Genomic DNA, 72,089 nt, shown 5'->3' with positions numbered 1-72,089 from the left:
TTTAGTACTAATTCCCATTTATAATTTTCATTATGCATGGGAATTAGTACTACCCGTGTATAATGCATATCTTTATCTTCCCCTCAAAAATTTGGACAAAAAAGTGCACACTATACATGGCAAAATACGGGTAATTCCTCTAACAGTAGATAGAGGTTCCACTAAATATACCACAGATTTAATTCCCTTTTATGTAGCAAGGACTGGCAACATGGAGAAAGGTTGTTCACAACGGAGTCACCATCTCTGTTCTCTAAGCTCCAGCACAGGGATTGGCAAACTTTTTCTGTAAAGGAGGTCCTTGTACCTAGTAGGAACTCCAGTCTCTTGAGGGTATATGTTTAATCCCATTTTCTCTGCATGCCACAAATACAGCAACACTTTGAAACCATCTCTTTGGTTTGCAGTCTGGTGCTCAGTCCATGAATTTTCTGGTTATAAGCTATGCACTATGATTATATAAGAGAAAATCCTTGTTCTTAGAAGTAAACATTGATCTATTAAGGTGCGTGATGTATGCAATCTACTCTTAAATGAAAAATATGCATAATAATAAAAATAAATCATAACATTATTTTCTCAAATAAAATATAAATAGTGAAAAAAGAAACCATCTCTTACACTTAACCCCATTGTGCTAAAATGAAATGTTTCATGCCTGTGTATCCAATAGAGGAAAACCTCTGATGAGCCAAAGAGCATGTTTTATTTATCTTTATATTATTAAGGCCTAGCCCTGCCTGCCCCAGTACATGTTATGCACTCAATAAATGCTTGTCAGGATGAATGAAATTGAACTGCTTTTTATCACATTATTTGGGTGACTTTTTAGGTGACCACTTTTCCTTTGCTAGATTTAACCGTATTGTACAATAAGAACAACTCAGAATTCAAAGCCTTCACATTTGAGAATGGAAGGGGGGCATATTTTCACTGCAGTTGACATCATCATAAAGTCTACAGAAATCTTTGCAACATCCTACTATATTTTCAGCTGGGGTTTGCAGTGGACTATTGTTTTCGTTTTCTCTAAGAACAGCTCTACCTAACCACAGTTTTCTTGGTAGTTTTACCAGGAGGCTGTTTGTTTTCACACCCCGCTTATGAGATCGATCATGTCTTACATCTTTTTTATTCTTTATTATTTCATAAGAGGAAGTATAGTTTTTTTTCTTGTGTTGGCTGTTCTATCTTTGTGCCCTGTGCGTAAAACTGAATACACAGAGAACAACTACTAAAATGCCCATCCAGATGGATGAGGCTGACACTTGTTTTCTATTTGAGCAGGTCTTCAGCTGAATGTGTGTCCTAGTCACTATGAAAGATGCAGAAACTTTCAAAAGTGTACTCAATTTTTACCACTATAAAAGGAATGAAGTTTATAATAGAAAATGTGGAAACAATAGAAAAAATGGAAAATAGTATATGATCCCCATTATCTAAATGCATCTACTGTAACCTCTTTGCTCAACTTTAAACTTTCCATGCCCCTGTTTCCCCACCTATAAAATGAAGTTGTACAGTAACTACTGAAGGGTAGCAGAATATGCCCCCCAAATATGTCACTTTAGGATATTGATTATTTTGAGCTGTAGGCACTTCAAAACAGCAATGCAGTGAGAGGCTTTCTCTGCATGGCCCAAAGACAGATGAGAGAGGGGGGGCGGAGAAGGAAGGAAGGAAGGAAGGAAGGAAGGAAGGAAGGAAGGAAGGAAGGAAGGAAGGAAGGAAGGAGAAAGAATGCTAATTGTTATAGATCCCTCTCTCTGGGAATTTTATTAACCAGGAAAGATTGATTCTTATCACAGGAGACGAAACTAGAAGTCAACACTACAGCCAGACAAACTTTATCACAAACCATCATTTTTCTCATCTGTTCTTCTAAGGTCCCAGTTATCTTACCGAAAAATCATTTCTGCTTCCCTGAAAGAGCTATAGCCCTCCTCCTCTTTCCTGATTAAGATGGTATTAATCCTGGATTCTAAAGTCATCTCTGTTAGTTGTTCCTTTTTCCAGGGTCTCTCTCAGGTATACAAGAGGTATACACATTAATAAACTTATGTTTGTTTTTCTTTGTTAATCTCTTTTTTTTTAAGGGAATCTCAGCCAGTAACTCGAAAGGGTAGAGGGACAATTATTTGTCACATTAATTTGCAGCGTGGTGATGAGTATTAAAATAATTAATATATGTATAATGCCTAGAAGAGATTCTCTCACTTAGTATGCACTCAACAAATGTTAGATAAATAGTGTTCTCATACTGAATAGTATATTTAGGCATCTTAAGTTGTTTACTTATAACATGCACTTTGTATGTAATTAAAATATTTTAGTTAACATAATCATGACCCGATTCCTCTGACATATTATTACTACTGGTAATTGTATAGGATATTCTATATGAAAGAATCCCCAATTCTTGCACATTTTATAAAATAACCTGAAGTCAGTGTACAAAATGTAGCATCCAGCACACGCAAGAACCAATATCGGAGACTTTCAGGGTATCAAAGATGTTTCTTTATTGGCCAAGTTTAACCTGCGCAGGGGCGAACTCTCAAAGTGTCCAGCCACACAGTGCCCACAAGGAGCTGCAAACGAGAGACACGCTGAGCGCTTACAACTACGTTCTTATATAGGGGCGGGCAAGCAAGCGTTATACAGAAGCAGACGTGGCAGTTAGCAATTTGCTTACAAAGACCACACGTGGGAATTTCAAACCAAGCATTCTTGCATAAGGCGGGAAGGCAGGCTGTTTGTTCATTAACCTAGTAATCTCCTGGCTCTAGCTAGCTAGGTTTCTATTTTCTTATTAAAAACTACAAAGCATTGCTTATCTAGCCTACCTAGGGGAGAGCATCTGCTAGACACAGGATGTTTGCTTAACTGCCCTGTGTCTCCCTTATCATTTCCTTTTAGCTACAATGTGGTTCTTGTCTATTAGAGGAAATTTAGTTCTTAATTTCCTTATTCCCAACACAAAACCCATGAGTATTAACATTATTTGAATTTTTTATTTTAAAGATTTTATTTATTTATTTTAGAAAGGGGAAGGGAGGGAGAAAGATAGGGACAAATATCAATGTGTGGTTACCTTTCATGTGCCCCTTGTTTGGGACCTGGCCTGCAACCGGGGCATGTACCCTGACTGGGAGTTGAACCAGCGACCCTTTGGTTTGCAGGCTGGTGCTTAATCTACTGAGCCACACCAGCCAGGGCTATTTGAACATTTTTTAAAGTTTATTTTATTGTTGTTCAAGTATAGTTGTCTGCATTTACCCCCCCCACTCCCCCCAACCCCAACCATCCCCACTTCCCTCCCCTGATTACCCCCCTCTTGGGGTTGTCCATGTGTCCTTTATATTTGTTCCTGAAAACCCTACGCCCCTTCCCCCCCATTATCCCCTCCCACCTCCCCTCTGGTTACTGTCAGATTGTTCTTAATTCCAATGTCTCTGGTTATATTTTGCTTGCTAATTTGTTTGGTTGATTTGGTTCTACTTAAAGATTAGATCATATGGCATTTGTCTTTCACCACCTCACTTTTCACTTAGCATAATGCTCTCCAGGTCCATGAAATTTTAACTGATCTTATCCAACCACAGTTGCCAAACTAACCTAGAAAAGTCTGTTTATAAAATAGTGATAGCCAACATCCATGTACTGGATTATACCTATGTGACTCTAAAACCATTTACAGAGAGAGCATGCTTCAAGTAAGTAATAGAATATTTGAATATTTATGGAAACTACATCTTCATATTCAACTATACAGTACTCCACAGAGTTGCTATGGTAATATCATAATTATTTACACTATTTCTATAATATTCTTTTATTTCTTTGAATTTCAAAAAGTTGGCAATCATCATTCATCCCTTATTAACTCCCTTAATGGTGGCATTTTTAGAAAGTATGTTTTTCCCCACCCTTCTATGTGCTTTTCCATTTCATAGATGGCTTACTGAATGGGTAAAATAGCCAAAGGAGAAGGGTTATGCATTAAAATCATGTCTTTGAATGCAAAATATAATGAATAATTGTGGTAACTACATGGATGAGATTCACATGAGTGAAGACATGTAGGCAATGACATCAAAATCCCAGGTATAAATTATCAGTTGACCTGACATGTCATTTCTCAAAAGAAATACAAATAGTCATATACATGAAAAATAAGTTTAACTTGGTTAAGGAGTTATAGAAATGTGAAATTTAACACAAATGAGATGCAAATTTTTGAATAGTAAAGAGGTAAAAGTAAATAAAATAATAAATCCCAATGTTGGCAACACTGTGAGAAGAGATATGCTTATTTATGGCTAACACCATTAAATGTTAATGCAGTCCTTGCACTGGATAACTTAGTGATGCATACTAAGACATAAAATAATCATACCCTTTGCCCAACAATTCTACACATGGGAATTTACTCTAAGTGACTAATCAAAAAAGAAAGTAATATGTTTGTTTTATTAAAATGTCAATGGTCACCTTATAAAAACAATTTAAATGATCAGCCAATGAATTGTTGTCTATTGCAAGAATTGAATTTATATAACAGAATATTAAGCAGCCATCAAAAAGAGTACATTTGAGGATGTTGTGAAAACTTAGAAAATAACTTGAAGTTAATATTTCATGAAACAAAGTGGGTTATGAAATTGCATATAGTACACCCTTTACATTTTTGAGGAATCAGGTTTAAGACTTAAACTATTCCAACTTTGCAAGCCATTACAGTAAACAATTTCCCTCTTAAAATGCAGTAAAGAATAACTAGAACATCTAATTGGAAATTAAATACATATTTCTAAAATTTTACTGAGTTGTTACTGCAGTGCTTGATGAGTAGTTTCTTGAATTGTTTTTTCTTGTTCCCATATTGAATGTTTAGTGGACCTATTTATGCCAGGAATTCAAATTGCTACTGAATTCCACATACCATTACATCTTTTGCTCAGAATTTCTATTTTCGGTCTAATTAACATGACTTTATTGGACTCCACATTTCCATCATTAGCTCTAGCATTTGGCTTTCTTTTATAGTCATTTTTTTTTGCAACAGAGAAACTTAATTTTCACCACTTTTTTAAAGTTTCTGTATGAGTGCCAATGAATAGGGAACCACCAGGCTGAGTGGTGAGGCTGGGCAACCACCTAAACTCACTCACTAAGTGACCTGGTTTGGTTCATCATCCTCTGGGTATGCATGGGTGAAATGTAGGCTTCTGCTACAAAATCCCCTTCACTACATGTGATGAGCCAAAATTTTGCCATTCCTAAAATAAGCCAAGCACTCTTGTTCTAGGAATGTTTCTTTATTTATACTGCTTTCTCTGCTGGGCTATTCTCACCCCTACACTTCACATCAAATTGCTAATCACCTTTTAAATCAAAGTCAAGCATAACTGTCTTTTTGAAACCCACTCAGACACCTCCAAGAATGGCTAATCCTGGTGTCATCCCTATATTATTGAGTGTAAAGTAAGTACACAGACAAGTCCCGAAGTATGCTTGCTTGTGGATGCTTTTAATAGTGTTAACTATGAAATGTCATGACAGAACAAAACCAGGGATGTATTTGCAGTTTCAGTTGAAATAAAAGGAGACTCTTCATGTAGAGAACCAGGAGCACTCTGTGATGAATATCAAAATAATTACTGTGTGTCTAATTATTGCAGGCTGCCTTGTGGGGTTCTGTAACAGCATACCTAGAAGACATTCTCACACATAGTAGGTACTCAACAAATGTTAGACAACCCTTTCTAGTATTGCAGCTTTCAGAGAAGAGACATCAATCCTGAAGTACTCAGAGACACGGAGAGCCTTGGCATTATGTCGCCATCCTCATTGTTTGTGAGCAAAAGTTAAGAACTCTCCAAGATCAGTCATTAAGGAAGCCCTAATAAGATGTGGATATTCCAACACAAACCAGCACTCATGAGACAGAAGAATTGATTTAGAAAGAATGCGACCTCTTCTCCCCCACCCCCACTGTACTGGAAACCATTATCAGTTCTCTGCAGCCCCTGCAGAGTTTATTATAGATAATTATGTAGACACAAGTTGCTCATTCCAGAGTGTGGGCAGTTCTTCTCAATAGACCTTCCTGACATTCTAATGAAGTCCCAAGTTAAAGAACCCCTGAATTTTTTATTAGAAATAAATATCTGGTTTGAGGAGACTCTACTGGTCACAATCAAGAATCTGGTACCAGAGAGCGTGAAACTATGTAAATTACCCCACATACACAAGAACACACCCATACATGCCCTGACAATTACAGACAATACAAGCCTATTTAGGTAAGGCTTATTTCTGTCTGGGTGTGTTACATAGCTCTCCGTGTTCCTTATATTCCTTAGCAATATCTTGTGCTGTTCTCTATCCCGGCACTTCTCAGACTCAATGATAACAAGTTTTGTACTTGTTGATTCACACATCTATTTTCCCTTTTAGAACTTGAGTATTTTATGTCAGAAAAGTATTGTTCATCTCTTATAACTGTAGCAAACATAGTGACGTCTAATGCTATAAGTAAAAGGGAAGACAGGAGAATCATCAGGTGGGAAGACATCTATTCTGAGGCTCACTTTCCTTTAGGGTTCTCTAAGGGACCACATCGATCCAAGGTTGATCCCATAAGTACCTTGCTCTACCTTTCTTGCAAAACTACAGTCCACCTGTGGAAACAAAACCTTTTTTCTTCAGTGTCTCACTGTAGAGTTTACAAAGGCTAATATTTCAAAAGTAAATTTACCAAATACTACAGAAGAACAAAAGGGAATCAAGTTTAGAAAATACTAATAGCACAAGATATCTTAACCCCTTAATTATTTTTATAGGACTCAACACAATTTCAATATTAAGCTTTCAGTTGCTTTACCTTAAATAAACCATCTTGGGAATTCTGTGGTTTCCCTTCCTGTCATGGTGTTGAACTTAAGTTCTGAAGCACTGACGTTTGGCTGAGGTATTATAGGGTAGAGGGTGCATCTGGTCCTTGATGGTATTTGTCCAGGAAGACAGCCCATGAGGCATTTCTGACCTCATGTGGCCCTTGGTGATAGGAAAGGTATGCTGCCCCTGAGACCACTGTCGTTCCAGCCATGTGGCCCCTTGGGGTCTGTCAGTAATACACTGTACTTGCATGCCATGCTTTGGCTCTCAGGACTCTCTCTGCTGCCTTCCTACTACTTTAAGGTGGACACATCTCTACTAGGCTGCCTCTGAGGCCCCATGTGTCTAGAAATACCCCCTCAGACATTCATTCTCTTGGATTTGGCACCTCCCCAGCATTCCACTTATAAAGCAGAGTATTAACACCCTCGTGCTGGAATCTGCAGATGCCTTATTCCTCTCTCCCCATGGAGATCTATTTTAGCCTCCAGAAAAATAAGTTGTTTCATGAACCCTCCCCACCCTCGCTCATACAATGCCATTTTTCACTTGTATGTCTTTTCTTTTCTATGTCAATAGTCCTATCCATTTCCTAAGGATATGAGTTCTTGGAAACCAAAGCTATGAAAACCATTCTCTGCTTTGTGCCTTGTCAGATGGCTCTCCTGAATGCTGAACACAAAAGGTTTTAGCTACCTGGACTTGGGATTGGAGGTAGAAAGAAAAATAAACTATTGAGAAGGAAAATGATGGTTTATATTTTCTTGCCACATTTCCAAAGATTTTTACAGCCCCAAGGGGATTTCACAACTTTATAACCATCTGGTGGCCTCTTCCATTTTTCATGATGTCATATGAAAAGTTAAATACTCTAAAGAAATTTAATTTTAGCCCTGGACGGTGTGGCTCAGTGGATTGAGTGCTGGCCTGCAAACTGAAGGGTCACCCTGTTTGATCCTCAGTGAGGGCACATGCCTGGGTTGTGTGCTAGGTCCCCAGTAGGGGCTGTGCAAGAGGCAACTACACATTGATGTTTCCCTCCCTCTCTCTCTCCTTCCCTTCCCCTGTCTCTGAAAATAAATAAATAAAATCTTTTAAAAAAGAAATTTAATTTTTTAGATAATGCTACTGTGGATCCTTTTACAGAATGATTTTTTTGAAAAACAATGAATAATTACCTTCTTTCTTAATTCTGAGTTTTCTTAAAATAAAGCTCATGTTTACCTTTCTCTGGTCTGATGCTTAGGTAATAGGGTGTAGATTTATCATTGATAAGCAGGGTTACACATTATAATAGAATTGAGAAAATAAATTTTTTGCCTCCATCTTACAAAACCAGGTCATTAATGACATCAATGCCTTCAAGTTAATAAAGTATAGTTTTAAACAAATTCACTCAACTATCTTACTAATTATAAAGTTTAATTGTGAGCTCTTTGCTAGGATAAATGTCTACCCTAAAATTCCTCAGGACTCTATGTGGTATATTCATAACTATCAAATCTGTTAGCATATAGATTTTCATTGATTGAATTCATGATAAAATCCACTATTATCTTTTTTTTTAGGTATGTAAAACTTGATATAATTTCTCTCTTCAGGATACATTTTCATTATACATTTTCATTGTATATTTCAGCAGCAAAATGCATGCCACCTGGTGGCTGAAAGAAGTATATAACATAATGGATTTGAAAAATATTTTGTGGTAAAACCAAAGGTTCCAAAATACCACTTTGAATGTGCTTCTAAGTCAATAGTGAACAGGTATTTTAGGGCAAGGCACACCACAGTGGGAAATCTTACAGGTTCAAAACTAGACAGTCAGTGGAGGATGTGTCAAATGGAGACATGTATTGACAATACTCCATTTTCATTACTTTTTATCTATTTTTAGAATTGCTTTGTATTTTGAAACATTTTAGTGCTATTTTGTCATATACATTTTATTTAGCAGGAGTCAGGTCACTTACATGCAGCATTTCTTGATCGGGTACATGTCTAGAAGGCCGAAGGAAATATTTTCTTTTCCTTCAACTAACAAAGGCGGGAAGTGATTAGGCAATGTGGGAGGCATTCAGTTCTACTAGAATTTTTACTAGAGTAGTCCCTATGTGCCAGATGGCATGGTAGCAGAGGATAAAGTAATAGAGAGGAAACGTCTTTAGATTGGCAATCAGATTTGGCTTCTAGCTTGCAGCCAAGTAGTTGTGTGAATTATGGAAAGTGTTAAGCCACCTGATTAACCGATATAAGACATATGCCAACCCTTCTTTTTAAGGTCCTAGAGGGACCAATTTTGTTTGCTATGACTATAATTGTGGCCACAAAGGCTCAGAAAAAAAATATTTTTTATTTTTTATTTTTCATTTTAGTAAAAAACACACACTAAAACTTTATCCTCTTAACAATTTTTAATTATAAACTCATTGTTATGTAACAGATAGCTAGAAACTTTTAATCTTGAAAAACAGAAACCCATCAAATAGCTCTCCATTCCTTCTTACCCTAGCTCTGAAAAGCAATCATTTTACTTTTTGTTTCCAAGGTTCTGACTACTCTGGATACACTGTATACATGGGATCAAATAGTATTTGTCTTTTTGCAACTGGTTTATATCACTCATCATGATTATCCTCAAGGTTCATCCATGTTGTAGCATGTGACAGGATTTCCTTTTTTTAAAGCTGAATATTATTCCATCGTATGCATATAACATACATAAGGTCATTTGAGCTACTTCTACCTCTTGAGTATTGTGAGTAATGTTGTGATGAATATGGGTGTGCAAATATACATTTGAGATCTTGATTTCAATTCTTTCGGATATATATCCAGATGTGGCATTGTTGGATCATATGGTGATTCTATTTTAATTTTTTGAGGAGCCTTCATATTGTCCAGAGTGTCTGCATCATTTTACATTCCCACCAGTAGTGCACATGGGTTTAATTTTCCCACCATCCTCACTAATATTTGTTATCTTCTGTTTTTTTTTTTTTAAATAGCAGCCATCCTAATGTGCATGAGGTGACATTTCATTGTAGTTTTGATTTGCATCTCTATAATGATTATGAAACTTAGCTTTTCATATGCTTGTTGACCATTTCTATATCTTGTAGTTTTGTTGTTGTTGAGTTGTGGGAATTATTTATATATTCTGGAAATTTACCACTAATCAGACACAGGGTTTGGAATTATTTTTTTCTCATTTTATAGGTTGCCTTTTGTTGTTTTCTTTATTGTGCAGAAATTTTTATGGGGAGGGTTGGGTGAGTGGGCTGGATTGGGAGTAAAAGGGAGAAAATTGTACTTGAACAATGATTAAAAAAAAGAAGTTTTTAAGTGTGAAGAGGTCCCATTTATCTATTTTTCCTTTTGTCATCCAAGCTTTTGGTATCAATATCATGAAGATATTCCCCTTTGTTTTTTAGGAATGTTGTAGTTTTAGGTTTATGTTTAATTCTGTAATTCATGTTGAGTTAATTTTTATATATGGTATAATGTAAGGGTCTACCTTCACTTCTTTGCATGTGGATACCCACTTTTGAAACATTTGTTGAAGACACTGTCTTTTTCCTATTGTGTGGTCCTAGCATCCTTCTTGAAGATTATTTGATTATGTATGTGAGGTTTTATTTCTAGGTTTTCTATTCTGTTCTACTGTTCTAGGTGTTTGTGGTTTTTTTTTTTTTTTTTGCTAGAACCACACTGTTTTGATTATTGTAGCTTTGTAATATGTTTTTAAATCAGGAACTGTGAGGCCTACAAATTTGTTCTTATTTTTCAAGATTGTTTTGGCCATTCTTTAAGCCCCTTGGGATTCCATGTGAATTTTAGGACTTTTTCTATTTCTTCAAGGGGATCAGAACAATATAATATGAAAACCTGGGTTTGATATATAGCAATGTTTTCTTAATCTCCTGTTTCATCCTAATAAAGGAAGTGGGTTACTTTATGCAATGACTGAACTTTCATTACTCACATTCCTTACTTCAACTTCTCTCTGATCAAAACACATTCATCTCTCATTTTAAAAGATACTTATCACTCAGCATTCATACCAGCATGGGCCTGTTATAATAACTTAATCACCCATTTGTAGCCATGGAATTTCCTTGCACTAGCTTACATTCTAAATACATGGCCCATTTTATTTTCTATTTGTGCCCTTTATTTTGATTAGCTGGCTATTGGTATTCCTCAGGCTGGTCTCTGTGTGTTATCTTCTATGCTCCTAGCCAATCACTAATCTCCCACTAACAAAATAACCAATCATGAACCTGCCAAAACTGCCTTAATGGGGGTTATGCCTCAGTCTCAGTGTCATCCTAGGGCACCAGATAAATACTTTTCCTCTGTGATAGTGTCAGTGTTGGCCCCTACCAAATACAATGTTTGGGAGAATCACTGTAGCTTAATAAAATAAGAGTCACAATTTAAATGTGATAATGTGTTTAATGTAACACATTTAAATTGTAATAATGCCTACTGTGGGCGATAAGATCAGTACCTGACAAAGATCCTGATTGACAATAAAGATTCCCCATAAAAAGGTTGAATACATAGAAGCAGAGAATAGGATAAAAAAGGTGGTAGAAATGTATGTTGCCCAAAAGGTACAAAGTTGCAGTTATGTAGGATGAATAAGTTTAGAGATCTAATATGCAACATGGTTACTATTGTTGATAATCCTGTATTGTATACTGGAAATTTGCCGAGACAAGATTTCCAGTACTCTCATCACACACACACACACACACACACACACACACACAATGATAACTATGTGAGTTGATATGTTAATTAGCTTGACTGTAGTAATCATTTTTCTATATATATGTATAAGTTTATCAAATCTTCAGGTTGTACACCTTAATTATGCACAATTTTATTGTTAATTTAATTTTTAAGATAATAATAGATTCTGAACATCAGAACCGCATCAAATGTTTAAGAATGTAAATAGATTTTAAAGTGAGGCCCCAAATAAAAGAACAGGAGAAATCTCCATAAAAAAAGAGCTAAAGGAAATGGAGGAAAGCACTTTATCAGATACAGAGTTCAAAGCAATGGTTATAAGGATGTCCAACGGCATGAAAAATGACATAGAAACCATAAAAAGGACTCATCAGAAATAAAGAATACAATATCTGAAATGAAGAATGCACTGGAAGGAAGAAACAGTAGATTGGATGAAGCAGAGGACCAAATCAGCAATTTGGAAGACAAGGTAGGAAAAAATACCCAGAATATTTAATTTTTAAGATAATAATAGATTGCAAAAAAAGAAAAAAAATTAAATGAGGATAGTTTAATGGACCTTTGGCACAACATGAAGTGAAACAACATTTTCATCATAGGGGTACCAGGAGAAAAAGGTGAACAAGGGATCAACAACCTATTTGAAGAACTAATGACCAAAAACTTTTCTAACATGGTGAAGGAAAAAGACATGCAAGTCCAGAAAGCACAAAGAGATCCAAACAAGATGAATCAAAAGAGACCCCCACCAAGACACATCATAATTAGAATGGCAAAGGTTAAAGACAAAGAGAAAATCTAAAAAAAACAGCAAGGAAAAGACCGTTAGTAACCTAAAAGGGAGCTCCCATAAGACTGTCGGCTGATCTCTCAACAAAATCATTTCAAGCAAGAAGGGATTGGATGAAGTATTCAAAGTGATAAAAAACAGAGACCTACAACCAAGACCCAGGAAGTCTATCATTTAATATTGAGGGAGAAATAAAGAGCTTCCCAGATGAGAAAAAGCTAAGGATGTTTGTTATCACCGAACCAGTATAAAGAGAAGTGCTAGAGGGCCTGCTTAAAAGAAAAGAACAAGAGGAAGAGAGAGAAAGGAAGGGGTGGGGGAGGAGAAGGAGGAGGAAAATAAACAAAGAACATAGCTAAAATAATAAAATGGCAATAAATACACATCCTTCAAAAAGAATAAACTACCTTGTAATAAATTTAACCAAGGATGTAAAAGACCTGTACTCAGAAAATTATGAGACACTGAAGACATAAACTAAAGAAAATACAAATAAGTGGAATCATATACTGCATTAATAGATAGGAAGAATTAACATAATTGAAATGTCCATATTACCCAAAGCAATATATAAATTAAATGCAATTTTGGTGGCAATTTAAAATATATTTTATTGATTATGCTATTATAGTTGTCCCATTTTTTCTCCCCTTTATTCCCCCGCCCTGCATCTCCCCTCCCACCCGCCCTGCATCTCCCCTCCCACCAGCATCCCCCCTCCCTTTCATGTCCATGGGTCATACATATAAGTTCTTGTCCATGTCCATGGGTCATACATATAAGTTCTTTGGCTTCTCCATTCCCTATACAATTCTTCACTTCCTCCTGTCTATTTTGTACCTACCAATTATGCTTTTTATTCCCTGTACCTTTTCCCCCATTCTCTCCCCTTCCTTTCCTCTCCATTTCGGTGATTTTGTTCCTGTTCTACTCATTTGCTTAGTTTGATTTTGGTTTTGGGTTGTTGTTGTTGTTGTTGTTGTTGTTTTTAGGTTTAGTTGTTGATAGTTGTGAGTTTGTTGTTATTTTACTGTTCATAGTTTTGATCATCTTCTTTTTCTTAGATAAGTCCCTTTAACATTTCATATAATAAGGGCTTGGTGGTGATGAACTCCTTTCACTTGACCTTATCTGGGAAGCACTTTATCTACCCTTCCATTCTAAATGATAGCTTTGCTGGATAGAGTCACCTTGGATGTAGGTCCTTGCCTTTCATGACTTGGAATACTTCTTTCCAGCCCTTTCTTACCTGTAAGGTTTCTTTGGAGAAATCAGCTGATGGCCTTATGGGAACTCCTTTGTAGGTAACTGTCTCTTTTTCTCTTGCTGCTTTTAAGATTCTCTCTTTATCTTTAATCTTGGATAATTTAATTATGATGTGCCTTGGTGTGTGCTTTCTTGGGCCCAACTTCTTTGGGACTCTCTGGGCTTCTTGGACTTCCTGGAATTCTATTTCCTTTTCCAGATTGGGGAATTTCTCCTCTACTATGTTTTCAAGTAAGTTTTCCATTTCTTGCTCTTCTTCTTCTCCTTCTGGCACCTCTATGATTGTCATGTTAGAACATATAAAGTTGTCCCAGAGGTTCCTAAGCCTTTCCTCATTTGTCTGAATTCTTGTTTCTTCATTCTGTTCCAGTTGAATGTTTATTTCTTCCTTATGCTCCAAATTGTTGATTTCAGTCCTGGTTTCCTTCCCTTCCTTTTTGGTTCCCTGAATATTTTGCTTTATTTCACTTTGCATAACCTTCACTTTTTCCTCTATTTTGCACCATACTTAGTCACTTCTGTAAGCATCCTGATTACCAGTGGTTTGATCTCTGCATCTAATAAGTTGGTTATCTTTTTGTTGGTTAGTTCTATTTTGGGAGCTTTGATCTGTTCTTTTATTTAGGCCATATTTCTTTGTCTCAGCACACCTATTATGTTGCAAGGGGCAGAACCTTAGGTATTCACCAAAGCAGGGCAACCCAGGTCACTGTGTTGTGCACCTATAGGTGGGGGCGAGGTCCAAGAGGGAACAATGCTGCTTGCTTGGCTCTCACCCTGCTTTCAGTCACTTCCCCTGCTACTCACAAGCAAATTGGGCCCTTCTGGTGCTGATTCGCAGGTGGGTGGGTTTGTGTACATTCTAGGATCCTGTGGGTCTTTCCAGTGAACTCTCTTGTGAGGCTGGCAGTTCCTCCTTCTGCAGCTACAACCACAGATTTTTACAGCCACAGTTTTTTTTAAGATTTTATTTATTCATTTTTAGACAGAGGGGAAGGGAGAGAGAAAGACAAGGAGAGAAACATCAATGTGTGGTTGCTTCTCATGTGATTCTCAGGGGCCTGGTCCGAAACACAGGCATGTGTCTTGACTGGGAATCAAACTGGTGACCCTTTGGTTCTCAGGCCAGTGCTCAAACCATTGAGCCACACCACCCAGGGCTGTACAGGTCAGAGGTTTTGAGGCTTTATTTGTCCATGCTGGAACCTTGGTTGCACAGTCTGTCTTGCCCCTTAGTTGTTCTTCTCAGTTATCTGCATGCAAATGTGTGACTGCCTGATCCCCCAGCTGTCACTTTGCCACCCAACCTCTCTGTTCCAACTGCCTGTCTCTGCCCCTCCTACCAGTATGAATGAATGTTTCTTCTTTAACTCCTTGCTTGTTACCCTTCCACACAGTTCGAAATTCTGGCAGTTCTGGTTATTTTTTGTTTGTAAATTGTTGTTGTCCTTCTTTTGGTTGTGTGAGGAGGCAAACTGTATCTATCTGTGCCTCCATCTTGGCCGGAAGTCAACACAATTCCTGTGAAGAGACCAATGGCATATTTCACAGAACTAGAACAAATATTCTAAAAATTTATATGGAATGACAAAAGACCTCAAATTGCCAAGGCAGTCTTGATTTTGCCACATTACCTGATATCATACAATACTACAAAGCCACAGTAATCAACATAGCATGGTACCAGCATAAAACCAGACATATAGGTCAATGGAACAGAATAGAAAGCCCAGAAATAAGCCCACGCCTTTATAGTCAATTAATATTTGACAAAGGAGGCAATAACATACAATGGAGTAATGATAGTCTATTCAATATATAGTGTTAGGAAAATTGGACAGATCACCTTACACCACATGCAAGAATGAACTCAAAATGGATTAAAGACTTAAATGTTAAGCTCAAAACCATAAAAATCATAAAAGAAAACATAGGCAGTACCATCTCAGACATTTCTCATAACTATATTTTTTTCTTATGTATTGTTCTGGGCAAGGGAGACTAAAGAAAAAAAATAAACAAATGAGACTATATCAAACAAAAAATTTTGCACAGCAAAGGAAACTACCAACAAAATTAAAAATCAATCCTTGAATGGAGGAACATATCCACCAATGATAAATCTGATAAGGTGTTAATTTCCAAAATTTATAAAGAACTTAGAAAACTCAACACCAAACAAACAAATAATTCAATTAAAAAATGGACCAAGGACCTAAATAGACAGTTCTCCAAAGAGTACATGCAGATTGTCAATAGACATATAAAAAGATGGTCAACATCACTAATCATAAGAAAAGTTTAAATTATACACACAATGAAATATCACCTCAAACATGTCGGAATGGCTATCATCAATAAATCAACAAACAACAAGTGCTGGAGAGGATGCAGAGAAAAGGGAACCTTGGTGCACTGTTGGTGGGAATGCAGACAGGTACAGCCACTGTGGAAAACAGTGTGGAGTTTCCTCAAAATATAAAAAATGGAAATGCCTTAATAGTCAGCTATTTCACTTCAGGGAATTTATCCAAAGAAGCCCAAATCACTAATTTGAAACAATGTCTGCTTGAAACAATATATGCAACAATATACGCTCTGTGTTTATTGGAGTGTTATTTACAACAGCCAAGAGTTAGAAGCATCCCAATGCCCATCAGTGGATAAGTGGATAAAAAAAAAAAAAAAGTTTGGTACATTTACACAATGGAATACAACTCATCTCTAAAGAAGAAGGAAATGCTATCCTTTGCGACAGGTTGTGTGGACCTGGAGAGCATTATGCTAAATGAAAAAAGACAGGTATCATTGGATTTCACTCATATGTGAAATCTAATGATCAAAATAAACTAACAAGAAAAATAAAGACAGACTCGTAGATGGAGAGCTAGTTGACCGGTGTCAGGGATGGTGTTGGGGTGCTGGATGGAGGGGTGGGAGGACTGTGCAAAAAAGAAAAAAAATAAGATAAAATACTCATGGATACCAAAAACAATGTGGTTGTTGTCAGGGGGAAAGGAGGTGAGGAGAGTTGGAGGTGATGGAAGGAGATTTGACTTGGGGTGGTGAACTCAGCATAAAAGGTACAGATGATGTTTTGTGGAACTGTGCTTCTGAAACCTGTATAATTTTGTTAACCAATGTCATCCCAATAATTCAATAAAAGGAAAGAAAAATAATTTTGAACAACAAATTAAAAAGTTACTGAGATAAAGATCTATGGATTTGAATTTAAAAGTCTCTGAAGTGCATATGTAGACATGTTGTGGTAAGCAGATGCAAGGGAACTAGCATGCCTTGATAAATTATAATGTGGTAGGTGGTTTACATATATGATTCCCCTTAATTATCACCATAAGCCTTTGGTATATTGATAGATGCTATTATTATACTATGCAATATGTGAAGCTATTGAACCCCAAAATAGCCATACAGTGATAAATGAAATGGCCAAGATCAAAACCTGGTTTTGCGTGGCTCCAGAATAGTTTCTTTTCCCTTACATGATAGCTTTAAGGAAAAAGATATTGCGACACCCATATAGCTGAAAGATGACTGAGGAATTCAATATGTGGAGGTCAAAAATGAAGCTGATGTTGAACCTTTTGAATATTTGTTTCTTTAAGCTATAGGCTAAAGGTTTCCAACATCACTTTTATTATAAATATATGCATATATAAATCAACATGAATATACATTTATGGGTCTGTTACTCAAACCACTCTACATTTTTTAAACACCATATATATTTTGTCACTCTAGCTAAATATTACTTTTTAAAGAGAAGGTCCATGCTTCATACACAGTTGACTTGGTTTTTGCCCTATGTAGAAATGTATGCAAGTCACACCAATCTAATGTTTTTAAGGGGATTGAAAAAAAAGTAAGTGCTTACTATCTATTGTACCCTTCTCAACTTGGGACAGATCTTGGACTCTTACAGTTTCATTAATTCATTGAGCAAACCTTAGCTGACTAGCTGTTATATGCAATTAACTGTGCTAGGTACAATAGGAAGTTTATAAAGAAAAATGACCTACACAAAACAAAACTTAAAAAAATACATGACCTCTGGTATTTATACTCTCTGACCTATTGATCTTGCTTGATAATTTCCTAGCTGTCCTAGACTCATCAAATTTATAACAGGTAACTTGTTAGAGAGGTTAAATACTAGTCATTAATTCTCACAAAGGTTATGAGGCTCACACCAGTACCGTGCTCTAAGAGTATAGGAATCTAACTTCAACTCATTTGTGGTTATTATTACTATAAGAACATTTTAATTTCTCAGCAAATTACCAGTGGTAGCAGTTTTACCCTTTAACATTAAGCAGCAGTTAAGAAATTATAGTAGGTACTCTGGCAATCTGTTTTAATACTAATTAGTTAATAAAGTAATTAGCAAAATAAGAAATATATTACTACTATGCTGTATTATAATGTAGCTGAAATTACATATGCAGATAGATGCATAATGTGGAATTTCTAAAAATTCCATTTAGAAAATTTAGCAGTATATTTAAGTATTTGGCATTCACAGGCAAACAGCTGTGATGGAGGAAGCTGTATTTAAATAGTCAAAATTGAAGGTGCCAGCAAATTTCAAACAGAACACGTGAAAATGAACTTTTTATAAACTTTATTTTCCTTCTTGGCATGGATTATCACCACACACCAAAATTGAGGTGTTAGGCTTATTTTACCATCTATGTATATTTAAAAAGTTATGTGGTGCACTCTTTTTTAAGTGCACAACTGTCTGATAATGTTTACTGAGGTCCTCTTGCACCTGTACCAGAAACGATCAGCATGGGTGGTCATAACATTGTGTACATATTGGATTACACTTTGAACATAGCTTTACCTAAAAACTGAGCATAGTTACTAAAAGATAACATGCTTTTCTACATGTTTATGTATATAAATCTTTGGTCAAAATCTGCTTTTTACTACAAAAAAAAAAAAAAACTGTAAGGCAGACTTTAAGTCCATTATAGCACTGCTATGTCTATACCACTGAAGTGCGAGCTTGCTGATATTAAGTCAACTGTAAAACAGACAACACAGTAAATCTATGAAGACAATTTTCTTTTCTTTTTTGAAAACATATAGTAACAAGTCATAACAGAACAAATATTAATTCAACCAGATCCACTATAGTACAATGAAGCAAATCTCTTCTGTTCACCAACAGATATTAAATTGAAGGAAGCATAGTTACTATTTGCCTTTAAAAAGGATGCATTCATCATTAAAAATTATTCCTTATAATTTTTTTACATGGTCTTCTACATAATTCCTTATAATTTTACAAAAAATAAGGAAGCCTTATTTTTTTACATGGTCTTCTACAAAAGTATACCACATAGACTGAGTTTTGGAACCTAACAACCTATATCAGGCAATAAAACAAAATTAAAAATACAAAAATGGAATCAAACCATCAAACCAAGACATAGAGAGAGTGAAAGAAACACAAATAAAATGCCATTCAGTGGCATTTTAGCAAAGTACATTATTAGGTAGATTATAAAACATGGGATGAAGTTTTATGACTGAATGGAGCTAGAAGAATAAAAGACTGGCTCTTCTTTAAGCAATCTGGGAAAACTGCAGAAATTGTGGAACTTCAAGAATATACAATGAGATTGGATAATCTAAAACATTTAATGTACAAGAGCCTAGATAAGGGAAAAACAGAAATAAAGAAAGAAATAAAATCTGCTGCAAATACAATATTTGTACTTTATTATAGAACTGATTATTGTGAAAAAACTTCACTGAATTAAGTTGTAATTTTAAAGTGCCTAAATAAACAGGTAAGTACAAATAAATATATAGTAATAAGTCATGGTCTTAACTTTGCTATCTTACATATAACATTTGGTAATTTTTTCAACTGCTGTTGCCTTGATGGCTACCATAGCTTGAAATAGATGATACAAGAAAAGCACAGACATAAAATAAAAAAACTGTAAGCCAAAAATATGTTTTTAAAATGCTGAAATATAAAGATTCCTCAACCACTATTTATGACATTTTAATTGCATTCAAGATTGTATAATGTTAGCTGATTAAAAATTATTTAAAGAAAAGATGATTAAAGTACTTTGAATTTACCACCAGAAATGTACAGTAATTTGCATGGGATTACAATAGGATTTATTTTAAGGGATGACATAAATCATTTAAAATTCTGATGCTGTGATCACTATAATTTACTGATAAGTATGAGAAGTTATCTAGGAAACAGTGGTTTAAGCCTGCATTGTCAGGTGGCTTCATTTAGTATGGATAGGAGGTAAATACAAGAATGGATTAAGATAATAGTCCCAGGAGAAGTCTCCAATTTGATGGGAGGGATATTAGGTATGATAGACTCTGAAAGATAATGAAGTACTTACACTGTTTTGAGGAAGCACAATTGGTCAAAAAGCTGAAAAGCTCAATTATGGGCTTTGTTGAGGGGATGGCATTTGGGATCCAGCTTGAAGTATTTTCCCAGGACTTCCTGGGCATAGATAGAACTAGGTAAGCCTTCCAGGCAAAGGGAATAATAGAGGCAAATGCTTACAAGTAGAGCAAAAGAAGATTATAGGAAATGCTCAGGTTTGGCCAAAGAGTAAGGAAAGGTTCAGGTAGTGAGTAGTAAAACATGAGAACTGGTAAGGTGTGCAATTTGCTTTTTGGAAATAATGGGCCTGAACAGTAACATTTGTTGCATGCCTATATGCTAGATATTTTTATATATCAATACATTTCATTGGAAATGACTAATTTGCTACTGGATCTCTTCTTCAGCATTCCTCAGAAGTGATTTCTCAGCTAATTGAATTCTGTAAGAAATAGGCAACTTTAACTCTGCTGCAGTAGTCTGTGCCACTTTTGGACATTCTAATCATAAGATTCTGTCTTAATGTGAGTTCAAATATCTTTTTCTCTACTGTGCATTTACTGTGCATATTTTGACCTTCTGCAAATGTACAGAACTTTAGTCTCTTTTCTATAAGATATTCCTCTAAGTGACTCAAGACAGCTAACCACCATCCAATTTACAGGTAAAACACCATCAACCCTTTCAGTGGTTTCTCATCTGACATGGTTTTCAAATCTAAAGGGTTCTTCCTGGATACTTTCTATATTTAATAATACTCATGAAACATAGTACTCAGAATATAATATACTACTCTTGTTATAGCATGTCCAATAGAGGATAGAACAAATGATCACCTTCTTTATTATAAACACTGCATTTTCATTAATGAATCCTATTTGTACATGCACTACTGACTCACATTATCCTTACACTCAGTTAATTGTTACAAGGAACTCATATATTACAGCTATGGATTATCTTGACAAGATGGTAGAAGCAAGATCTTGAAAAAAATACACCAGCCTCTTGGATCACACGGCCTCCATGTGGCCTTGAGTAAACCACCTCACCCTCTCTGCACCTAAAGTCCCTCTTCTACAAAATAGAAATACTACAATTGCCTTCTTCAAAGGTTTTTATGAGGAGTAGGTGGAATTATACTTAAAAGCTACCTAAAACAGTGCATGACACAAGGATATTCCAATGATTATTAATGAATAAGAGGCAGAGAGATATCAAGCCCATAGATGAAAGTTTATTAACCTAGAGCAATAGGTGAAAACAAAAATCACAATTTACTCGAATACAGAACCAATCTTAAAACATAGTTAATTGACTTTTTTTCCCCAAGAAAATCATTCATTCAGGGCAAAGGCCAGAAATAGCAAAGAGAGTAAGACTTCCTGGATTTGGAAACTTTCCAGAAGAGATGAAGGCAGGCAGGAAGCTGCTTGCCTTAGGCAAGATCATAAAAGTAAATTTTACGTGGCAAAAAGGGACATATTTAGAGATTGTGAAAATGATCCTAGAAGAGAGAAAAATTTCTACAAACTGAAAATTATAATCAAATTTTCCAAGTTTAATGATGGTGCAAAACTGAATTTACTTTGGGCCAGTGTCTAAACAGTTAAGCTGAACATCCAATGACATCGGTTGCAGTGTTGCTGAAATGATTTTGATTTCAGATTACTTCTTAATATCAAATTGAGTTTGGGACAATTTTTTTGAAGATACAGATACTATACTAATCTAGCAAGAGAGGAAGAAATTATAGAAAAGGGCAATGACTGAAAGATGTCTGAGACCTCTATAACTACCATCACATGATTTCCTAAAATTGTAATCTCCACTAGGGCAGGAACTGTTTAGTTCCACTGCTGAAATCCTAGTGCTTAGCATAGTTCCTGGCACAAAGTAAGTGTCCAAAAAATGGTTTGTTGAATGAATAAAACAGTGGTATTTTTGTGTGCCACAATTTTTTCCCTTAGTGATTAATAGGAAAACAATTAAGAAGAATATTTGGGGAGGAAAAGAGGGAAACTGCTAAATATTCTGCAGCCAGTCTTACAGTGAAGCAAACCCCTAGGGGCTGCAATGTATGGCAGAAATTATAAAGATGAGAGAAACACATGGCAATGTGTGAAACCTGTGTAAAGAAAAAAAAAGGGAATGTTCAGAGAGCTTGTCTGAGCCAAAGGTATTTAACTTGTGGAAGGTCAGTGTAATTCCCCCAAAGCAAGGGTGTCAAACTCTTTTTCACCGGGGCCACATCAGCCTTGCTGTTGCCTTCCAAGGGCCAAATGTAATTTTAGGACTATAGAAATGTAAGTATTCCTTAACTAGGGGTAAGGAGCTCTACATTCCCTTGAAAGACAACCATGAGGTTGATGTGGCTCCCAGTGAAAATGAGTTTGATGCTCCTGTCCTGAAGTGATCCATCAGTGAATTGTCAAATCCAGCTGTTGTCCTGTAATCAATAACACATGGCCTTAATTTTTTTTACTATACAAATGAAATGTGCACACAATTTTGGAAATCACTACAATTACTTTAAATTTTAATAAAAAAAGTCTAACCAAAATTAATTCACGCAGGACAATGTGTGCTACTAACGCCTACTGGTATTTCCAATGTGCCATTCTTCAGGATACAGCTAATGTTGCCTCCTATGCCCATAACAAGCAGAAGGTTCTTGAAGGTTAGTATTAGTGACAGTTATAATTTAATAAACTATGATGTTATTGAACAACATGCCAATAAAAGTCACCTGCCACCTAAAATTTTTCCATCTCAGAAGATTAATCCTGATTCCAAGGATAGTTTTGGTTGCTCTTAAGTCATATAAGTAAAAAGGATTATATCTGGAACTGCCTTCTTAGTACTTCCATGGTGCCTCTAAATACTTTTATGATCAACAGAAAAGGTTAATGGAAAATTAATGAAAAAAGGGGAAGGGCAGTGCTGCACACTCAAAGGCTTTGAGAATAAATATTTGGGTCATGATATCATGGGGAAAAATGACTAGTTGAGTCCTGACATAGGGCAAAGGAAACAGAGGAAGGGTTCTGTAATAAGGTAGTTACAATATTATTTACAACTTCATCAATGGAAAAACACTGGAGCAATTATGCTTTCCTTCCTTGCTTGTTGTGTTTGTATATACAGGGTCCAGCAAAAGTAACACCAATGAGTGTGGTTGGTAGGGTATGTGAATGTTTCTCAGGAGATGGACAGCAATTTGAACATTTCACCTAAAATGTCATATGGTGTGCTCAAGTGTGATATTGTTATGTTACAGAATTATATGCCTATAATTTTGTAATAAAAGATTTGGTATAGATTACCAGCTCATAAAAAGGACATTATTTGTGCCAGGCCACATATATATTATTGCATAGTGCTTATATATTATATATTATAAATATAAAATTTATATATGTGATATATGAGGTATCTACAGAAGGTATCCAGCCATGTAATACGAAAAATAAAGACATTTATTAAAGAAGATACAAGATACAAGAAACATTGTACATAGGAAAATGACATCTCAGTCCCCTTCAAAGTAGGCACCTTGGGACCTCACACAATTCTGTCAATCACCATCAGTTGCCCCGTCGTGTTTTCCTGAGTCTCATTGACGGTCTGCAATCCTTTCCCTTACAAAGGTGATTTAGCTTTGGGAAAAGCCAGAATCACAGGGCACCACATCTGGGCTGTTAGTGGGCTGAGTCACTTGGGTGATTTGACGTTTCGCCAAAAAAGTCTGCACGAGATGTGATGCATGGGTGGGCGTGTTGTTGTGATGAAGCTGCCAATCACCAGTTGCCCCTACCTGCAGCCTTCTGAATCATCCGAATAGTTTCCACAGAGGAATGTTTAAGCTTCACAGAAAATTTCATGCAGATTCATTCCTCTGCTCGCTCAGTCATTTTGAATGTGACAGTCACATGGTACATATGCTCACTCAATGGCGTCTACCACCCCCACTGACTAGTACAGTGAAGTCATCATTGTTCACACATGCGCATTCCAGTCCACTCTCCTTGGCTGCCAGGTTACATCGAAGCCGTGCAAACCATTCTCGTTATATTTACAACGGCTGGACTTTTTCCAGACAGACCTTGTATATCACATATGAAAATTTCACCCATACAGCGTTTTCCTTTCCTTCTCTTTTTCCCATGTTATTTTATATAGAGACTTTGCTGGCAGTTCACTTTGCAAATTAGTCTTTAGATGATATGTTTAGATGGACATAAAAGAGCATTTAGTATCAACTAGAATGGACATTGTGACTGTTGGGACTTTGCTTTGGGGAAAAGGGCAAAGTATCTTTACTTGGAGGAAGGATAGAAATCACAGAGCTTTGTTGTTTTAAAATTAAATGTGTATAGAAGGATGGATATAGTCACTAAGTAACCAAAGTGTGACATCCCAAGTCCAAATACACAGTTCTGTACACTGCTCTGTGATCCTGGCTCTGGGACTCTGCAAAACATATTTTTCCATTGCTAACTGGCTCCTGGTTAAGCTTTGCCAATTGGAGACATAGAAGAAGATCACGAGTTCAGAGGAGAGAGAAAGGACCTGACCCTTGCCGATTACTTGCTTATCCTGTCAGTAGTGCCTTAGCAATTGTCCTTTACCCTCGTGGTAGCAGTTGGTTCCAGTTTACAGTTTCTTTCAGCATCTCCAGACCATTTTTCTGTTCTACATGGTGACTATGTTACACTTACCTGCCTTAGAGAGTCATAGAAGAACATTTTAGTGCATTAGACTGAGAACCACGATTTAAAAACTTGCTTATTTTTGTCCATTTTTAGCTTCTATCTTATCATTTAACCTAAGTTAGCTTTCATCTGTTCCTTATATTATAAACTGTGTTATGACATCTTTTTTTTGGTTAAGGTTTCTCATTTTTTTCTTTAGTATATTTTATTGGTTATGCTATTAGAGTTGTCTCAATTTTTCCCCTTTGCCCTCCTCTTCCCACTACCACCCTTCCCTCCAAAATCCCCTCTTAGTTCATGTCCATGGGATATGCATATAAGTTCTTTGGCTTCTCCATTTCCTATACTGTTCTTAACTTCCCCCTGTCTATTTTGTACCTACCACTTATGCTTCTTATTCCCTGCACCTTTTCCCCCATTCTCCCCCTTCTCCCTCCCAGCTTATAACCCTCCAAATGATCTCCATATCTATGATTCTCATCCTGTTCTGGTTGTTTGCTTAGTGTGTTTTTACTTCTTAGATTCAGTTGTTGATAGTTGGGAGCTGTTGTCATTTTCATGTTCATAGTTTTGACCTTCTTTTTCTTAAATAAGTCCCTTTAACATTTCATGTAATAATAGCTTAGTGATGATGAATTCCTTTAGCTTTCTTTACCTTCCCTGAGAAGTACTTTATCAGCCCTTCCATTCTAAATGATAGCTTTGCTGGATAGAGTAATCTAGGATGTAGGTCCTTGCCTTTCATGACTTTGAATACTTCTTCCCAGTTCCTTGTAGTCTGCAAAGTTTCTTTTGAGAAATCAATTGACAGTCTTATGGGGAGGCCTTTGCAGGTAATGGCTTTTCTCTTGCTGCCTTTAAGAGTCTCTCTTTATCTTTAACCTTTGGCATTTTAACTATGATGTGTCTTGGTGTGGCCTTCTTTGGGTCCATCTTCTTTGGGACTCTGTGCTTCCTGGACTTATAAGTCTATTTCCTTTGCAAAATTAGGGAGGTTTTCTTTCAATATTTTTTCAAATAAGTTTTCAATTTCTTGCTTTTCCTTTTCTCCTTCTGGCACCCTTATAATTTGGATGTTCGTACATTTAAAGTTGTCCCAGAAGTTCTTAAGCCTCTCCTCATTTTTTCAAATTCTTGTTTCTTCTTCCTGTTCTGGTTGAATGTTTATTTCTTCCTTGTGTTCTAAATTGTTGATTTGAATTCTGGGTTCCTTCCCTTCACTCTTGGTTCTCTGTATATATTTTTTTTATTTTACTTAGTGTATCCTTCATTTCTTCCTTATTGTGTGGTTCCTTATTCAAGGAGTTTTCTGAGCATCCTGATCACCAGTGTTTTGAACTCTGCATCTGATAGGTCAGCTATCTCCATTTCATTTAGTACTTTTTCTGGGGGTTTGTTCTGTTCTTTCATTTGGACCATATTTCTTTTCTTCCTCAATTTGGCAGTCTCCCTGTGTTTGTTTCTATGTATTATACAGAGCTGCTTTTACTTCCTGTCTTAGTAGTGTGGCCTATGCAGAGCAGGCACCTATAAATTGTGTGGGGCAGAGCCTTAGGCAATTGCCATGGTGGGGCAGCGCTTCATCATTTGTGACTCTGTGTGGGGGCAGGGAGCTCTGAGAGAGGACAGTGCCTCTGCCTGGCTTCTGGAGGCCTTCCTGGCACTCACCCAATTTCCAGTCACCTCACCCACCTCCCGTATGTGATTGGTACCTTTCCAGATGCTGCTCTGGGGTTTATGTACATTCTCAGCCTATGAGGGCCCTTTAAGGAGTGAAAATCCAGAAGTTTCTTCAGCCACCCCAAACTCCACTGGTTTTTAGATTCAGAAGTAATGGGGGTTTTATATTCCCGGTGCTGGAGCCCTGGGCTGCGCAGTCTGGCCTGGGGCTGAGATCACTTGCTTCCAAGGTATGCCCCCTGATTTTAATCCACCACATGTGAGTGTGGGACCTTCTGTTCTGCTGCCACTACTGCAGCTGCCTCTCTGCACCACACCATGTCTTTGCCCCATCTCTGTGACTCCTCCCCCTCCTAGACATCTGAATTAATATGGCTTCCTTAAATCTTTGGTTGTTGGACTTCTATACAGCTTGATTTTCTGACAGTTCTGGGTGTCATTTGTTTTTGAGGTCTGATTGTACTTCTTTTTCTTTTCTTTTTTTAAAAAGATTTTATTTATTTTTTGAGAGAGGGGAAAGGAGGGAGAAAGAGGGAGTGGAACATCAGTGTGTGGTTGCTTCTTGTGTGTCCTCTGCTGGGAACCTGGCCCATAAGCCAGGTATGTGACCTGTCTAGGAATCAAACCAGAGACCTTTTGATTCACAGGCTGGTGCTCAGTCCCTTGAGCCATACCAGCCAGGGCTGATTGTAATTCTTCCTATGGTTGTGTGAGGAAGCAAAGTATGGCTACCTATGCCTCCATCTTGACCGGAAGTCTATGATATCTTTTTAATAATCTACAAGAGTGTTGTGAGCATTAATAAGAAAATAACTGCAAAGCTTCTTAGCTATGGAAAAAGATAATTTTGAGCTAAGCTTCAATGTGGTCAAATAAATGATTTTCCATATTAAACCTTTGGAAAAATATATAGGCACCAATCCAGATGAATGACTAACAACCTGAAAATCACTGAAATAATAACACAGCAGCAACAGCAGGGAAAATGTGCTTTTTTTCCCTTCCCAAATAGTTTTATAAAGGAAAAAATTAAACCACAAGTAAATTGAATAGCAAAAGAGGATTTCTGTATAAGATGCTGATCAGCAAATGTTTTGGGATGGTTGCTTTTCTGGATTTCCATCTATCTTTGTTCCTTTTGTAAGAGGGGAACGTAGGTTTGGGGGTTGTTCATACAATAAAACAATGAAACTGAGAAAAAGTAAGGCAATCCTGACTAACAAAGTTCTAATGGAATCTCTGCTCAAATTCAAATGCATCAATCATTCCCTCGATAATTGTTTTTTGGTCATGGGCAAAGCAACAGCACAAATTAAATATTGTGATAGAAAAAAGAATCAGAGCAAACACACAAAAAGGTGTAAAGTATCTTAATATCCATAAACAATAATTAGAAGGCACCACTGTCAGGCTGAGGTAGGAGTTTCAAGGCTAAACGGCTCTAAGAAGTAAATATACAGTCTGTTTTGACTCACTCAAACAGTCCAAAAAATATAAAGGAACTCACTTCTCAATCTTGGTAAAGTAATTTCAGTAAGATTCCACTCTCTGGAAATATTTTTAAATGACCCATTTAAATATTGTGGCACATTTGTGTATATCAGTAAAAAAAGTAGTAATAATATAAAACAGGACTAGCTTATATTTACTATTTAATTTCCAGTGGCTCTTATTTTCTGAGAATCAGTTGTGGTTTTTGTTATTGTTGTTGTTGTTTTTTTCTTGATCACTAGATGCATACATATACAGGGCCAGGCAGAAGTAATGCCTGCTTGTGTCTGGTTGGTAGGGTAATAACATGGGTGTAGTAATTTATAGTTGTAACTTGAACATTTCACCTAAAGTGTCATATGAGTGTGATATTGTTATATTACAGAATCACATGCTTATGAGTTTGTAATAAAATATTCTGTAATAAAAAGGGACATTATTTGTGCCAGACCCTTTATATACTAAGTAGAGATAATCATTGTTACTATAGTTCACTCTTAGTTCCCTCAAGAAGCCAAGTCCCTAACACATCTATATAGTGTTCACACCTTGAAAACAACATAAGCTCTTTTACTTTTTATGTCACCCTTCTTGAAGCTTTCATAATTTGGGCATCAAATATGAAAAGATTCTTACTGTTTTGGTGTCTTCTTTCATTTGTTTCTTTTGGTTACATTGGTTATTTCAATTTCTGGCCCTTCCAAATGATTTAATTTCTTATTTTATAGAGCATTTCCTGTTAATGTCCTTTCTAAATATGCCTGGCACACGTAAATTTTGACTCTGTCTTCTGGAGGAATACCAAAGTTTTGGACTGTGTCATCTCCAGAAGGACACACAAGTTGTTGACCTTGCCATTTGATGGAAGACAATGTTCTGATTTTCTTAATTTCCTTGAATATGTGCCATGGAAGCCTACCGTTACTGCCTTCAACTACAGTATTTCACAATGTTTAATAAAAGCAAAAAAAATTTATTAAGTTACAAAATGAGCATCTAGTGATTCAAGGGTGTTTTTATTCAATACAATATAAAATATTGTTTATTATAGCATAGCCTCACCTGTTGTATCAATAAATTCAGAGATCATGGAGGGAAGATGCATTGCCTTTCATTTTGGCATTCAAAGCCTGATGTGTAATAGATACTCAATAAAGGTTTAAAATGAACTGCACTTTATGGTTGAACAGATTATTTGCAGTCAGGCTATGTTAGTTAAACTTCTTATGTCCTTGAATTCATAGAGTTCTTTGAGTCTGAAAGGCAAGGCAGTTTTCTAACCCTAGGACAGAGAGAGTGAAATATGGTATTTTCAATATACATTTTGATGCTTTCAGTGTGCAGCTACCAAATCAACAACTGGGATGGGGATGGGAAGAGGGATTGGTATTGTTTTCTTTTAGTTTTGGAGATTTTATGTTTATGTTGGTATAAGATGCAACATGGCTCTCTAGGAACTCTTGAGGATTAAGCTTCACATTTTCCAGAAAAGCTGTCCTCACAGCTTTTCTAAATGTGTATAATAGAATTTACTGTCAGTGCAAGAGAAGGAAAAACGTTTGGTTACCAAAGAAAAGTACAGCAGGTTCTTAAATAACGAACATCATTTTGTTTAATGTTGTAATACTGATGAGAAAAAAAATCAATTCCCAGCTGGAACCACTCTCAGTGTGGTTTGCACATTCTTCCCATGGTTGTATGAGTTTTCTTCAGGGACCTTGGTAACCTGCCCCCTCCCAAGGATGTGCATGTGAGGTGAACTAGTGTGTCTGAACAGTGCCAGAATGAGTGTAGGTGCATGTGATGTGTCCTGAAATGAAAGGGCATCCTGTCCAGGGTGGACTACTCTTTGCTCCCTGAACTGGAATAAGCAGGTTGGAAAATAATTATCTTAATTGTTTCTATTAATCTTTTTAAGTGTATGTATAGCTTACATTTATTTCAATGTTTGATATTAGAAGTGTTTTGGGTCTTTATTTAGAAGTTCGGTGATGCATTTGTGACCAGAGATAATGCTTTAGGAACTTAACTCTTATATATATCAATTAGCCTGTGATAAAATCGATTTTGTTCTATGTCACTTTAAGTCATAGTTTCCAAGAACCCATCGATGATGTTAAATGAGGACTTACTGTATTTATTTGAAGTGTGCAATGATTTGAATGAGGGGGGAAAACTACTTGAGAGTTATGTGTAATTTATAAATCATATACATGGCTATGCTAAAATGTCATTTCTCCTTTACCCATTTTTCCCCTCTAGGAAAATCTATTTTTGCCATTAGTCTTAATAAATCATAAAAGCTGAATCTCTAATAAACTGGAGAAAACTTATATAATACTATTTAATAATGAGCTGAAATAGAGACCCAAAATATTTACCTTTTGATTTACTTAAATCGACTTAATCAACAATTCTTGCCAGTCCTTTGTTACTATGGAAACAATGTATGAAATTGTCTCTTTATAGAATTTCCAACATGTGTACCAAATTTAAATTCTTTTATACGAGACATCTCCCCTTTAGAAATTTCTCTTTTATAAAATGCTACAAGTTTCTACAAACATTTATTAACAAAATGGAAGTTCTTGTCAATATATGTAATTTCAAATTTAAATGTGCTAACTTAGAGACATAAATGGCTAACCGACCAACACAAATCTGAATACTCACCAGAATTTAAACTGGACAGTAGTATTTCCTTTACTTCTGACTGCAAGCCTTCTTTACCTATACATGGAGGTAATAAGAATGGAAGATCAGGCTCCCAAGACCACTGCCCTCTCACGGGTATGCCCTGTTACTTGCACATAAGACAGATTTTCAAGAAGTCAGAGTGACTATCAATGAGATTCTTCTACCTTCAAGGCTCAGGAAACTCTCATCTCTTGAAACACAGTCAGAGAAGTGAGAGGAGTCATCATTATATAGCCTGTTTGTAATTTTTTTCTCATTGTTCTGAGTACTTGGATCTGATAGATTTGGTTGTCTGCATTCTTTCATCCATAAGGATAATACAATGAAATTTTATACAATAGCTTTAGCTGTAAGAAGCAAAATGACCAACAGCTTTTACTCTGTGAATAATACATTGGTTAGAGGTCATACCCAGAACATATTTTACAATACAATATTTTTAGTATAGGAAAATACAAATAGAATCCAAATAATATAAGTTAGAGTTCAACATTTCCAAGGATGAATATTGTAAGATAAGTCAATTAGCAGCACCTCTGAAACAAGCCTATACACACTATAACTGTCTGAATAGTTGTTGGATGGTTGAGATTGAGTTAATTTAAGCATAATTTATCACACAAATGTGATCTTAGCTATAATTGATCACATCTTGTCAGATCTGACTTTCTTTTCTCTAAAAACAACATATGCCACTCTTTTGATAAAATAATCTTATGGCTAGAAGAAGCCTAGTTTTTCAAATCATTATGTTTCTAAAAATACGTGTTTTCTGTAGAGAAAATGATAAAATTAGTGCCCCTAAGTCCTTGAACTTTCTTTGCACGTGTTACAAATAAAGCTACAAATAACAATGTACAAACAACACCTACATATACTTTGGTTCCTTTCTTCCCATTTATTTCTCCCTTTTTGTTTTTTTTTTTCTCGAAAAGATATTCAGTGCTATGCTCCAGAAAATATATTTTTAATATTCTCTCCAGGGCTATTATGAGGAACTTGGTTTAAATAATGATAGTCATCACTTCTTGTGGGTCTGGAGAGCAGAGGATGAGATTCTAAACTAGAATCTTGTCTGGCAAGCAAGATGAAAAAAAATGATGATGTTTGTAATGGCCAGTTCTTCAGAGGTTGTTCTTGAAATTAATGTTAAAAAAACTGATGAAAATAGAAAAGTAACTAAAAGATACCAGGAAGTATAAGCACACATGGATTTATTTTAACATACTGTTTTCTAACTTTCAAAATAATTAAAAATAAAGTTTCATCACTTTATTCTACTTGTCATCCTTTGATAGACTAGGGTAGGAAAGGAATATATAGTGTAATACTTTTTTTATCTGTGTAGTTTATTCCACTTATAAATAGGAGATAATAACCCTCTGCACCACAAAGGCACCATTCTAGATGTTTCATAAACATCTTAGTTAATCCTCATAAAACTCAGGGAGACTGAGTTTGCTATACCCATTTTACAGATGAGTCAGTCAATCCTCAGCAAAATTAACTGCCCTAAATCATAGAATTACTTAATAGTACAGCAAGAATTTTAACCCAAGTCCATCTGGTTCTGAATTTCATACTCTTTAAAATTCTCGTTGATCATTGGTCTAATTGTATGTTCCTTTCACATCTACAAAACAGTAAAGATTTCAAAATTCTATAATTGATTTTCTAGATGATTCACTGGAACTTCTACCCTCAGTGAGCTCCCCATTATTTGGTCTATTCAAGCATTGAGTGCTCATATGATGAAGATTTCAGCTTGACTGGGAGTGGTTAAACCATAAGAATTTTAAGGTCTTTTTAAACCCTGAAACATTATGACTACCAAACATACTATGCACATAACAGACATAGCAGGAATTCTCTGCAATTACAACTTTTCCTATACCATGATGACTTAGCACAAGACTGAGGACCATTTTCTTATGAAGACCTTATGTGGATAGACATTATTCAATTTGAGTCAGTTTGGGGCAATAGAAGCTTCAATTTTGAACTGGAAAAGAAGATAGTCAATCACAGATACATGACACTGGCTTACACAGATGTTCTGCTTTCCTCTGACTCACTGTTTGGGCCTCAAAGAAGGATAAATTTTATTTTTTGATATAGTAATTGTGATACAGTCACACCATAACTCAGATACTCACATTGGGCCTTTTCTTACTTATGCCCTTGATTTTGACCCACATTTGAATTGTACAAAAATAATCTCTAAAACAAAAATGAGAGGCTGGAAACAAGATCAATTTTGAAGGAAAATTTTAAGTTTAAATTTCTAAGGAAAAAGTATTCTAATAAAAGCATAAAGACATTGGGAAAAAGACCCTATATATATTTTTTTAAATGAGAACACATTTACTGGCTAGGGACAGAACTCAGTTCCCAGATAGATTTGAGCATGGTAAAAATGGAAAGATTCTCATCAACTTTGTCTTTTGGACAAAGCTCTGGTTGGTGTTATGGAACTTGTAAAGCCCATGGGAGTAATTCTTACAGTAGATTGTCTGACTATTAAATCCTTATTTTGTTATTTTATAATCTTTTTTTCTGTGAGTTTTCTGCTTCTTTCTGGGCTCTAATTTTTGACCGTCAGTGAGAAAGATGAGATTTCTTCAAGTTAGAGAACATCAGGAAGAAATGGGTAAACAGAACAGATACTATTAATCTGCTTCTGTGGCTTGAAAAAAATGATATTCTAAAGAATATAAGTGGTACTAGTGAACCATATTAACAAGCACTCATTAAAAGCCAAATTACAAAGGTCCTTCAAAATAACATCATTAAAAAAAATTTAATACTCCAGAAAAAATTTCTGAATGGGGTATGCTGTGCAAAATCAACCAGTGCCTGGGGTCCTTAGACCTTAATACATTAACAGCTGACAACTTAGGTTCTGGAAAAAAGGAGAAACAAAAACAAGAACAAAGAATAGGTTACCAGATATAGTATAAAGAGGTAGCCTGGGGAAAATGGAAGGTCACATTAGCTGATATTACCCAATCAGTTAATGAACTAATCTCATCTCTTCCAATTCACTCAGTGCCCTATTGGTTAACAGGTTTCTTTTTGTCTTTAACTCTGGAATAACTGTAGGGATGACCACTACGGCTTTACATGGCTGTATTTGACAGTAGCAAAGGAAATTGTCTTTAATAAGGGACACTTTAGACATCATCAGAGGTTCAGAATCAACTCAGGTATAAAAGTTGAAAGAGCAGAATGGATGAAACAAGCCCACTACTGGCAAAGGGAAAATCAACTGATTTAAGAGACCCTGTTGTGCACAATTAGGTGAACTAATTTTTCATGTCCTTTATTGGTTTATTCTAGTGTTGAATATTAATACTTTAATATTTGCAAATATTTATATACCAAGTGCTTATCTTTGGTGGAAAAATCCATTATGCTTTCAAAATTTAAAATGCTTTGATTCCTCTGTGGGCAAGGAAGTATGCAGTTTTAGGAACACCTCAAAGACTTAGGGATAAATCTTGACATTCACTTACTCACTGTGTGACCTTGAACAAATTAGTTAACTTCCCTGAACTTTGTGTTTTAAGGGAAATCATCTCCTCCTTGTAGTATTGTTCAGAGAACTAAATGAAACAGTATTTGGGGGCAACATGGCTAAGAAGCACTCAATAGATAGTACATACTATAGTATGAATTATATTATAATCTGAAAGCTACCTTTCAGCTTCTAAATTCCATAAAATTTGCAAAAATGAGCAATTATTATGAAATTTCTCAAAGTGTATATGATTTAAAAATGACTACATTGCCAAATAAGTTTGAGAAGTTGTACATGCTCTATCCCTTTTCTCTTGTAAGTCAGAATTCATTTTCAATATAATTGAATTTGCTGAGATTCCCCCCAATAAAAAAAATCTTTAGCTTCATGAAATCAGGGTCTCCTAAACTCATGTGATCTCAGAAACATCTTTTCTAGAAGATATATTAACATCCCAAGAACTTTTTTGTATTCCATTTATAGATAGGCCAAGATCATAATTATTTTAAATGCTAAGTATAAATAAATTTTGAAATTAAGATACACGAAATGATCTGTGATATCTGGATGCCAAAATTAAGGCTAATTTGATTTTAAACAGCAGCAAGACAAGGAAGAGTAAATGAGAAATAAAATGAAAGTTTTAACTAGGGCCAAGTTTTGTTGGTAGTGCTTGATTGACTAAAACTACCTTTGGAATTAAGGATATCCAGGAGCTTGGTGAAATTCCTGGTGCAGTTGTTTATTTGCCACAGTGTATCAGCATAGTACTATGGTTCCAAGTCTACTTGCAAAGCCAAGATTAAGTACAGTGGAACATGTAGAAATACTGGGACAATTACAAATCCAGCTCACAATATTTGCATTCATATATTTTAGGAAGAACACCAACTTTGTTTTCTTTCAATTTCCATAAATAGTGTTGGAGTTTTCTTAACACTTTTATTTATTTATATTTACTTTCTTTTTTAAGCTAGCAATTTCCCTAAATTTACTATTGTTCTATAAGGATATTACATGTAGTTCTAATAGAGAGAAAAGAGACTGCAGGATTAAAGGATTGGGTTTTTAAATTACTTTGAAAGCAAAAGAAACAGAAGGTACGAAAGCTGTTACTTCTATGTTATTTTTATGATTATCCACTTTATCATTTTTAAGCAGCAAAATATTTTATATTAAAGCATCATTTTAATGAGTTCAATATTAATCAAATTCTTAGCACTCTTATTAACTATAATTTATTGATGTTTTAGGTGCACCTGTTTTCAGATTTCTGTCACCATACCCATATGAAAAAGAACATTCCACAGTTATTGCAGTCAAACATACTCAACTCTCAAAAGTTTCTAAAGTTGAGTAATGATAAGCATTTAAATCATCTGATATTTACTGTCCAACTCTGGCCTTTTCAGCTATTACAGTACTTGGAATGTGCATTATAATTTTGGATAAAATTTTTTTTCCTCATCCTATTGAATCTTGTTAACATTTATAGTAAAGGACAAACAATTCACCCATCCTGATAAAATATATTATAGCTCCCTGCAACCTTTGCATTTAGAATAAATGCCAACTTGTTTTAGGTATCTGTTACCACTTTCAAATTGCATTGTAAAATGTAATGCAAATATGAGTTCTTACTTAGCAGGATCTGTCTTGTTCAAGTGTGCAACAGTAGAGGGATTTTTCAACATACTGCAGCTGTTACCTATGGAGGAAACACATTTCACCTTACTAAGACATAAGTCATTATGGACAGGTTCCTTAGTGCTTCCTTAAGCAATGCTATTACACAATGAATTTCACTTTGAATACAGCAAATCATACTATTGCTGCCCACTTGATTTCTGCCTCTAGGTTGATTTTAAAAGAGAAGAAATTTTTAAGGGCAATGAGAGTGGAAGTGGAGAAAGAGTTCATTTTAAAAGATGCAATATTTACCAAAGTCATAAATATGCCTATATATACATATCTAGTTAAATAATACATGTGCATCTCTGTATACATGCTGTGTCCAGAAAATATTTGCAAGAATGTAACCTAAAGGCAGCCTCATGAATGACAAAAATGAAAAAATTAAACTCATGTATGAATAGGTACTACAGGTAATGTAGAAGGTAGGACAGTATCCACAAATAATGTAATAAATCCTTTGCTCATTGGATTTTTTGCCTAGATTTGAGGCCTTTAAACATCAACCAATTATGGTAAATGTTTAACTGTAGGAGTTCAGGCAGACAGCCAAATTCTGGTTTCAAAGCTATTGCTAGTTTTAGCTTAAAGAGTTTTTCATTTTTAAGTAAAAGCATTTCTGGGTACTGGCTATACCCTATAGCTGCTAGAGCTACTGGAATTTGAATAAGTGGATTAGGCAAAGCATAGGTGTTTAAGAAATGGACCCTGCAGTATTACCTGAAATGTGTGAAAGAATAGGGTACCAGGAGTCCTAGGGAAATGCTCCCCACCTATAACTTAGCTCTATTTACCTAAAGCCAGTTTGTTCCGACAGACACCAAGTAAAGAGAAAGAGCTGTTTTTCTTAGCCAAGCACCTACACAAACAGCAAGGTTACGGGGGAAGCGAGCTAAACCACCCGGCTCAGACTGTCCTTGTTAGGAAAGCAAGGTATTTGGAATACACACACGATAGCCAAACTCCCCCGCCCCATAGTTACATTTGCTTTCTTATCAAGCACACGGTCTAAATTGCCAATCTGCATGAAACTCATTTGAACACTATATCCCTTCCTCAGGATATTCCTACCCTCTTGCGGAAGCGCTAACAAATGGGTAGGAGAAAGGGGCCTAGACAATCCACACGCGGGATTTGCAGCCTCTGAATGTATATTTGAGATGGCAACTGCTTAAACCTCTTTGGCACAGACATGACAATGAAGGAGCTACTGAAGTGACTTTTCTTAGTTCATTTTGTCTCATTTTCTATCTCCCCAAGGTATTCCGTGTTTTTTTTTTCCACAGACCCTTCCGACCAGCCCCAAAGCTTTAAACCTTTACCCCCCTTCCCTAAAGTCTCCCATTCACCACCACCCTATCCAACCAAAGTCCCCTCCCAGTCACAACCAAAGCCCGGAGAAGTGGAACGCACACAATGCCTCCCTTATAGGGCTTGAGCTGGGGACTGGGCATGCTCAGTAGCCAAAGCAGATTTTTTTTCTTCTTCTTTTGGTAGCAAGTGCGGCATCTCTCCCAGTCCCACACCTCTTTTTCCTCTATCTCTATATCCTCTCCCCACCCCCAGCTCCTTAGTCACCCCGCTTAACCTGTTCAACGCCGAAGGTTCGCAGAGTTCTAAGGTATGGAGAGTTAGCTGTCTCCTAAACCCACGAAATAGTCTTACTTTGGGCTAAAGCTTCACACTTTTGCCTTAAAGCCCCCAGCCCTTTACGCGCAGACAGGTAGGGGGAGTGCGAAAACTACTGGATCCCAGGAAGCTGGCCCCAAAGAAGGCTCCATCCAGGATCGCCCGCTACCGAAGAAGTATTCCCGGAGCCCTCTGTTCGGTGGGGTGACAATTAGCCAAAGGTACTGTACTGGTGATACAAAGCCCAAGTGCGATTGTTGCCTTTGAATGTCATTGTTGTTGACTCACCCCCCTCGGTCCTGGAATTATTCAATTCCGCGTAGACTCGACGCCCCAGTCTACCTCCCTTGACCCATCTTCCCCCCAGCTCTCCGATGTTTCTTTGGCTTTCCTGGGTTCTTGGTTGCTCTCTCAAAGGAACGCCCCGGTTGTGTGTGTGTGTGTGTGTGTGTGTGCGTGCCTTCGTTTTTTAGGGGACTGGGGGGAGGAGAAAGGATTCGAGTTTGCGTGTATGTGATGGGGGGATGGAGGTTGGCGCCCTCGCATTAGGGAACCACTGTCTCTGTGCATGAGGAAAGGGGTCGCTCCTCCCTAGGGGATGTTTTAGGAATAAAGAGGGGGCGGATGCTGAAAGGAAAGTGAGCTGCCTTTCCCTATGTGTGGGTAGAAATCAAGTGGGGGTGTCTGAGTGGGGGACGGGGGAGCTCAGGAATGTGCGGGGGTCGAGGTGCTTGAGTGTCAGGAGGGAAGGCTACGTGTATGCTGAAGGGGGGCGGGGGCGGGGATTGAGCAAGTGTATGTAAAGGTGCAGCCCGTGTGCGAGAGGCTGGGTGCGCGCGCGGTGTCTCGCGCGGTGTCTGGCCCGGTGCGCGCGCGCCTCTGCCCGGCTGCTTGCTTGCCCGGGCTGCCTGGTGGGTTTGACGGGCGAGCGAGCGCGGAGGAGCTGGTGATGGGATCGCGTAGTGAACATCGCTGAAACTGCAGCACGGACCGCGGCGCCGCACGCTCTATAAGAGCCATCAGGCTCCGAAGGTGGGTAAATTTACAGTGGGGGCTGAGAGAACTGCACTAACACGCGCTCCCTCTTCTCCCCTCAGCTCTGTAGCTAGTGTGTGTGTGCGCGCGCGCGCGTTTGTGCGCACGCGCGCGCGCTCGTGCGCGGAGGGGGGCAGGTAGCTTATTATTTTTAGTTTGGGTCGTGTTGGTTTGGGGCTGGCAGAGTGGCCAAAGCGGCCGTACTGGCGACTCCACCTCCGCTCCCGCTTGCTTGCCCGTGGCGTGGTCGCAAGTCCCTGAGGACCTAAAGAATCTGGTGTTCTGAGCTTCGCTGCCCCCCAGGAAGGCAGGGGCGGCGGGGAAAGTGCCCTAGTCTAGGGCGGCTCGGACTGTCGGGGCCGCTGCACTGGGCTTTGTTTTCGGTGTGCCCCGTTGCAGACACTCTAGGCGGACGTGGATCTGAGGCTCTGGGCAGTGGCCCGCAAGCTGGTCGGAGATTTCTGGCACCCAGCGAGAAAGGGGATACGAGAGAAGCCGGTGGGTAACTCTAAAAGCCCTGCAAAGCTGGGCAAGCGCTGGTAGCGCGACTTTGCAAGATGCCCAAATGTTGAGCTGATATCTGGCTTGGTGAGAGCAGCGTTTTGTGGCTGGCCAGGGTGAGGTGGGGGGGCGGGGGGGGCGGCGGTGCGGGCAAGGGGGAGCCTGGGCCGGCGCTCTCAGCCAAGGAACGACAGGGTCACTATTCAAGTGAAAATCGGGCCAGTGACACCCCAGTGGCCATCGCCCTCGTGGCCTGAGCTGACCATATCTTCCCCCTCAACCACTGCACGTCCGGGTCTAGAGAGGCGGACGGAAACTCCAGCAGCTGCCCCTTGTGGGACGGGAGCGCGCAAAGAAATGTGTGCGCAGCGGGTCTGAAGGCCCCCAAGACATCCGGAGCGGTCCCCACCTCCGCTGCCGGGCCCACGAGGCCGCCGCTCGGGCTCGGACCCGGGAGGGGGCTGGTGCCGGCTCCCGGCACCAGGATGCGGCAAAACATTGCGGTACGCGCCATCGCCAGCGGCCCCATCAGCCGCGTCGCTGCCGGCCCGAGGTAGCGCACAGGGGGCGGCAGTGAGCGCGACCCCCCCCCCCCCAACCCCGTGCCTTAGGCGGGCAGACGGAGGTTTCCCAGGCCAGGGGTGCCACCTCGGCCCACTCTCCCGGGCTGTTTGCTCCCCGCATACCAGCTCTCTTCACACGAGTGCGGAGCGCCAGGCGCGGCACTCAGGTAGTTCCTGGACTTGTGGTAAAGCTAGGTTTGTGCAATCATGGCCAGCCTTGGGAGCTGAGCGTCTTGCGGGGCAGAGAGAGAGAGAGAGAGAGAGAGAGAGAGAGAGAGCGAGAGAGCGAGCGAGCCAGGCCACTCTTGGCAGCCTAAGAGATAGCTCTTGGTACCTAACTCATACTTTGTGTTTTCTTTTTCTTTGCTGCCTTCCCACACCACCGTTCTTAAAACGGGCATGTTTTAGTGGTGCCATGTGAATGTGAAGTTTTTTTCCCCTTACATGTAATGCCCCCTTCCCCTCATGCTAGCTCCCTTCTCCTAGCTCTTGATTTCTTCCCCTCTCTACTTCTCCACAGTCTCTTGCCCTTTCAATCTCTCTTCCCTTCTCTCTTTAGGCAGATGACTACCCAGTTCCCTTGCTTGGTCCTCCAGCTGTCTTGGCTTCCTCTGTTTCATAGAGCTGCATTGGGGAACTTCCTAGCTCTTCCTTGCGCTCCCCCTGCCCCCTACTTAAAGTAGAAATTGGGAGAAGGAAGGGAGCTCCTTGTGCATTTGAGATCTGTTGATGCTCCTTGTTCTTATTTTTGTACTGAATTCAGGTTTTTGTTTTGTTTTGTTTTTCATTTGGTTACTTTTTGGTTTCTTGGGGCGGGGGTGGTGGTGGTGGTGGTAGGAACAAGAAATGACTCAACCGAACTAGAATTTCTGTTGAAAACCACATCTATAGCAATGAAAAAAGATCAAGTAAAATTTTGATTTTACAATGAAAGTTGGTTTGAATGATGTCATACTTAAGAATTATGACTTCTTTTTGCACTGCCAATCAAGCTGTCACAGTGAATAGGGGGAATGCAGGTCTATATGGCAGCCAAGGAGAATCTTGGCGGTGCTTCCTGTATGCTGAACCGCACTACTTAAAATGCAAATCTTCCTGGGTCGTGGCTAATGAATTGTCTACCTTGAGACATGTTCAATTTACCACTGGCTGATTCCTCATGGGTAAAATAAACAAAGGAGTTTCTGTGTGACACTTCTGTCTTTGTATCATTCCCTCATTGTGTATTCCTGGGTGATTTATTTAATTAATATTTGGTGGTAACCATAATGAAATTGCAGCCAGCTTCCCATTCAAGATGGAAAAGACTCATGTGGTTAAAATAGCATCAATAAAATCCACAATGCTTGTTGTTCCTTTTAATCTTTTCTATGATGCATTGCATATATTTGTGTATGCATGCAGTATTTAAGGATTGGCTAAAACAGGTTAATTTGCTAAGCATTAAACTCCACTAGAGTGATTCTTGATTTGTTTATAGAGAGAGACATGGGGTGGTAATCTTGGGAAGGGGATGTTTGGAAAATGATTTTAGGACACACATTTGCTGTAATATCTGTATTTATTGCTGCAGATACAGTCACTCAACAATTGTAGTGTGTGAATTCTTCCTCAGCAGTGGCAGTCTGTGGTCAAAGTGAAGCAGATAAGCATTTGAGCTAAGTGTCAGTCAGTCAGAGCTGGGTTCAAAATGGCACACAAAGTAATGGAAGAGGGCCACGTAGGTAGGAGATCCAGTTCTTCGGGGAGGGAAAGCTGTTTGGGCATCAGGTAAGCTATGTAGGAGCAAGGAGGTTTCTCTCCTGCATTCAGGAACCCAAAGATAAAAGGCTTTTCCCCCTGTTTGGAAGAGGACTGACAGGAAACTAGGTATCGTTTATTTATCTGAATCCAAAACTCGGCCTTCCTTACTCAGTTATTTTTCTAGAACCTCACAGGATAATCTGTGTGTGGGTTTTTTTTTTTTTTTGAGGTAGTAGTGTACAGGAGTGAACTGATTCGTGGCAATGTGCCTCCCAATGGACTGAAGCTCAGGCATATCTTTCCTGAGGGGCTCCTTCCACCTTGGCCTTTCGACTGTCCCCTTTATTGCAGCTAGATCATCTCATTGACATACTCCATTGAACGCAGAGATCTAATATCTCCTCTGTTCAGCTTCTTATCAAGCTGAAGGCTAGAGAGTAGAAATCTACTAATTGAAATGCCTTTGTGGTGCTAACTACAGGCTGACTGTGATGGGCTGGGATCAGTCATTAAAGTTCCAAATAGGAAGCTTAAGGTCTACGTTTGTTCAAGGTCACAGTTTGGTGGTCCATGTAGAGAAAATATTTCAGATTTTTAAGGTATAAGCATGATCAACAGTCTTTTTTCCTGTTGTTTGTCATGTGTTCTGCACCTATAAATGTTGTATAAACTACAGGTGAGGAAATTAAATATATGCCATTTTTATTGGTTATTGTTTGAGTAAGTGAGAATGTTTACAGCTTTTGGTGCTTTAAAAATACAAAGCTAATAATTACAGCCAGATTTTCAGTTACTGTACTTATAAGCACAAATAATTTTTCAAGTAAGTATCATTGAAAAAATGTTTTCTTTTTATTTTTTAGATTATTTCTCTTTATTCAGAAGCATAACATTGTTTGCTGATTGCAAGAAGATGTTTCTTTGGCTCTTTCTGATCTTGTCAGCCCTGATTTCATCGACAAATGCAGATTCTGACATATCGGTGGAAATTTGCAATGTGTGCTCCTGTGTGTCAGTGGAGAATGTGCTGTATGTGAACTGTGAGAAGGTTTCAGTCTACAGACCAAACCAACTGAAACCACCTTGGTCAAATTTTTATCACCTCAATTTCCAAAACAATTTTTTAAATATCCTCTATCCAAATACATTCTTGAATTTTTCACATGCAGTATCCCTGCAGTTGGGAAATAATAAACTGCAGAACATTGAGGGAGGAGCCTTTCTTGGCCTCAGTGCATTAAAGCAGTTGCACTTGAACAACAATGAATTAAAGATTCTCCGAGCTGACACTTTCCTTGGCATAGAGAACTTGGAGTATCTCCAGGCTGACTACAATTTAATCAAGTATATTGAACGAGGAGCCTTCAATAAGCTCCACAAACTGAAAGTTCTCATTCTTAATGACAATCTGATTTCATTCCTTCCTGATAATATATTCCGATTTGCATCTTTGACCCATCTGGATATACGAGGGAACAGAATCCAGAAGCTCCCCTATATTGGAGTTCTGGAACACATAGGCCGCGTTGTTGAATTGCAACTGGAAGATAACCCTTGGAACTGTAGCTGTGATTTGTTGCCTTTAAAAGCTTGGCTGGAGAATATGCCATATAACATTTACATAGGAGAAGCTATCTGTGAAACTCCCAGTGACTTATATGGAAGGCTTTTAAAAGAAACCAACAAACAAGAATTATGCCCCATGGGCACAGGCAGTGATTTTGATGTACGGATCCTGCCTCCATCTCAGCTGGAAAATGGCTACACCACTCCCAATGGTCACACTACTCAAACATCCTTACACAGATTAGTGACCAAACCACCGAAAACTACAAATCCTTCCAAGATCTCTGGAATCGTGGCAGGCAAAGCCCTCTCCAATCGCAACCTCAGTCAGATTGTATCTTACCAAACAAGGGTGCCTCCTCTTACACCTTGCCCAGCGCCTTGCTTTTGTAAAACACATCCTTCAGATTTGGGACTGAGTGTCAACTGCCAAGAGAAAAATATACAATCCATGTCTGAACTGATACCAAGACCCATAAATGCCAAGAAGTTGCATGTCAATGGCAACAGCATCAAAGATATGGATATCTCAGACTTCAGCGAGTTTGAAGGACTGGATTTGCTCCATTTAGGCAGCAATCAGATTACAGTGATAAAGGGAGATGTATTCCACAATCTCACTAATTTACGCAGGCTGTATCTCAATGGCAATCAGATTGAGAGACTCTATCCCGAAATATTTTCAGGCCTTCATAACCTACAGTATCTCTATTTGGAGTACAATTTGATTAAAGAAATCTTAGCGGGCACCTTTGACTCGATGCCAAATTTGCAGTTACTGTACTTAAACAACAATCTCTTAAAGAGCCTGCCCGTTTACATTTTTTCTGGAGCACCCCTTGCGAGACTGAACCTGAGGAACAACAAATTCATGTACCTACCTGTCAGTGGGGTCCTCGATCAACTACAATCTCTTACACAGATTGACTTAGAGGGCAACCCGTGGGACTGTACTTGTGACTTGGTGGCATTAAAGCTGTGGCTGGAGAAGTTGAACGATGGGATTATTGTGAAAGAACTAAAATGTGAAACACCTGTTCAGTTTGCTAACATTGAACTGAAGTCCCTCAAAAATGAAATCTTATGTCCAAAACTCTTAAACAAGCCATCTGCACCATTCACGAGCCCTGCACCTGCCATTACCTTCACCACCCCGCTGGGTCCTATTCGAAGTCCTCCTGGTGGACCAGTGCCTCTGTCGATTTTAATCTTAAGTATCTTAGTGGTCCTCATTTTAACTGTGTTTGTTGCTTTTTGCCTTCTTGTTTTTGTGCTGCGACGAAACAAGAAACCCACGGCAAAACACGAAGGTTTGGGGAATCCAGAGTGTGGTTCCATGCAGCTGCAGCTGAGGAAGCATGACCACAAATCCAATAAAAAAGACGGGCTGAGCACAGAAGCTTTCATTCCACAAACCATAGAACAGATGAGCAAGAGCCACACATGTGGCTTGAAAGAGTCAGAAACTGGGTTCATGTTTTCAGATCCCCCAGGACAGAAAGTGGTCATGAGAAATGTTGCTGACAAGGAGAAAGACTTACTACATGTAGATAGCAGAAAGAGATTGAGCACAATTGATGAGCTGGATGAATTATTCCCGAGCAGGGATTCCAATGTGTTTATTCAGAATTTTCTAGAAAGCAAAAAGGAGTACAATAGCATAGGTGTCAGTGGCTTTGAGATCCGTTATCCAGAAAAACAACAAGACAAAAAAAACAAGAAGTCATTGATAGGTGGCAACCACAGTAAAATTGTGGTAGAGCAAAGGAAGAGCAGTGAGTATTTTGAACTGAAAGCAAAACTCCAGAGTTCCCCCGATTACCTTCAGGTCCTTGAGGAGCAGACGGCTTTGAACAAGATCTAGGTCATGTGATCTTCATGCAGAGAACATTTATTTAATGATGAAAGTGCCTTTTGTTGACTTCTAATTTCCAAATACTATATTATCAATAGGCATAGAGGCAGGTGTTTCCAAGGTGTCTCATTAACTGCAGCTGCAAAGATGTGTCCAGAAGAGAATTTCCTTAATAGATTTTACTACATAAAACCTATACTGTGGAGTCCTGTGGGGATACTGCAAACTCTATTGCCAAAGGGATGCTTTATATACATAACACACTGAATTTAACCTCAAGAGGCAAATGTGTTTTGTACCCCAATACAAAACCTTTGTCTCTTTGTGCTTTGTAAAGCAAAGTCAAGAAAACTGTACCAGTGTTCGCACCTCAGCTGGGTCCTTCATCTTGCACGTAGATTAAGTTGGTGGAACTGGAGTAATCCTTTTGATTTGTGGAATTGTAACAACTCTGTGTAAAGATTATCTGAAAAGTAAAAAAAAAAGCATGCAAAGAGAGAACATTCGATAGTATTTGTAAATTGGTAACCTTTATGGCCTGCATCTTGAAACTGCTGGATTTATAATGTTAAATTGTGCAAATATTTGTTTAAAATATACCATGCATCACATAACTATAAAATAAATTTGAACACTTTAAGCATTACCTGTCTATAATACATAAAACCTAAAAGAGAAAAAAAAATCAATGTGAATTACATAGCGTTTGTGGTGATCTGAATAAATACGTGATGTTTATCAGAATTAAACATGGCTCAAATTAAACTAACATTAGAGTTTGTTCTCAGTTATGTGAAATACCCACAATCCTTAAAGGTTGTCCAAAATTAGCAAAGTGCTTACCATGTGAGCGCACCCAAAGCTATTTTTGTAACATAATTCATATTTATGAAGTACTTTGTATACTAAATAGGAAAATATGTACTCCTTAATATGTATTTAATATGCCTGACTTGTTTTCCTGATCACAGGGAATTTATCAATAAGTATAAATTTAGACAGAAAAAATATACCAAACTGAAACTGAAGTTTATGTGTACAGAAATATTCTGGACATTGTGATCAGGTATAATTTAAAAACAAAACAAAAAAACCAAAAAACAAACAAAAATATTTAAAAAAACAGTTCTGTGCTATTCTTGAGAATTCAGCATATTATCTTCAGATTTGTTACCAACTGTGCATTTTAAAATAGGTCCCTTAGTTTTATAGTATCGTGTCTGGGGCAGTTGTTATTTGCCATCAGTTGTCTTGCTTTTCAGGATTCTAGGAGCTTAACTAAAATAGTTTTCATGACAAATATTTTAAAAAGTAACGAGTAAGGTTAATAGTTATATCTCGCATCAGTATCCTGTTCTTTCGTCATCCTGACTACTATCAGATAATCAAGTAGAACATTAAACATCATGGTAACCTCAGCTATCAAAGCCACTCTGTAAAATGCTTTCATTGGTCTCAGATGAGTTCATAGTCTGCAACTACAAATGATATGCCACTGTGTTTGCTTGTGCTGTTAACTTCGGAGTGAAACTTGGTCAAAGGAAGGAGATACTTTATAATGGGAGATACATGAAGATTTTTAGGAGCTCCTGATTAGCAAAGTGACATCCCCAAACACGTTGCCTTCTTGGCCTACCTGTGTGTGTATATTTTTGGAGCTCCATCTTTTATAACTATTGTATTCATCAGTAAGATGACCAAGAAGGTAAACAACATAGACATTCTTCATGAATTTCAAGTGGCAGATGTTTTAGTACAGTTTCCAAAATGATATTATGGTTAGAGTTGTGATATTAGTCCCTTTATTGATTACTAAATTCAGGGTTTTCTATGTTTGTTCCAAGATTAAAAAAAAACCTTGGAATTCTTGCAGGTGTGTGTGTGTGCATACATATCAATAATTTGAAGATTTTTTTTAAATAGCAAAAAAATTGTCTGCATATGTGTGCCGGTGCTCTTAAAACTTTAATGTGTAATTTCAATTTTCATGACAAAATCTGTGAAAACTTTATATGAATATTTAAAAGATACAAATACTTGCTTTCTGATCTTGAAAGAAAGGACACGAAGATGTGTGCCCAACAGCTTGTTTTCATCTACAATTTCATAAGGACGTTTAATATACCATTACCCTGCTTGCATGCATTCATGGATTAAAGGGCTCCTAATGCATACTGACAGGATAAATATGGAAAGGCTTCATAGAAAGTGTTTTAGCTTATCCTGTCAATAACGTATGGATGGATTGAAAAATCTTAAGTAGACACTTATGGAAGGAACTGGAAAGCTCCATCCATGATCTGGGATCATAGGTCATTGGGATGATGCCTTTTATTCATTGTGGTGATGCTTTGAAGATGTTTCAAGGTTTCTGCAGTGGTCAATGGCAAGAGTGCCTGCCACTGTCTCAAAGCTTGCTGTAGCATATTGGCTATCTCAAACTTTTCTGCTGAAAGGTATAAACGTTCACCTTTTTTAAAACAAAAAAAGTAATTAAAATATATGTGGTTATTTGGAAGATCTAATTGTAAGTGAATTACAGTAACACATCCTTGGTTAAGGCTGATATATTTTTCTTAACTGAAGTCATTGTGCCTACATTATACAGTGTATACTATTTTGCACCTGTCTCTCATTAGTTCTACTTGTATATTTTATGATAACATAGTTAGGCATAAGTTTTTAGTTGAGTACAAGAGCAGTTAAAATACTGTATCTACATTTTGTTGGCTTCAGCTATAACCTTGATGTTAGTTTAACCCCTTGAGGAATGATATATATGTCAGTACAGCATTTTTGGCAGAATTTGATTCAAATCTAGAGAATCCAAGAAGTGCTCATTTCTAATGTGGTCTGACACATCATGGGCTTCTTGGCACTGTATCATGTGCTTGGACTCTGTTAGAATGGTTGCAAAGAAAATAGAGTGTATGAATTCAGTGAAGGGGTTGAGATAATATATTATGTCCATGTAATATAAATCAAGTTTTAAATTATTTTTTTATGAAATCAATAAAGATGATTCAATTCTTTAAAAGTAAATCTTTGTGTAATTTTATGAGAAAGCAGCTATTAAAATACATTGATTGAAGTCTATAAGGCAATTTATATTCTATATTTAGTTTTCCATTCTGCATAACAAACTGAATAAATATATTAATTAGAAAATCATTTAAGACCAGCTTTCTTTTGTTGCTTTTAAAAACCATTTAATTATTTTAAGCCATAAGGATGCATACATTATACAGGGCATGGCCTCATGAGTAACATCAACAGGTATTGTGGAAATAACAGAACACATCTAGAAATGTATGGCAGTAATATTAATTTATAATATCTTTTGCATGATTTGTACATTGACATTGTATGAAATGAGCACAGTGAGTTATTTTTTTTGTTATTGTTGTTGCATCCAAAGAGCTGGGGAGAAATATATTAAGAATGTATTTATAATCACTATTTTGAAATAAAGAAAATACATTGTATTGTTTTTACCCTGATTTGATTATTAGTATTTTAGGTTAGTTTATAAGACAAAAATCAAGTAATGCTATAAAAGATAATGTAAATCACAGAAAGGAACTGTTTTAATGACTTTTGTTTGTTTTAATAACATCAAATTATTAGAGAAAATTTATTAAATGCCATTTTATGAAAGTATTAATAAAATTGTTTGCTACAATGGTATTTCTGAAGCAATAGTTTGTTAAATATATTTATTTATCTTTCCATTATTTTTCAGAAGAAATAAAGCAGTAACCAAACCGATCTTTTCACCTAGATTTGAGGGTAAGACATAGAGCTTTAGAATACTGTTTGTATTCAACTTAATTGCTAACTCTATGTTAAGAGATGCTTTCTTTTCAAACATCTTTGCAATCTGTGTTCCTTTCCACTGACAGCTTCTTTAGAGAAGAGTCAGGTAGTGCCAAGATCAACATACTTTGATTCTTGCTCATTGCCATTAATCAGTTGGAATCTGACATAACTCTAGGCAAGCTAATATAATATTCAGTCTTAACTAGCTATTGAAATACCTTTAGCAAAACTTCAAGACCCCTGTAATCATGGCCAACTTGACTAGTTACTGATTACCTACCCATTGATGGGGTGGAGTGTGGTTTTTATTTGTTTATTTTCCAAAATGACCAAACCATCAATGTATTGTTTTTCTAGGGTTATTATGGTTGAGAAAAATGAGCCAATTGCATTATGGTTCATTCGAGGGTAGCAAGGACTATAAACAGACTGCATTAAGCAATAAAGTGGATTTAAGGCATGTTTCCTTATGGGAAGATCTATAAAGAGAGAGGGAAACAAAGAGAACATAAATTAAGATTGTTGTGGTCTTAGGTCTATACCTAGCTGTGCTGAAGATATAAACAGTATAGGTAGCCTATACAAATACTTTTGGATTAAATGTTTTATATATCACAGTATATACATTACGTGATTGTGTGACTTTTTTTAGTTCTTTATGAGTAGTGAGCACAGAGCACTGGGTCCAGCCACTCGATTATGTAGACAAGTGGCATCAAATGAAAGCTTGGCTTCCTTTCCAGTGCTCATTAAATTAGTCACCATGGTCAGATGGATTAAACTAAAATATCCTGTTTGTGGCTTCACTTACTGGGAATTACTGATGACATATATCAAGTTCACCTGATAATTGTTAACCCTAAACTTCATATTTACTGGGGAGTTGCCCTTTGTTAAATTAAAAGCAAATTAGAGGTTAAATGAATTTTAATAGCTTATTGTGTGGAAAGCTATCCTTAATCTAATTTTGAATTTCATTTTGTTTCAGTTCCCACTGGTTGACAAGATTGCATTTTAGAAGGGGAAATCAAGGAAAGCAAACTGAATTGCCTATCTTATATGAAAAACTAAGACTTTTTAATTTTTAAAGGTTATTTTTAGCCTGTTGTTTTTATGTCTAGAGAGGGAAAATGAAGTGGGGCTCTGAGACAACTACTGAACACTTTGAGCCAAATAATTGCTATTGAGAATAAAACAATTCAATTTTTTTATTAAATCATAATGACTAGATCTACTGACTCTGGAATCCAGAACCAGGAAAGAATTACTCAGACCTCCACCTCAGTTTGCTTTTGTAGACATACTGGATAAATAGAAATTCTTATGATTTTTAATAATATATCAAAATGAGAAATTACTTGTTTAAAAAGCTCATGAATAAGGCCTTCAGAGAAATGATATGAATATGTAATGAAAAAATATAAAATATCACTTTTAAATTAGCTGTAGGAAGGAAATAGTATTCTAAAGTTCTTCAACAACATATTTCTCTTATTTGGCACCTCATAAAGTAGATAATTTTATATGCTGCTGGTTTGCAGCCTAAGGAGGCCATGTTGTACAGTTGATACTGCTCATGGAAGCCTTTGAAAATCACAGTAAGCTCTGTTCTCCCTATGAAAAATTGCAATGTATATTTCAATCATTGTTCCATGTAAACTGAACAATTGTGGTAAAATTCTGGAGTTGATATCAGTACTTTTAATGCTGTTTTCACTAATAAAAGTCTTTTCTTATAGGTCATATTTGTAGCCATTCAGTGTGTTTATTAGTGTGAAATTAGTGAAGCTCAACATCAAAAAGAAATGTAAACAATGTTTTTAGCTCATGTAATTGTTTATTGGTTTATATGATAGGCCAGGTCTACCTACCTACTTATACATACACATACACACAGGAATGCACAGAAAGTGAATTATGCACAAAGGGAATTATTTAGCTGATGTAAACAAAATGTTTCTGACTTGACTACCTAGATTTTTCAAATAAAAGCAGGTATTTGGGGTCCAAAATGATGTTTCTGCTGGCTGCTGCACTTTTTTAAAAGTATATTTTATTGAATACACCATTACAGCTGTCCCACTTTTTACTCCTTTGCCCTTCTCTGTCCTTTACCCCCTCTCCCACCAGCATTCACCACCCCCCTTAGTTCATGTCCATGGGTCATACATGTAAGTTCTTTGGCTTTTCCATTTCCCATACTATTCTTAACCTCTCTGTGTCTATTTTGTTTCTACCAATTATGCTTCTTAATCCCTCTACCTTCCCCTGCCATTCTCCTCTTTCTTCCTCCAGGTTGATAACCCTCCAAATGATCTCCATATCTATCATTCTGTTCCTATTTGGTTGCTGCAGTTTAGATTGAAACCTGGCTACTGTTTGATGTACAGTAGAAAGTAGACCCAGTTCATCTCCCAGGACTCCCTTGGGTGTCAGTAATGTCTATTGCCTTGAGATTTAGTTTTTATTTCTCTTATGTATTAACTTCACCATCATTTTCATTATTATCCTCAACCTATAAGCTCAGTTAATATGTGTGGGGTGTGCAATTCCTAGATAAACCATGATACAAATCAACATGGCTACTACCCTTCTCAAATATTATTCACAGAATCATGGAGGGATATCAGGATCCAAAATAAAGAACCCCAGGGTCAGAATTTGATTAGAAATTATTAGAACATGGTCCTGGCTGGTGTGGCTCAGTGGACTGGGCACAGGCCTGCAAACCAAAGGGTTGCCATTTCGATTCCCAGTCAGAGCACATGCCTGGGTTGCGCGCCAGGTCCCCAGTTGGGGGCATGTGGGAGGCAACCACACATTGATGTTTCTGTCCCTCTCTTTCTCCTCCCCTTCCCCTCTCTCTAAAAAACAAATAAACAAAATCTTTAAAAAAAACTTTAAAAAACAACAAAAAAGAAATGATTAGAACATGCATGTTAAAAAAGAGAAGAGGAGATAGTAGACTAAAAATTGCTAACTAAACAGCTCTGTACCTAAGTTAAGATTGGGGAGGGTTTGGGGAGGATAAAGGCAAAAGATTATTAAGGGAAAAAAAGTGTTTGCTTATCAGACAAAACTCAGAATCTGATTACTAAATAAGAATCATGGTAAAATATGTCAAATCTTAGATTTCTTTGTTTTTTTTTTTCAAATATAGCATATGAAATCCAGGCTATATCAACACAATGCTAGTAATTCATGTATTTTCAAAGAATTCAGTGGTTAATTAAAGTAACTAGTTACCTTTTGAGCCCCCATGGAATTTTTTCCTGGGATGACTGACATCATGGATTGACTGATTGTTAAGGCCTCCTGATACCGTTCTATCTATAAAAAAACAATAAGAAGTATTTGTGTTTAATGAGAACAAGAGGTGAGACATACATTTTACAAATAATGAATTTTGATAGGGAGCAAAATAAATCAATACAAACATTTGGGTTTCTAATGTCATGGTAAAAAGCAGCTAGACCTTTTGGGTTGTTTTCAGAAACTGAATTCCACTAAAAATTACCAAGTGCATATTTCAGAAACCATTTCCTGCAACAACCCCTGGGAAGCCACATCTCTGCCATGGGTCCCCTTGTTCCATAGCAGGATGTTGTCACATTTGCCAAGTCCTCCCTGCTGGAAATTCTTCTCTTCTGCTGGTATGAACAGCCAACATCATCTATGGCACGGGTTAGCTTAAGTAGATTTTTTTTCACTGTTGTGTGATTCTTCGTGGAAGTACACACAAAAAAATCCAAGATTCTATGTCCAAGCATATATTTGCCATTATAATATTATCACAACTAAAGAACATTTCAGTTGTATATATATTCTACATTACTATATTTGTTTTTATTTACTGGTTATCTTCCCATGCACAACAACTACTAGTTGTTTTATTCACAGCTCTCCTTCAAAGCAGAAGGTAATCTCCACCTTGGAAACTCAGTTATTTATAGAAAGAATCTTGATGCTGCTATCTGTTCATTTCCTTCTGTAACTTTTAGAAATATAGGAAATTTAATAGTGACTGATTTAAAAGGAAGTCCTACTGACACAAAAATAATTATAAGAAGATAAAGTGAGTTATCAGAGAAAAAGTCAACTTTAGGAAAATCTTTCTTGTGTTTTAGATTCCACTGCATTGGAATTGTAGTTCAATGCTTTATCTTCTCAGCTGGACTCAAAGAAATCAGTTTTCACTCTGGAATCCCTGCAATGACTAAAGAACTGTGTTATTGTTGACATGTGGGCAGGCTTGCCATGTGTTGCCATAAAACATGACTATTATTTTCTCCTTGCACTCTATTTCAGACAATACTCATTTGCTCAGGTTTGATACAGCTGCTGAAATGCTGCTGTATCATGTGTCAGTCTCAAAATGCACAAAGCATTTTTTTCTTTATGAACCTTAGCTGTTACATAGAAATGTGCATTGGAAACTGGGTAAAATTATCAGAATTAAGAAAAAACCTAGTGTTCTTAGAGAAACAAAGTGAAGTGTTGTATTAAAATCACCTCATGGTAGATCTCCTTTGTTGAACTTGTTGACTTTTTGTAGATTTCAATATGTGCATTGTAAAGGAAGTTTCACTCCAGTTCATAGATATTTGCATTCTCTGCACAGTCATCTTGGTTGCCTAGACTGTGCTGTGGCCTAGAATGTAAGCATTAAACTGGGTTATTTAATCCCACATGCTTATCTGATTTCAGTTGCTCATTTGAATACAATCACATTGGAGAAGACCAGTTTCTAACATACTTTTCTTACTGTAGCCAAGTGAGGCTGAACTAAATGGTCTTTATTCTATTATGTTTAAGGGCCATCACAGGAAGATGGCTGTATATATACTCATTGAATTTCCAAATCAGATCATTTGGTCTCAATTCCCTCTCTAGTGAAAGAGCAACCAGGGTTAGAAAGGGAAGGTGACTTGCCCAAGGTCAAATAATATATTATGGCAAAACTGGTCTAGGACCTGATGCTCCTAACTCACAGGATGATGCTATTTCCATCACACTGCTCTTTTTGGAAGTTAGAGAGGAGAGAATGAGAATCTGTTGGTGAGACTTCAGGGAGACATTCCAATGTAGCATAAGGACATTTTCCATAAGGTTATATAGCAGCCCATAACTAGTATGAGCCAGATACACAATACAGGGTTCTTTATCCATGGAAGTGTCCAAATTGAGAATGGTTCTGACAAGGAGGATAGATATTATTCAAGAAAATTTATTTGAATGGAAGGTTGGACCAGATCTTGAAGGACACTTCTAACTCTAAGCTCCTGTGTTTCTCTGGTGTATGCATTGAAGTAATTTATCAAGTAAGTCAAAACTATCAAATACGGATTTTGTCCCAAATATTTAAATATTTACCCTATAGTAGTTTAGTAACTAATAGATGATATATACTAGATATTGGAATAACAAATCAATAATCCCAAATACCAGTTATATATTAAGCATCACTTAGAAGGAACATAAAGTTCCCTCCAATTTTTAGTGTTTTCAATTTGTGTCAGCATTCCAAAAAACACAGTTTCTAATGTTTAAAGATTTATTTATTTATTTTTAGAGAGGGAAGTGAGGGAGAAAGAGAGAGAGAGAGAGAGACATCAATGTGCGGTTGCTGGGGGTCATGGCCTGCAACCCAGGGCATGTGCCCTGACTAGGAATCGAACCTGCGACACTTTGGTTCGCAGCCCGCGCTCAATCCACTGAGCTACACCAGCCAGGGCAGTTTCTAATGTTTAATTTTATAAAAAGAAAAAAAGAACCTCCTTTGTACATTGCACTGAAGATGGCACTGTAGTAACAACCTCACAATAGAAATGATAAAGCATGTTTATATTTAATAGTTTAATCCTACATTTCAATTTTGAGGTTATTTCTTGAGATTGGCAAAAGGAACACAAAGGTTAGTTTATTGTTACATCATCTTCTGTAATTGGAGTTGATTCTATTTTTTATTTGCCCTCAATTAGATAGAATTGAAATTTATTCCAAAAATTTTTAGTTCAAGTTGTAGCTAAACAGACTATATTAAGAATGGGAACTACAGATTATCTGAACTATAAAAAATGCTCTCAGAAATTCTTATTTGAATCACATTCCATACAGACAGTTTTTTGGGGGGAAAGGCAAGGGGAAAATAAACACTTCAGACATCAAGTGTTTTGAGTTTATTTTAGGTGTTGCTAGTTTTTAAAAATTCTGAACACATCCAAGATCTCTCTGAAATGCAATTTGAAGTTTGTCTTCATTCAATACATTAACTAGGACCACCTCAAAAGTGACTACTGTGCATTCACTGACCCATTTAATCACGAAGAGTATTCCTTCAGGTATTACTTAGTAACTCATTCAAAATTAGCAGTTTTACACTTTATAATAATACTTCACTTGTAAATAGTAACACTGTTAAATGTATAAATAACCTCTGCCTAATTAATTTTATGTTTAAGTAGATAAGAATAGAAAAGAATAAAAATATTTACTTTGACTGGTGTCTGACATGTTAAAATGTCCATTAGAGTGAGGCATATTGACCCCCTGGCCTTCCCTCTCTCTTTATCCACCTGTCCCCTGAAGCCACCACTTCACCCCACCTGCTACTCATGTAGCCCCACAACTGCTCACTCCAACATCCTCTTTTATGGCAGTTGCCATTACCTCCAGGAATAACTAACACCGCACACCCCATTGAAATGCTGATTCTGCTTAATGTTTTGCTTCCTCCCTGATTTGCATTCAGATGCCAAATTCAGAGGCAGCTAATTCACATGCACATTAGCATGTCAGTACTCTCAAAGGTATTTGCATGTTTAAGAGAGGATATCTGACTTCTGGCCAAGATGGAGGCATAGGTAGATATCCTGTGCCTCCTTGTACAAAAAAAAGAAGGACAACAACCAATTTAAAAACAACAACAAAAAACCCCACAACAAAACTGATAGAAAATTGAATTGTTTGGAAGTCCAACAACCAAGGAGTTGAAGGAGAAACATTCATCCAGACTGGTAAGAGGAGTGGAGTTGGGGAGCTGGGGTGGAGAGAACACACTGCAAGGCGGCTACTGGAGGACTGAAGCAGGCAGTGGCTGGCAGAGTGGGTGATCCTACATTTGCGTGCAGATAAACTGGGAGGAACACCTGGGGAGCAAGACAGACGGCACAAGCCAGGGTTCCAAAATAGGAAAATAAAGCCTATAAATATCCGACTGATAAAATCTGTGAGGGCTGAGGTGGCAGAAGAAACTCCCTGCATCACAGGAGAGTTTGTTGGAGACATCCACAGGGTCCTAGAATGTACACAAACTATCCACCCAGGAATCAGCACCAGAAGGGACAAGTTTGCTTGTGGGTAGTGGGGAAGTAACTGAAAGCCAGCAGAGAGCTGAGAAAGCAGCATCATTCCATCTCTGACACTTCCCACAAAGACAGAGCCACAATGCAGTGAAGTGGGTTGCCCCACCCTAGCGAATACCTAAGACTCCACCCCTTACAATATAGCGGGTGCACCAAGACAAAGAAATATGGCCCAAATGAAATAATAGATTAAAGCTCCAGGAAACATACAACTAAGCAATGAAGAGATAGCCAATCTATCAGATGCAGAGTTCAAAAGGTAATCAAGATGCTCACAGAAATGGTTGAGTATGGTTGCTAAATAGAGGAAGAAGTGCAGGCTATGAAAAGTTAAATAGAAGAAAATGGACGGGGAACCAACAGTGATGGGAAGGAAACCGGGACTCAAATCAACAGTTTGGACCAGAAGGAAAAAATAAACATTCAACCAGAACAGAATAAAGAAATAAGAATTCAAAAAAATGAGAATATGCTTAGGGTACTCGGAGACAACTTTATATACTGCAACATCCGAATCATAGGGGTGCCAGAAGGAGAAGAGAATAGCAAGAAACTGAAAACTAATTTGAAAAAATAATGGAGAACTTCCCCAATCTGGAAAAGGAAAAAGGACTTCCAAGAAGTCCAGGAAGCTCAGAGAGTCCCAAAGAAGTTGAACCAAGGAAGCACACACCAAGGCAAATCATAATTAAATTACCTAAGATTAAAAATAAGGAGAAAATCTTTTTTTAATTTTATTTTAATCATTGTTCAAGTACAGATTTCTCCCTTTTACTCCTATTCCAGGCCACCCACCCAATCTTCCCCACTTCCCTCCCATTACAACGCTCCCCCTAGTTTTTGTCCATGTGTCCTTTAAATTTGTTCCTGTAAATCCTTCCCATTCTCCCCTGAAATTCCCTCTTCTCTCCCCTCTGGTCACTGTCAGCCTGTCCTCTTTTTCAGTGTCTTTGGTTATATTTTGCTTGTTTCTTTGTTTTGTTGTTTAGGTTCCTGTTAAAGGTGAAATCATAAGGTATTTGTCTTTCACTGCCTGGCTTGTTTCGCTTAGCATAATGCTTTCCAGCTCCATCCAAGCTGTTGCAAAGGGTAGGAGCTCCTTCTTTCTTTCTACTGCATAGAATTCCATTGTGTAAATGGACCATAGTTTTTTGATCCATTCATTCACTGATGGGCATCTAGGTTGCTTCCAGCACCTAGATATTGTAAATTGTGCTGTTATGAACATCGGGGTGCAAAGGTTCTTTTGCATTGGTGTTTTAGGGTTCTTAGGATATAGTCCCAGCAGTGGGATCAAAAGGCAGATCCATTTTCAGTTTTCTAAGGAAGTTCCATACTGCTTTCCATAGTGGTTGTACCAGTCTACAGTCCCACCAACAGTGCACTAGGGACCCCTTTTCTCCACAACCTCTCCAACACTTGTTGTTTGTTGCTTTGTTTATGATGGCCATTCTGACTGGTGTGAAGTGGTATCTCATTGTGGTTTTAATTTGCATCTCTCTGATAGCTGGCGATATTGAACATCATTTCATGTATCTTTGGATACTCTGTATGTCCTCCTTGGAGAAGTGTCTGTTCAAGTCCTTTGCCCATTTTTTAATTGGGTTGCTTGTCTTCTTAGAGTGGAGTCATATAAGTTCCTTATATATTTTGGAGATTCAACCCTTGTCTGAGGTATCATTGGCAAATATGTTTTCCCATACAGTTGGTTCTCTTTTTATTTTGATACTGTTTTCATTAGCTGTGCAGAAGCTTTTTATTTTGATGAGGTCCCATTTGTTTATTCTTTCATTTATGTCCCTTGCTCTAGGAGACATGTGAGTAAAAAAGTTTCTGCATGAAATATCTGAGATTTTCCTACCTACGTTCTCTTCTAGGAAATTAATGGAGTCACGGTTTATATTTAAGTCTTTTATCCACCTTGAATTTATTTTTGTATAAGGTGTAAGTTGGTGCTCGAGTTTCATTTTTTTGCATAGCTGTCCAGTTCTCACAACACCATTTGTTGAAGAGGCTATTTTTATTCCATTTTATGTTGCTGCCTCCTTTGTCAAATATTCATTGACCATAGAGACTTGGGTTTATTTCTGGGCTCTCTGTTCTGTGTCATTGGTCCATGTGCCTGTTTTTATGCCAGTACCAGGCTGTTTTCATTACAGTGGCCTTGTAGTATAGTTTAGTGTCAGGTATAGTGATCCCTCCTACTTCACTCGTCTTTCTCAAAATTTCAGCAGTTATTCGGGGTCATTTATGGTTCCATATAAATTGTTGAAGTGTTTGTTCTATGTCTGTGAAATAAGCCATTGGTACTTTAATAGGTATTGCATTGAATGTGTAAATTGCTTTGGGTAGTATGCACATTTTGATGATATTAATTCTTCCAATCCATGAACACGATATATGCTTCCATTTGTTTGTGTCTTCCTTGATTTCTCTCCTCAGTGTTATGTAGTTTTCTGAATACAGGTCTTTTACCTCTTTGGTTAGGTTTATTCCTAGGTATTTTATTTTTCTTTTTGCTATTGAAAATGGGATTTTTTTAAATTTCTGCTTCTGCTGTTTCATTGTTGGTGTACAGAAATGCCTTTGATTTCTAGATATTGACTTTGTATCCCGCTGTTTTGCCAAATTCATTTATTAGGTCAAACAGTTCCTTGGTGAAGTCTATAGGATTTTCTGTGTACACTGTCTTGTCATCTGCAAACAGTGACAGTTTTGTTTCCTCCTTTCCAATTTGGATGCCTTTTATTTCTTTTTCTTGTCTGATCGCTGTGGCTAAAACTTCCAGTACTATATTGAATAGAAGTGGTGAGAGTGGACATCCTTGTTTTGTTCCTGATCTTAGTGGAAAGGTTTTAATTTTTTCGCATTGAGTATGATGTTGGCTGTAGGTCTCTCATATATGGCCTTTATTATGTTGAGGAACGCTCTCTCTATTCCCACTTAGCTGAGTATTTTTATCATAAATGGGCGCTGTACCTTATCAAATGCTTTTTCTGCATCTATTGATATGATCATGTGGTTTTGTCTTTGCTTTTGTTTATGTGATGTATTACATTTACTGATTTGCAAATATTGTACCATCCTTGCATCCCTGGAATGAATCCCACTTGGTCATGGTGTATGATCTTTTTAATGTACTGTTGGATGCGGTTTGCCAGTATTTTGTTGAGGATTTTAGCGTCAATGTTCATCAGCAATATTGGCCTGAAGTTTTCTTTCTTTGTTGTGTCTTTATCTGGTTTTGGAATTAGGATGATGTTGGCCTCATAAAAAGAGTTTGGGAGACTTCCATCTTTTTGGATTTTTTGGAATAGTCTGTGAAGGATAGGGGTTACCTCTTCCTTAAATGCTTTGTAGAATTCTCCTGCGAAACCATCTGGTCCAGGGCTTTGGTGTGTTGGGAGTTTTTTGAATACTGCTTCAATTTCTTTTGCTGTTATTGGTCTGTTCAGGCTTTCTGCTTCTTTTTCATTGAGTTTTGGAAGATTATATTTTTCTAGAAATTTGTCCATTTCATGTAGGTTTTCAAATTTCTTGACATACAGTTCTTCATAGTAATTTCTTACAATCCTTTGTATTTCTGTGGTGTCTGTTGTAATCTCTCCTCTTTCATTTCTGATTGTGTTTATTTGGGTCTTCTCTCTTTTTTTCTTGATGAGTCTGCTTAAAGGCTTGTTGATTTTGTTTATCTTTTCAAAGAACCTGCTCTTGGATTCATTGATCCTTAGAAGTGTGCTTTTAGTCTCTATGTCATTTAATTCTGCCCTGATCTTGGTTATTTCCTTCCTTCTGCTTGCTTTGGGCTGTGTTTGTTGTTCCTCGAGTTCTTGTAGACGTAGGGTTAGGTTGTTTGTTTGAAAAGTTTCTAACTTTTTTAGGTGGGCCTATATCTCTATGAACTTTCCTCTCAGGACTGCCTTGGCTTTGTCCCATAAGTTTTGGGTTGTTGTGAGTTCATTTTCATTTGTTTCCAGAAACCTTTGATTTCTTCCCTAATATCATTCTTGACTCATTCATTGTTTAATAGCATGCTATTTGATCTCCATGATTTTGAGTGCTTTGGGTTTGTTTTCCTTGGGGTTGGTTTCTAGCTTCAGTCTCTTGTGATCCGAGAAAATGCTTGGTATGATTTCAATTTTTTTGAAATTGTTGAGGCTTGTTTTGTGTCCTATCATGTGGTCTATCTTTGAAAATGTTTTGTGTACATTTGAAAAGAATGTGTATTTAGCTTCTTTGGGATGGAGGGCTCTGTATATATCAGTAAAGCCCATTTCATCTAGGGTATTGTTCAGTGCCACAATATCTTTGTTGATATTTTGTTTAGAAGATCTGTCCATTTTTAATAGTGGGGTGTTAAAATCCCCCACAACAATTGTGTTGCTGTCAATATCTTTCTTGAAGTCCTCTAAGACATTCTTTATGTATTTGGGTGCTCCTATGTTGGGTGCATATATATTTACAATATTTATGTCTTTTTAGTGGATTCTTCATTGAGTATTATGAAATGACCTTCTTCGTTTCTCTTTATGGCCCTTTTCTGGAAGTCTATTTTGTCCAATATGAGTATTGCTACCCCGGCTTTTTTTTCCCTGTCCATTTGCTTGGAAAATTTGTTTCCAGCCCTTCACTTTCAGCCTGTGCAGGTCTTTTATCCTGAGGTGGGTCTCTTGTAGGCAGCTTATGTGTGGGTCATGTTTTCTTATGCAATCAGCTATTCTATGCCTTTTGATTGGAGCATTCAATCCATTTACGTTTAAGGTTAGTATTGATAGGTACTTATTCATTACCTTTGATGTATTTATGTTCCTGTCTCTCTCTCTCTTTTCCTTTCTTTCCTTAAAGCAGTCCCTTTAGCATCTCTTGCAGAGCTGGTTTGGTGGAGGTGTATTCTTTTAGACTTCTTTTTTTCTGGGAAGCTCCTTATTTGGCCTTCTACCTTGATTGAGAGCCTTGCTGGATAAAGTAGCCTTGGTTGAAGACCTCTGGTTCTCATTACTTGGAATATTTCTTGCCATTCTCTTATGGCTTGAAGTGTTTCCATTGAGAAGTCAGCTGTTAGCCTTATTGGGGCTCCCGTATATGTTACTTTCTGTTTTTCCCTTGCTGCCTTTAATATTCTTTTTGTGTTGAAATTTTGCCATTTTAATTATGATGTGTCTTGAGGTGGGCCTTTTTGGGTTCCTCTTGATTGGGACTCTCTGTGTTTCCTGCATTTGTGTGACTTTTTCTTTCATCAAATTAGGGAAGTTTTCCTTCCTTACTTTTTCAAGTAGGTTTTCGATACCTTGCTCTTCTTCTTCTCCTTCTGGTATCCCTATGATAAGGATATTATTATGTTTCATATTGTCTTGCATTTCTCTTAATCCCTCTTCATTCTTTCTGAGCCTCTTTTCCTTTTCTTGCTCTTTCTGATTGTTGTTTTCTACTTTGTCCTCTAGCTCGCTGATCCAATCTTCTGCTTCATTGATCCTGCCTTTCATTCCTTCTACTGTGTTCTTCAGTTCAGAAATTGTATTCTTCATTTCCTCTTGGCCCTTGTTGATAGTTTCTGTTTCCTTTTTCATGTTGATATAGTTTGCAGTGAGTTTGTTTTAGCTTCCCTGTAGTTTCTGGTAGCTCATTTTGAGCTCATTGAGCTTCCTGATGATCATTGCTTTGAACTCAATATCTGATAGTTGAATTGCCTCTATTTTATTTAGGATTTTTTTTCTGAGGTTTCCTCCTTCCCTTTCATTTGGGGAGTGTTTCTTTTTCTTCCCATTGCTTGTGAGACTCTTCTTGTTAGCCCCTGTTTCTTAAATTGATCTGTTCTGGTTCCCTGGTTTTATGGTGTGAACTTCTTTAGTAGAATAGCAATGAGTTTCAGTGGTGCAGCTCCCTTGACCTCCCAAGCTCACTGGTCTTGGGCTGTCATTTAATTTGGCTTTGTGTTTGCCTTTGGGTTTTGATTGTTGTTGAGTCTTTCTGTGGTGGTTCCTTCCCACCAGCTGGTTAACTGAGGGTCACTCTGTCCACCACCTTCTATATTTTGTTGTGCTGGTGAGGACAGGTTGTGTTGAAGCTCATTCTTCCATGTGTATAAGGTTTAAAGAATTCTCCCTTGCTCTTGTTCAGTTGTCTGTATTGGGTGCTGTCTCTACTGTTTAGTTGTATTTCCAGATAGGTCCTGGATTGAGGTGTGTGTGGTTACCACTCCCTCCTTCACCCTCTTCTGTTGTTATCTGTTAGTGGTTCCTTTGTTGTTGGGTGTTTCCTCTTCCAGTGGGTATCCTGGTGTTCACCGCCTCCACCTATTCTTTTTTGTCATCAGTTGGAGGTGGAAGGTGAAATGGTTTAAGACAGCAGCAGAGAATTCTATGATATTTAAAGTAGCAGCAAGTAGGGGAGAGATAGGAGATCCTTTGACTATGTACAGTGTTAACCGTGATCTTCCACCCAGCTATCTGATTTTTAGAAAGGATGGAAAGAAAATAAGACTCTTGTTGGGGGAGGAAGGGTTGTGAGTTGGATCTATAAGGCAGGGAAGTTGTGGGAGGTCAGATTCTGAGGTAAGGTGAGAGTAAAGAATAGTAAATACATGTAGTGTGTGAGGGAATAGAGTTAACCACTACAGTGATAGAGTTCAGGAAACTCTAAAATGGGCTAAGATCTGAGAGGGGTGTTGTGAAGCAATTACAATCGCTTGGAACAGCAGTTATTTACAATAATATTATGACAACAATCATATGACAGAGTCTATGAGACCTAGGTAACAAGAATAGGGAGTACAGAACCTCAAGTAGTGTGCTGATGGGACACAGGTGAGTTAAAGGACAGTAGATTAGTAATACAGTATAGAAAGAGATATCAGGGGAAAGCTGTCAGGTCATACAATATATCCAGCCTAGCAAAGCAGACTATACAAAAAGAAGAGGGATACAAAAATGCTATTAAGAAAAGATGTAGGAATACTGGAAAAATAATAATAATAAAAATATGCAATAACTTGCAGTTTCTCTAATAGCATAGTGAAATGTGTTTCACTGTCCCATCTGTTGTGATGCCCCTTCTTTTGGTTCAACTTTGGTCTTTTCACAGATCCAGGATTTTGTCTCACTTGTAGGTATTTAGAAAAAAATTAAAAAAGTAAAAATAGAAAAGGCAGATGAAGGAAGGAAGAAGAGATAAAATTGGAGCAAAGGAAGGAGGAAGGAATAAAACAAGAAATCAGGAAAGAGAGGAAAAAATCAAAATAGAACAAAAACAATAAAAATTAAAAAATTAAAAATTGTTAAAAAAATAGTCTCTTGGTTTCAAAGTGGCCAAACCAGTTTTTCTGCTTTTGCTGGCTGTGGCAGGCTGAGGGGTGATTGATGTGGCTTTTCTTCCTCAATCAGGGAAGCTAACATGGCTCCTCAGCCTTGCTCCCTGGGTGTGGGAATCAGGTCTTTCCCCAGGGTTACTGCTGTGGGCTGGGGTACGGGGATGCTCTCCCTGCATGCACACCCATGCCCCACAGCTGGGTGGCAGGGAGGCCGGAGTGACTGATCACTTTAGGAGAATTCCCCAAACAGGGGAATTCTGTCTATTCACTCCTTCCTTTTGAGAAATTCCTCCTGTTCAAGCCTGCCTCTCTGCACAATGGACTGGCTTCTCCCGCAGCCCAACTCTCCAGCCAGACCGGTGACTGTGTGGGTCAGGGCCTGCTGTGCAACCTAGCCCCTCTGGTGTCCACAGCCTCCAAAGGTGCTCACAGCCTCCAAAGGTGCTCACAGCCCTTGTGTGTTTGCTAGCAACTGGGTTCCTCCCAGTGCCACTCAGAACTTGTTTGGCTGGGGAGGGAGCAGTTGTCCCGGCTCTCTCCCAAGGACTCTGTGGCAAACCCAGCAGCGGGCCCTGGGCCTGGGGCTGCAGTCCCCAGACCACACGCTGGTCCCCAAGACCCTACCTTGTTACAGCACTCTTCTTAGGGTCCGGCTTTTCAGTTCTGCCACAATCCTTGGTCCCCTATTTTCACATATGCTGAAGTATGCTGGTTGCTTGCTTCTCTACTCCATAGATTGGTCAGGATTTTCTCCCCTGAGCAGAGGGAAGCCAAATCTGCTCCTTCCTACACTGATGCCATCTTAGCCCCCCAGGAGAAAAATCTTAAAAGCAGCAAGAGAAAAAGAGACAGTTACCTACAAAGGAGTTCCCATCAGAATGTCAGCTCATTTCTCAAAAGAGACCTTGCAGGCAAGAAGGGGCTGGAAAGAGGTATTCCAAGTCATGAAAGGCAAGGACCTACATCCAAGATTGCTCTATCCAGCAAAGTTTTCATTTAGAATGGGAGGGCAGATAAAGTGTTTCCCAGATGAGGTCAAGTTGAAGGAGTCCATCATCACCAAGCCCTTATTATATTAAATGTTAAAGGGACTTACCTAAGAAAAAGAAGACGATCAATAATACAAACAGTAAAATGACAACAAACTCACAATTATCAACAACTGAATCTAAAACAAAACAAAAACAAAAAATGAACTAAGCAAACAACTAGAACAGGAACAGAATCACAGAAATGGAGATCGCATGGAGGGTTATCAGTGGGGAGTGGGTGGGGGATGATGCGGGGAGAGGTACAGGGAATAAGAAGCATAAATGGTAGGTACAAAATAGACAGGGGAAGGTTAAAGATGGCATAGGAAATGGAGAAGCCAAAGAACTTATATGTTTGACCCATGGACATGAACTAAGGAGGGGGGTAATGCTGGTGGGAGGGAGATTGCAGGGAAGAGAGAGATAAAGGGGGAAATGGACAACTGTAATAGCATTATCAATAAAATATATTTAAAAGAAAAAAGAGAGGATATTCAGGAGTAGAGGAGGAGACTATGTTAGTAGAACAAATGAGGGCATTTCAGGTGTGTGATAAGCAGTGAACTAGGAGGCCTCTCTTGGTATCCTTTAGTCATACCATGTGTAAAGCTGGTGTGCCTCTCACGATAGGTCCCCTAAGTGGCTTTCCTTCATTCAGTTTTGTGCACATTGGAGTGAGGAAAAGGGGCAAAGGAGTTAACTAAGTTTCACCTGTGGAAGTCACATTTAAATTAAAGCCTTGAAGAGTGAGTTCAATTTAGTTGTTAAAGAATGGGGCTGGGGAGGGCATATGAATGTAAGGAAACAACATGGGGTAAAATTCCAAAACACAGTTAGCTCATTATGTGCTGCTGGTGAGATAGGCAGTCTCTAGACCAAGGTTTGGCTTACTTGTTCTGCAAAGGGGCAGATAGTAAACACTGGGGCTTTGTGGGCCATACAGTATTTGTCACAACTAGTCGATTTTGAAATTATAGTGTGAAAGTAGCCATAGATAATATGTAAACGAATGGACTTGGCTGTTTTGATAAAACTTTATTAATGAAAGGGGTGGTGAATTGAATTTGGGCCATTGGCCATCAGTGCCACCAACCCTTAGGCTAGATTGTGAAGTGCCTGGTAGGATTCTGACTTCCACGTGCTTTGGGAAGTCAATGAGGGTTTTAAAAATCAGTAGTGTGACATGATTAAGTGTATTTAAGACAGGCTTCTAACTGTTATATCGCAGATGAACTGGAGGGAGAGAAGAGCAGAGTATAAATGGGGGAAACCAGTAAGGAAGTTCTTGCGGTAGTATTGAAAAAAATGAGGGTGATCTAAGGTGTTAAACATGAAGGAAGTGTATAATTATGAGCTATATTTTAAATGTATACTCTGAAGGTTTTGTCAATAGACTCGATATGAGGGTCAAGGGTGACATGAAGTCAATGAGGATTCTCAGATTTCTCTGCCTTGAGCCACTGGGCTGATGAAGATACCCTGAGATGAGGAACTCTATCAGAGAGGTGGCTGTGCAGAGTATACATCAAGAAAGTAAAAGTTCCTGCCCTGGCTGCTGTGGCTCACTGGATTGAGTGCCAGCGTGCGAAACAAAGGGTTGCCAGTTCAATTGCCAATCCAGGGTGCATGCTTGAGTTTGTGGGCCAGGTCCCTGGTTAGGGGGTCATGCAAGAGGCAACCACACATTGATATTTCTCTTCCGCTCTTTCTCTCTCCCTTCCCCTCTCTAAAAATAAAATAAAATAAAATCTTTTTTTTAGAAAAGAAAGTAAAAGTTCCATTTTGGATATATTAAATTGGAAATGGCTGGAAGTCTTCATGTCTGATAGATAGCTGACTTTGTTTAATAACAGCTCTGATGAGCAGTTTAGTCCAGAGAAAGAATTGCAAATCATCATTATTGACACTGCAGGTCATGGAAGCAGATCCCAGACTGAGAAAGCAAGGCCCAACAATAAATGCAGGTATTTCTGAGCTTTGTTTTTCAGTATTATCTCTGTACCACCTGTATCAAAATCACTTGGAGTGCTTGCTAAAATCCAGACTCTCAGTCTCCTTCTGAATCAGAATATCTGTGGGTGGGGCCCAAGAATGTGCATTTTATAGTTTCCCAGTATATTCTCATTTAAATTAAATTATGAGAATCTCTGTTGTTGAAGCAACTTGGAAGAGAAGACACCTGCACAAAAGAGACATCATAATCAAACAGTTAGAGGGAAAACCAGAAGGCCATGGGGTTCTGGGAGTAATGAGAAAAGGGTGCTATGAAAAGGATGGAGGTCAATTGTGTCCAGTGTTGCTAAAAGACATCAGTGCTATCTCACTAGGCTTTTCTGGCACCAGTGTAGTTGGATTGCATTTAAGACAGATGTCAGAACAGCTGTGGGACTACATGCCCTAACAGAAGACAGAATCACAGACAGACTCTCCACAGATGAAGACGATTTAAGAAATGAAACAAGAGTCAGAACCAGGATACTGGACAATTGAAAGCAAAAGATCAGTGTAAGGAAGACTTCAGGAGTCCAGAGGAGAGACATGGAAACAGCTAAGCCAACAGCAGGGCCATATCAAGGGCAGACAGTCAAAGTGAGCATCTAGACCAGAGGGCATCAGGGTAGGCTATGATGAAAGATCACCAAACACCAGCATTTTTTCTGGTAATCATTTTTTTTTAATTTTAATTGTTGTTCAAGTACAGTTTTCTGCCTTTTACCCCCATCCAAGCCCACTTCCCCAGCCCTCCCCACCTCCCTCCTGTTTCCACCCCCCTTGTTATTGTCCATGTGTCCTTTATACTTGTTCCTGCAAACCCTTCCCGTTTTCCCCTGAAATTCCCTCCCCTCTCCCCTCTGGTCACTGTCAGCCTGTTCTCAATTTCAGTGCCATTGGTTATATTTTGCTTGTTTGTTTTGTTGATTAGATTCCTGTTAAAGGTGAGATCATATGGTATTTGTCTTTCACCACCTGGCTTATTTCACAAACACCAGCATTTTCTGAGAAGCTTTGTGCCCAGTGGTATTGCCCCCAAAAGATGAGTCTTGGAGAATTTCCCAGACCTTGTAGTTACTACTATTGTCCCCAAATTACAGATGAAGAAATGGAGGCAACAGGAGATTTTAAAAACTTGCCCAAGGTTACATACTAGTAAGTATCAGAGCTGGAAAACAGACCCAGGCATTCTAGCTATACATCCCAGACTTCTCTCTATGCTGCACGGCTCCTACAATATATAAACTGTTTACTATGTGTGGTCTACATACCCAGCATGGCTGGACCTCTGGTTGTCTTCTCTAGTCTTCATGTCATTGTTACCCTCTCTCCCTTAATATTCTATGTGGCATACTGAACTAAATGGCTGCAATTATGTGAATGTGCTATGCACTCTTATCCTCAGGCTTTTGAACATACAGCTGTATTCCTCTGCCTAAACCACCATTTGTTCCTCTCTTTGCCACATTGACTTCTATTCTCATCTTATATCAGCACTACTTCCCTCTGGAAGCCCTTCCTATACATCTACATAGTACCCTCTGCTAACCCCTGTATTAGCACTTGTACCTTGTATTAAAATTGCATATTTTCTCATGTCTCTCCAATTAAAACAAGAGTGTGGGATCCAAATTCTATTAATCTTATATTCCCAGTGCATAGCATAGTACCTGGTACATAGTAGATATTGAACAGATATTTATTAAGTCAATAAATATAATAATTGGTATGGCAGTAGATGAAGTCTGAGAGAGGTAGTTTGGAGTAAAATTGTTAAGGGATTTTGGTTCCATGTGAAGATATTTGTATTTTATTCTGTGAGCAATGAGGAGCCATTGAAAATTTTGGACAGGCTGACGGTGACCGGAGGGGAGAGAAGAGGGAATTTAAGGGGACAGTGGGAAGGGTTCACAGGAACAAACTTAAAGGACACATGGTCATAAACTAAGGGGAGGGTGGTGATGGGAGGGAAAGGGGGAGGGTGGGAGGGGGGACTGGATTGGGAGTAAAAAGGAGAAAACTGTTTTTGAACAATGATTAAAATATAATTAAAAATAAATAAAAATTAAAAAAAGAAAATTTTTGAGAAGGGGGAGATATATGTGAACTTTCTATTTTAGGAAGAAGAGTCTGATACTCTGTGGGGATTGGAGAGGTAATTTTGAAGGTAAGAGGATAACAAGGTGTTACTAGTGTAATTATAAAACTAGGGATTCAGTCAGTTTTTGCTACATAAAAGAATTACCTCGAAAGGGGCAAAAGAAACTGGGACAACTATAATAGCATAATCAATAAAATATACTTAAAAAAAGAAATAAGTCCCTGGGCCTTGGAGACACTGCCACCACCGTGGATCTCTCTGTGCCCAGCCATGGTCAACCCCACTATGTTCTTTGACATAGCTGCCCATGGTGAGTCCTTGGACCACATCTCCTTTGAGGTTTTTGCAGACAAAGTTCCAAAGACAGCAGAAAACTTTTGTGTTCTGAGCACTGGAGAGAAAGAATTTGCTTATAAAGGTTCCTACTTTCACAGAAATATTCTGGGATTGATGTGCCAGGGTGGTGACTTTACACACCACAATGGCACAGGTGGCAAGTCCATTTATGGGAAGAAATTTGATGAGAATTTCATCCTGAGGCACACAGGTCCCCTGGCATCTTGTCTGTGGCAAATGCTGGACCCAACATATATGGTTCCCGGTTTTTCATCTTCTCTACCAAGACTCAGTGGTTGGATGGCATGGATGTTGTAACAGCCATGGAATGCAGTGGGTCCATGAATGGCAACACCAGCAAGATGTGGTTGCCACACCAGCAACACCATTACTGACTGTGGACAACTCTCATAAATTTGACTTGTGTTTTATCTTAAAAAAAGAAAGAAAGAATTCTCTGACACTTTTGTGTTTCCTGAAATGACTTAATACCAAGAACCACTCTTCCCCATATGACTTAGCTCAGTCTCATAAATGAGCCCCTCCCCTTGAATACCTATGACAAGGCCAGACATAGATCTTCCAAATTTCTATCCTTTGTCTCATAAATGATTAGCTGAAATGTTTATCCCTACTGAAAAATCAGAACAAAATTCCCACTAACTGTAATTGACTGAATTTGTCAGCTTTCTCTTCCCAGGTCTCTGAATTTTGACCCACTTTCAGCCTGAACTAGCATACAGACTTTCTTTAAAGCCTCAATTTGAGGGTAAAACATCCTATGACCTTCTATCCCATCATGCCACCCCTGCTTATACCACTCCCTCACACTCAGTTCTATCTATCCTTATTTATCTTTTCTTGTAAAAGAAAAGTCCTTTCATGCCTGACTATGTAGACACTTGCAGATCTCATGATGAAAGTCTTCACCCTATTGCAATAGCTTCCCTTTATTTCAACTTCCCTTTCCCCCTACATACAATAATTGTTTCCAGTAAATTTCCTTACCTAAATTCAGATTTATTGTTTTATTTGACATGCTCCACTAGATTTTGCTTTTCTTAAGAACAGGACTATGTATGACTCAGCACGGTACCCACAGCACCTATCACCTGTCTCACCCAGGTACACATTATATATGAGGGGGGACACAAAAACCTAGAATGCATTTATAAAAAATTGGGTATTTATTCTTACATATTTAAACTTCAGTCATCTTCAGAGTACTCTCCATTTGATGCAATAAACCCATCAAGACATGTTTTTCCACTGCTCAAAACAGTTTTTGAACTGGTTGATTTTGAGGTCATTTAGTGCTTCTATTGTTTTTTTGGTCACATCTCTTCCACATTGGCAAGACGTTTCTCTTTGAGGACTTTTTTTCACCTGGGGAAACAAACAAACAAAAAAGTCATTCTGATTGTCGATTGTTGGGTGAATAGGAAAGGTGGGGCATGGGGGTCATGCCTTTTTGGTCAAAAGCTGCCGAATATTCAGTGTGCTGTGGGCTGGTGCACTTGTAAATCACCTGTCATGAAATGCACAAACATGTTCAAAGAGTCTTCAAAAAAAATTAGTGAAGCTGAACACAGATTCTCACACCAGCTAGTGTACTGATACAGATGGGTCCCTAGAACACTCACCTAGCGGGTGGAAGCCTGTACTCAAAGGGACCCGGCCTCCAGAAGATAATTATGGTTTTCGTTGGTCCCCCCTCATATATTAGCTGAATGAACAGAAGAATGAATATATACTACATGCCAAGTGCTGAAAGAAAAGGAAAATAAAACATATCTCTTCCTTCAAAGATCCTTCAGGTCAGATAGTTCATTCCAGCAATGTTTCTTTTAATGCAGAAGTTTGGTATTTAGGCAAAAATTTCACTGTGTATTTGTAGCACCGAATTAGGAAAAATCATGCACTCATCTGTATTTCTGGTGATTTATCTCCAATCTGTATAATAAGGTACTGAAGTCAATGTGTTTTTCTCAATCAAGTGCATGACTGTATTTTCTCTTAGCTCAGCAAAGCCCTTGAGAGAGTTTGGAATTATTGTTTTTTAAAACCTTGAAAGCTGGGCAGGCAGTGCATTACTCCTTCTTCTATTGGTGGGTGTACTCTGCTGAACACAAATGAAGCTTTTGTTGCTGGATTTTGTGTTGTTCAAATTCTTCCCAGGCATCTCAAGGATGAAAGAATTTAGTGTTGCAGATTTTCATAAACAGCTCTCAACTATTCCATTCAAGGTCAAATCTGCACCCTCATCGCAATTTCTACATGGTGTCTTCATGTTTCCCAGTTTGCCCTAGCTCCTGGTTTCAGGTGATAGGCTGTTGTTTCATTCTTTCTTTGCCTACCTTTCTGTTTTTTTGTTTTACTTTGTAAGGAAAAATCAGTTTTCATTTCCTTTTTTGTGCATGTCTGCTCTGCTGTTTGAGGAAGGAGGGTCTTGATGAGCTGTCACATATCTGTGAACAGAGCTCATATTTGGAAGTGTTGACCCTGTTGTTTGTCAGCAGAGTGGGTGCTCTACTTGGTTACACTTGGATCTCAATAACTAGAAATCCAGGAATCAAATATCAACAGAGTAAAGAAGAACCCACTTTCGCTAACTTGAATCTGAGTTTCCATTCTGGCCTCCAATGGTAACAAAAATAAAACTGGCCAAAAATGCCACTTTTATTAAGCCTCACAGTGTTCCCCTGCACCTCTTCCATGGTGCTTCTTCTGTTCATAAAGTGGAGTTGATTTTTTGCCATTAGCAGTAGATTTGGGAAGGAGGGGTCTGTCCACAAGGATGCAGTCTCATCCATGTAAAGTGGTAATACCTGGTTTAGGATCTCGGAACGTAACGACAAGGAAGGGAGGACTCTGGAAACATTTGGTGAAGCTCCATAGTTTCACTACTCTGAACTTCTAGATTTCTAGATTTATTTTCTTTTCATTTTTCTATTTTGGAATGGAGGAAGGAGAAATAGTTGCTATGCTCTTTGTCATGCAAATTTAAAGAATTGCTAAATTTTCAACAAAAACTTTTAAAAAGCATTCCACCATTTGTCATGGTATGTTCAGCTGTGCTTGTCCTTCCTTCTTACTTTCTTGTATAAGTGCACTTGCTCATCACTAGTGGCTGGACTCAAAATTATTTTTATAGTCACAATGATCTCCTACAAAGCAGCCCAGGATAGGGCTGCAAACTTTTTGCAGCAGGTAGAAAGATGACACTTGATAGCATTTTCCAGCATTAAACATCATTACCCACTTATACAGCAAAAATTGAGACATTTCATGGGGCACTGAATTTAGTTTTTCTCACAGGGGAAAGGTTAGAAA

General features: G+C 37.9%; 1 protein-coding gene across 3 annotated transcripts; it reads left to right on the top strand.

Moving 5' to 3' along the window:
- Positions 1-37,371: 37,371 nt before the first annotated feature.
- SLITRK4 (SLIT and NTRK like family member 4) lies at positions 37,372-50,364 on the top strand. Of its 3 annotated transcripts, none has more exons than XM_036016423.1 (2): positions 37,372-37,765; positions 42,250-50,364. In XM_036016423.1, exon 2 carries the CDS (start codon positions 42,300-42,302, stop codon positions 44,814-44,816), a length of 2,517 nt encoding a protein of 838 aa, XP_035872316.1. In that variant the 5' UTR covers positions 37,372-37,765; positions 42,250-42,299; the 3' UTR covers positions 44,817-50,364. The 3 variants fall into 3 exon arrangements, with proteins under 3 accessions (XP_035872316.1, XP_035872317.1, XP_028378658.1); XM_036016424.1 differs by lacking the exon at positions 37,372-37,765 and adding an exon at positions 38,389-38,576; XM_028522857.2 differs by lacking the exon at positions 37,372-37,765 and adding an exon at positions 38,685-39,077.
- Positions 50,365-72,089: the final 21,725 nt, after the last annotated feature.

The sequence above is a fragment of the Phyllostomus discolor genome, chromosome X (assembly GCF_004126475.2).
Source record: "Phyllostomus discolor isolate MPI-MPIP mPhyDis1 chromosome X, mPhyDis1.pri.v3, whole genome shotgun sequence".
NCBI lineage: Eukaryota > Metazoa > Chordata > Mammalia > Chiroptera > Phyllostomidae > Phyllostomus > Phyllostomus discolor.
This window is presented reverse-complemented; position numbering and strand designations above follow the sequence as displayed.

Excerpts from the sequence above, each read along its gene's own strand:
- SLITRK4 (XM_036016423.1), top strand. The coding sequence starts at position 42,300 with ATGTTTCTTTGGCTCTTTCTGATCTTGTCAGCCCTGATTTCATCGACA.